Source organism: Cannabis sativa, chromosome 7, assembly GCF_029168945.1.
Source record: "Cannabis sativa cultivar Pink pepper isolate KNU-18-1 chromosome 7, ASM2916894v1, whole genome shotgun sequence".
NCBI lineage: Eukaryota > Viridiplantae > Streptophyta > Magnoliopsida > Rosales > Cannabaceae > Cannabis > Cannabis sativa.
In genome coordinates this window covers 58021842-58093930 of record NC_083607.1, presented here as the reverse complement: position 1 = coordinate 58093930, position 72089 = coordinate 58021842, and the positions used below count along the sequence as shown (strand labels likewise).

The 72089-nt window shown below is 35.2% G+C and overlaps 3 protein-coding genes and 1 pseudogene across 4 annotated transcripts; 2 read left to right on the top strand and 2 right to left on the bottom strand.

The window, feature by feature from the left end:
- Nucleotides 1–48094: 48094 nt before the first annotated feature.
- LOC115697882 (uncharacterized) lies at nucleotides 48095–51507 on the top strand. Of its 2 annotated transcripts, none has more exons than XM_030625049.2 (6): nucleotides 48095–48714; nucleotides 49561–50246; nucleotides 50408–50478; nucleotides 50598–50693; nucleotides 50787–50963; nucleotides 51064–51507. In XM_030625049.2, the coding sequence occupies exons 1-6, from the start codon at nucleotides 48233–48235 to the stop codon at nucleotides 51100–51102; spliced, it is 1551 nt and encodes a 516-aa protein (XP_030480909.2). In that variant the 5' UTR covers nucleotides 48095–48232; the 3' UTR covers nucleotides 51103–51507. The 2 variants fall into 2 exon arrangements, with proteins under 2 accessions (XP_030480909.2, XP_030480911.2); XM_030625051.2 differs by having other exon boundaries at nucleotides 48122–48714; nucleotides 49582–50246.
- A 209-nt stretch (nucleotides 51508–51716) lies between these two features.
- On the bottom strand, nucleotides 51717–53485 carry LOC115711004 (uncharacterized; annotated as a pseudogene).
- Nucleotides 53486–55959: 2474 nt separating this feature from the next.
- On the bottom strand, nucleotides 55960–62283 carry LOC115697919 (solanesyl diphosphate synthase 3, chloroplastic/mitochondrial). The gene is made up of 12 exons (XM_030625093.2): nucleotides 61979–62283; nucleotides 61799–61885; nucleotides 61637–61717; nucleotides 61433–61504; nucleotides 60875–61003; nucleotides 60244–60330; nucleotides 58902–58973; nucleotides 58704–58789; nucleotides 57726–57858; nucleotides 57126–57215; nucleotides 56651–56749; nucleotides 55960–56501 (listed from the first exon to the last, which is right to left on the bottom strand). The coding sequence occupies exons 1-12, from the start codon at nucleotides 62111–62113 to the stop codon at nucleotides 56322–56324; spliced, it is 1251 nt and encodes a 416-aa protein (XP_030480953.2). The 5' UTR covers nucleotides 62114–62283; the 3' UTR covers nucleotides 55960–56321.
- An 8425-nt stretch (nucleotides 62284–70708) lies between these two features.
- Nucleotides 70709–71329, top strand: LOC115696741 (uncharacterized). The gene is made up of 2 exons (XM_061119025.1): nucleotides 70709–70861; nucleotides 70998–71329. Exons 1-2 carry the CDS (start codon nucleotides 70845–70847, stop codon nucleotides 71308–71310), a joined length of 330 nt encoding a protein of 109 aa, XP_060975008.1. The 5' UTR covers nucleotides 70709–70844; the 3' UTR covers nucleotides 71311–71329.
- The last annotated feature ends 760 nt before the right edge of the window (nucleotides 71330–72089 follow it).

Here is a 72089-nt window from a genome sequence, read left to right as displayed (position 1 = left end):
ACACTATTATGTTAGTCTAATGGTGAAAATCCATTAGGGATTTATCTCATTAGAAAAACAAATCAAGTTAGACCAACGATGAAGATTCGAAATTAAACCACAATTTAATAACAGAAAATAACATGGTTCAATACAAATTCATACACAATTCAGAAATTATCAAGCACATAGCAAGTAGGAATGACAAGTGAAAATACTAAAACATACAATCCTAAATAATTTCCAAGGTTTTCAACAAACTGATATCAGTGTCCCGTTTAGGCGAGAGTCAAAGCTACCATTCATTGAATAGAGTTGTCAGCTCATCTAAAATGTCAAACATTCTAGCAACCTTTTATTCGATCAAGATGTGAATCCGCGTTGTCCCGTTTAGGCGAGAGTCAAGGCTATTCTATCTTATGAGCTTCCACCATTGTTTCATATTCTTGCAAGTCTTATATAGTCGCCACCATTAGGGTGATCATAAACTATATAAAAAACTTACAAGATTACTTATCTTTCGAGATTAAACGGTGCTAACTTGCTAATGAACGTTCCTCCATTAGGGAGGATTACTCACTAAAACAATAGCTATGTAAAACCAACAATGGAGATCGAATATCCTTATAACAAAAAGCTCATTATTTAATGAAGGGTTGTATTTTCTTCTAATATTTATTTTAATCCATTTATTTTAAATATATATTTATTTAATTAAAATTTCCAATTTAGAATGAAAAATTCCAAATATAAATTTTAATTTAATATTTATAAATTATACTTAGATAGATAAATAACGTGAATTATTTCCATCTTAGTATTAATTTCCATAAATATTTAGAAAATTATTCAATTTAAGTTGTTTCAAAATTAATTTACATTAATTTACAACTCAAATTTAATTTTCTATAAATATATATTGCATTTCGAAAATACTTTAAAATAAAATAAAATAAATCCTGGAAAATTACTCTAATTTTGTGTTGGCCCAAAATTAATAAAAATTAATTTTCAACAAAAAATATAATTTCCTTATTTAATTAAATATCTAAGAAAAATTTCAAATATTTAAGTATCATGATTAAAAAATCAACTTAAATATTAATTTTCTATTTAATTAAATACACTAGAAAAATACTTCAAGCAAAACAGATAATATCTATCTAGACTTTCATAGACTAATTAATCCAATTTCTAATTTTAGTTCATTTATTTTAATTAACCATCAAATGAAAAAGTCACTGATTTAAGTTGGTCCAAAATTAAATAAATAATTTTCAACTTTAATCTATTTTTCAAATAAAATTCGAAATTTCTACATTAAAGAAATGTAATTTCGAAATTTTGGGAAATGATTAATAAAATAAAATAAAATATATTCTGAAAATTATTCAAACTTAAGTTATTCTGAAATAAGATTGCAAACTTAAAATAATTTTCAACTTTAATTAAATAACATGAAAATAACAATATCAAAGTATCATGATGAAAATCAACTTAGATATTGAAATTTTCAATTTAATTAAATGTATTAAATTCAAGAAATAAATAATTAAGTAAAGAGGAAACTTAATTATTATTTCTAGTTTAATACTAGGAAAATATAATAAACTTAGATTGTACCAAAATTAATTATGAGATAATTAATTTCACAATCAATGACATTTTCCTATTTAATATTAGAAATAATAACTAGTACTAGAAATAACTATCTAGAATATATCATTGACTAAGTGTTTTTCTAAAATTAACTTTAAAATATTACAATGAAAAATAAATTTCATATATTTTAAAAGTTAATTATGTTGCTAATTCAATTTTAATTAGGTTAGACTAATATAATTAACCTAATACAATTATTTAAATAAGGCAAATGGGCCTTCACAATTGGGGTAGTTCATGTGAGGGGGAGCTGGGTCCAGTATGTCGTACCCACTTCTAAGGCCCCCAACTCTCACACAAGGCCCAAAAGAGAGGAATTTAACCTTTAAATAAACAATTGTTATTCATTGAATAAGCCCAAATCTAATTGGGCCTAAATAAATTTCCTTATGTCAAAATTTATTTTAGCAACCTAGTCCATTTACTTAGTAAAAACTTAAATGGGCTTCCTATATGCATCTAAGCCCAAAAGCAAACATATAGGCTCACACAGGTCAAATGATTCGGATGGACCCTATCATGTTACTAGGTTTACACAGATGAAAGAAGTACAAAATTTACCTGTTACAAATTATTTATAAGATCTATCGTCAATTGGACTATGATTAAAATCAGATCATTAGATCATGATCTGTCAACAAGTTAATCATAGCAATTTAGATCAGATAAATAATAGGTTTGTTAAAAAGTTTTGAATAAACAATATAAACAAACAAACATTGTCCATGTAACAGATGTGAATCAAGATATTAATATAATTAAATTATTATTCTTAAACTAACCAAATAAAGGAAACTAATTTTAAAATATCTAGGTTTATTTGAATCAAATTAAATTAAATATCTAATAAGATCAATGATTTAAAAGGAAAGAATCTCCAATATCACTTTCAGATCTTATAATTTAATAAAATAAACCAATTTTAAAATAGATTTGGTTAAATAATAATTACCATAATTATATGTCAAAATATCTCAAATTAAGCAATATTCAAATCTCTACAAAAATATCTATGTTATTTAAATATTTAAGATATGATTTATAAATTTCTAATAAGGAAAAAATGATATATATAGAAAAAATATCATTTTTATAATTATAATTTATAAATAATTAAATATTTAACAAAATAACAAATTTTTGAATTTGAAAACATTATGGTAAGTATATCTATAAAAATATCTATGTTAATTTCAAATTTATTAATTATTTAATTTACCATATAAGATAATTTTAATATAATATTTTAAATAAAAAGACAAAGTTATCTTTTAATTTAAAATATCTTAAATATCAAAATATCTAATCTTATAATTAAATAATAAATAAATATTAAAGAACTTAACAAATTTTTAAATCTGACCATAATAGGAAATATTTAAAAATTGGAAACAATCTAAAATAGAAATATTTAAAATTGGAAAAATTCCAAATTCAAAATATTTAAAATTGGAAACATTTCAATTTAGAAATATTTAAGAAAGGAAAAAATGAATTTTGGAAAACAATCCCATGAAAAAATTGGATTTTTGGGGAAAAACCCCAAAAATCGCAACTTTTGGGAAACTGCCCAGAATTGGGCGTGCAACAGGCTGCACGCAGCCTTCATGCGCGCGCGGATGGGGGGGAACTGCCGAGAGTTCTCGCCGCCTGCAGGGTGCCTGACCGAGAAACCTCGGTCAGCTGCAGGGTGATGGGCGCGCGCGTGCCTGGCTCGTCCGAGTGCCTGGTGCACTCAATGCACCCACTCGACAGCCATGGCATCCAAAATTCAAAAATTCATAACTTTCTCAATTTTTATCGGAATCGAGTTCCGTAAAAAAAAAATTGCTTAATTTTTCACAAGGAATCCAAATAAAATATTGTCAAAAATTGAAAAATATTTTTCATGGAAAACGAAACTGTACAACATCAACATTTATCAAACAACACATAAACCAACATGAAGCCATCCAAATCAACACAAAAACATGCATTCATCGTTTTAATTCATATTACATGAAAGTAAATCATTACCATGGCTCTGGTGCCAGTTGTTGGAAATTATTTTACTAGGATCTAGATTTACTAACAAGTATGTTGGATTAACAACCTAATATGAATTCTAAAACAATGAAAATAAACACATATAAAGTTAGAAAACCTTACAGTGGGTGCAGCGAAATAATATGACTCCTTCCGTTCAGATCTCTAGCCCTTGATTCCTTTCTGTAGCAGAGCATCACCAAGATCTGAACCTGGATCTTCTTTTCTCCTTCTTTGATGCAGAAATTCCATAGTCTTCCATACTATGATTGAGATACCACTTGATGTGTGTGGGCACTACTCATCTCACAAGGATTTCGAAATTTCTCTCTATTTTTCTCTCTAAATTTCGTGGCTTTTCATCCATACAAGAGAAGAGAGCAATGTTGCTTTATATAGGGAAAAGGGAGAGCACAACTTTCTAAATAAAACAGTTTCCTTAATTACTGTGTAATCAATTAACTGCCTTATTTAGTGTGATCCACCACTTTCCTATTATAGCTAGGCTTTGATCAGCAATTACATGACATTTAAAAAAATAAAATAATAATTGGGAAACACAAAGGGAGTGCTCGGCCATAGAGGGAATATGGGCCTCACTTGGATTTTGCAGTTTCCTCAATTTTATTTCAATTTCTCCAAAAATGCCACTTTTCCAATTCTAATCATTTAAATGCCAAAACTAATTATTTAATAACTAAAATAGATTATTAAATAATATTGTCATTTAAAATAATTATTAATTAGACATACAAAGTCTCTTAATTAATAATTAAACCTAGAAACCCTTTTCTTTACGATTTCATCCTTAAACTGTGAGAATTCATAAAGTAGACATAATCTAACTTTTAGAATTATAATTGATTAATTAAAATCAATTAACTGAGTCCTACAAGCAGTATGGCCTCAACTAGTATGGGGACCATGGGTCTATATAACCGAGCTTCCAATAAGTCGAACCGAATTTACCAAGTAAATTCCCTAACTTATCAATTCCTCATTGAATCCACACTTAGAACTTGGAATTGCACTCTCAGTCATATAGAAACGCTCTATATGTTCCACGATATAGACACGTCATTAGTTATCCATTGTTATAACCCTAATGTGATCAATGATCCTCTATATAGATGATTTACACTGTACAGGGATTAAATTACCGTAACACCCTACAATGTATTTTATCCTTAAAACACTTAACCCTGTATAAATGATATTTCACCTAAGTGAAATGAGATCTCCACCATTTATCTTCGTTTGGTTAAGCTCGAAGGAAATCATCCTTTACTTCTATTTGCCAAATAGAAGCTATAGATTCCATATTTATGTTAGCGCTCCCACTCAATTGCATTACCGTGTTCCCAAAATGTATGTATTGCCCAGACTAAAAATTAGGCTTAACTAACAAATCAAAGAACACGAATAATACTCTTGAAATTGAGCCTAACCATATCAGGATTTCGATCATGTGATCTAGGATCAACTTATGATATTGAATTGAATAGATGTTTACGGTAAGTTTCAAAATCTAATTCAAAGTTCAATATCGGTCCATTCCAATGCATACTCCATGCATCCGATACTGGTAAACTTTGCCAATGTCCTGGAAAGGACATAACACTTTTCTAAGGTGTAAGAATACCTATCGCTGATTATACCATGTCAGTCTAAATCCAGTGTTCTGACAAATCAGGGAATCTACTTTTGAACATATAATAAAGATTATATTCCACTGTGCTGACAACACTATAATCTTTAACCAACTCATATGTTCTGGACTTAAAAAGAATTCATACATTATATACACATATAATCATGAAATAAATCATGTGAACCATGCAACATAAAATGTTATTTCTGATCTTTATTAATAAGTAAATCTGATTATATGAAATGAGTTTTATTTAGGGCATAAAACCCAACAGGTAGTGGTTCGGCCATGGACCAAAAGAAGAGAACATCCACTGCATCCGGTGGCTCGGGGCAGAACAAGAGGTTCCGAGGGAACCAGAGTAGAGGTAGCTGTCAGGGTGGTGCAGAGACCTAGTTTTCTTATCCTGAGTGTCTCAGTTACAAAAGGCACCATCAGGGTGAGTGCAAAGGTCAGGGATGCTTTTAGTGTGGCATGCCCGGACACTACAAGAGGGATTGTCCCCAGCTCAGACCAGAGGCACCTAGGGCTCCGGCGAGACCCACTCCAGCTAGGGTGTTCGCCATCACGCAGGCTGATGCAGATGCCAGCCCCTCAGTTGTAACAGGTCAGCTTTCGGTTAATAACTCATATTACTCAGTGCTGTTTGATTCTGGGGCCACACATTCTTATGCGGCAGCCAGAATCTTTAGTAAATTAGATAGACCGTGTGATAGTTATGAATCAGGGTTTGGAACCCTATTACCTGGCGGAGAGTTAGTTATCTCCAAAAGGTGGATTAGGTCTCTGCCGATCAGAATAGATGGTAGAGAGTTAAGTGCTGACTTGATAGAGATGAGCCTAGTAGATTTCAATATTATTTTAGGAATGGATTTCCTATCTAAATACTCGGCTAGTACTGATTGCAAGAGGAAGATGGTGATCTTCCAACCGGAAAGTGAAGAACCATTTGTGTTCGTTGGTTCAGTTCGGGGATCGCGGATCCCGGTGATTTCGGCCATGTCAGCTAAGGAGTTACTACATGGCGGTTGTTTAGGGATTTTGGCCGTGGTGATGGACACCACTCGGCCAGATACCATTCGGCCAGAGGACATCAAGGTGGTTCGAGAATTTCTAGATATTTTTCCCGAAGAACTTCCAAGGTTACCACCTCAGCGGGAGATTGATTTCATTATAGATTTGGCACCAGGAGTGGAACCGGTTTCCAAAGCTCCGTATAGAATGGCTCCAGCTGAACTTAAGGAATTAAAGATTCAGCTTCAGGGGTTGCTTGACATCGGATTTATTCGGCCTAGTGTGTCAGCCTGGGGAGCCCCGGTTTTGTTCGTCAAGAAGAAAGATGGAACTATGAGGATGTGTATCGATTATCGAGAGTTAAACAAGCTAACAGTGAAGAATAAGTATCCACTACCTAGGCTAGATGATCTGTTCGATCAACTTCAAGGGAAGACGGTCTTTTCTAAGATTGATCTCCAATCAGGTTATCATCAGTTGAAAATCCGAGAGGAGGACATTCCGAAGACGGCTTTCCGTACTAGGTATGGACATTATGAATTCCTGGTTATGTCGTTTGGACTAACCAATGCTCCTCCAGCATTTATGGATTTGATGAATAGAGTATTCAAGGATTTCCTCGATATCTGTGTGATTGTGTTTATCGACGACATCCTTGTGTACTCTCAATCAGAGGAGGAGCATGAGTTACATCTTCAGATAGTTTTGCAACGGCTTCGGGAACACAAGCTTTATGCCAAATTCAAGAAATGTGAATTCTGGCTATCTCAGGTGTCCTTCTTAGGGCACATCGTTAGCAAAGATGGGATCAAGGTGGATCCCGGGAAGATAGAATCCGTCAGGGATTGGCCGAGACCGAAGACAGTGACAGAAATTAGAAGCTTCTTGGGTTTAGCCGGGTATTATCGTAGGTTTGTGGAAGGGTTTTCTAAGATCTCAACACCCTTAACCGAACTTACAAAGAAGAATCAGCGGTTTGTCTGGTCAGACAAGTGCGAAGCTAGTTTTCAGGAGCTGAAACAGAGATTGATTACCGCTCCACTGCTAGCTTTGCCTTCAGACAACAAGAAATTTGTAGTTTATTGCGATGCATCCAGACAGGGTCTGGGGTGTGTGCTGATGCAAGCCGATTAGGTTATCGCTTATGCCTCCCGTCAGTTAAAGAATTATGAACAGCGATACCCGACTCATGATCTAGAGTTGGCCGCAGTGGTTTTTGCTTTGAAGATCTGGCGGCATTACCTTTATGGAGAAAGGTGTGAAATCTATACCGACCATAAAAGTCTCAAGTATTTCTTTACTCAGAAAGATTTGAATATGAGACAGAGGCGTTGGTTGGAATTAGTGAAAGATTACGATTGTGAGATTCTCTATCACCCTGGGAAGGCCAATGTAGTGGTCGATGCCCTGAGCAGGAAGGGTCCCGGGCAGGTAGCTAGTATGATTCAGATCTCACCTCAGTTAGCAGAGGACATGGTTAGATCCAGCATTGAGTTTGTGGTAGGTCAGCTTCACAACTTGACGCTGCAATCTGATCTGTTGGAAAGAATTAAAGCCGCTCAGATGACTGATCCAGAGTTAGTGAAAATCAGAGATGAGGTTTTGGCTGGTCAAGCCAGGGATTTCTCAGTGTCAGACAACGGGATGCTTCTGTATAAAGCTGGGGTTTGTGTTCCGAGTAGTGTGGAACTCAGAAATGAGATCTTTGAGGAGGCTCATTCTACCCCTTATTCTCTACATCCCGGCACCACTAAGATGTACCAAGATCTTAAACCGTACTTCTGGTGGAGCGGTATGAAGAAGAATTTGGTAGAATTCGTATCGAGATGCCTCACTTGTCAGTAGATTAAGGTTGAACATCAGAGACCAGCAGGGTTGTTGCAGCCTTTAACCCTACCTGAATGGAAGTGGGAAGATATCGCGATGGATTTTGTGGTTGGGTTACCTAGAACCACGGGCTTATTTGATTCCATCTGGGTAGTGGTGGATCGATTCACGAAATCTGCTCATTTTCTGCCTGTTAGAACAACCTTTTCAGTGGATCAGTTGGCAGAATTGTATGTTAGAGAGATTGTAAGACTTCACGGGGTACCGAAGTCTATAGTTTCGGATAGAGATCCGAAGTTCACCTCCAAGTTTTGGCAGAGTTTGCAACGAGCAATGGGTACAAAACTAAAATTCAGTACAGCATTCCATCCTCAGACAGATGGTCAGTCCGAAAGGACAATTCAGATACTGGAGGACATGTTACGAGCCTGTGTTATGGATTTTGAAGGCTCTTGGAATAAATACCTACCGTTGGAATAAAGAGAAATTTTCAAAATTGGTGGCTGTAGTTGTTGCATGAGTTAGAGATTGTTTTCTGCAACTTTGTTATGCATGAATATGTAATTTTAATCAAGGTTTGATGCTTGTAGGTGAGCTTTAGCCAAGTTTGAGTTTGAAACTCAAAGCTTAGAGCTCACATGGTATTTTTAGTATCTGTGTGTTCTGGGCTGTTTTAGTGCTTTGAATTTGTTCTTTAGGGTATTTAGAACAAGTCTGGAAGTTTTGGTATGGTTTGGAATTGATTTGAGCTAAGTGTGAATTTTTTGAATGTTTCCTGCGAGGAACCAGAATTCCGGTTGTGCATCCGGAATTCCAGATGGGGTTCTGAAATTCCCAAAACCGGAATTCCGGTTGGGCAACCGGTCTGCCGGTTGGGTGATTTTCAGGAATCCTAGATTTTCTCATTTTTATGTTATTTGGGGTATCGCCATGCTTTTTATCGATAGGGAAACTTTTAGTTTCTAGTTTAAGTCCCCGGGAAGTGATTTAGCGTATCACTTATAGTGTTGTGATTGTTATGGTTTAGGAGCCTGTAAACCGTCGCGCAGTTCGTTCCAGTCAGGTTGACCGGTACACCTGAATTCGGAATCCAAGTAAGATTAGTATAACAATATGCATATATATATTACATGTTTAACGTGCATGTAGGAAGCCTGTTCGATTACATTAGATATGTATGTTGGCTTCGAACCATCCGACTGTGTCACATCGGTACAGGCTAGAGTATGACTAGCAGCTGGAGTATGACCAGTGTACCGAGTATAGGTTGACACTGTATCACATCGGTACAGGCTAGAGTAGGACTAGCAACTGGAGTATGACCAGTGTACCGAGTATAGGCTGATACTAGGGTTGGTGGTTCTGTACTATTTGACGTATCACATCGGCACATGCTAGAGTATGACTAGCAACTGGAGTATGACCAGTGTGCCGAGTATAGGCTGATACTGTAACACATCGGTACAGGCTAGAGTATGACTAGCAGCTGGAGTATGACCAGTGTACCGAGTATAGGCTGTTACTTGTCAATAGTACCATCTTATGAACGTTCAGGACTCAGTATCGTGTGGGACACGACAGTTAGGGTTATGGTCAGGGGTATGGGCGTCTGATCATAACTCGTGATTTATGTATGATATTTGATTATGCTTTTCTTACTGAGTCTGTCGACTCACAGTGCTATGTTTATGTGTAGGTAAGGGCAAGGCTAAGGCTGAAGGACCGTGAGAGCGAGCCGGTGAAGATTGTACATGTCGGGGCGGTTAGGCCTCGAGCGTACGATCCTCGGGACAGCAGTGCTATTTTGTAATTAGTCGCTAGGCGACAAGTATTTTGATTAGTCAGTAAACTTTTGTAAAGTGTTTTGTAATCGGGATCCCGAGTATTTTTGTATAAATATTTTATAAGTTAATTAAAAAGCAAAAATTTTAATTAATCACGATTTCCATAAACCTCGTTGATTAGCAACGAGCTGCACAGTATGTTTAAAAATCACGTAATACGCCGATGCTAGTTAGGGTGTTACAGTGACCAATCCAAACAATTATCACTTGAGAAAGTTCACTCCCAACATCTCTAGTGACCAAAGGTTTCATAAGAAGAAAGCCACCAATCCCAAGGGAAATGGACATGCTAGCTCTTCTTCAACTGGTCATAAGAATGAGTTTTTCAAAGGGAAGTGCAACTTTTGTCAATGCTTCGGGCATAAGAAAGCCGATTGCCGAAAGCTTAAAGCTCACTTAGAGAAGAAAGGTAATTGTCTTGTGATGGTTTGTTTGGAATCCAATATTATTGATATGCCCTCAAACACTTGGTGGTTAGATACTGGTGCTACAATTCATGTTACGAATTCTTTGCAGGCAGTGACAAGTCGAAGAAGGCCGAGTAGGTTGGAGGAGTATGTATACATGGGAGACGATACTAAAGTCAGAGTTGAATTTTTTGGGACTGTTAATCTCCAGCTGAATACTGGGCATTTTTTGGAGTTGCATGATGTTGCTTATTTACCCTCTATTAGGAGGAATTTGATATCTGAATCTATTTTGGATAGACTTGGTTATAGTCTTCATTTTGGAACTGGAAAACTGACTTTGTATTGTGACTCTATGTTGATTGGAAATGGAACTTTGTGTGGAAACTTATATAAGCTTGATTTACTTGATGTTGTTCCTGTTACTTCTCCCTCTTGTCCTTCTTCTTCTTCTTCTTCTCTTAATGCTTTTGTTGGTTCTAAACGTGCAAGATCAGATTTGAAATCTTCCATGCTTTGGCATAAACGTTTAGGCCATATTTCTAGAGATAGAATGGAGAGATTGGTGATAGATGGTGTGCTTCAGGATCTTGATTTTTCTGATTTTACTGCCTGTGTTGATTGTATAAAAGGAAAGTTGACTGCCAAGGTTAGAAAGAGTAAGTCAGACAGATGCGCAAATGTGTTAGAGCTTATTCATACTGATATTTGTGGGCCTTTTGTTCCACCTGCTATGGGTGGTTATAAATACTTTATCACCTTCATTGATGATTTTTCTCGATATGGCCATGTTGAGCTCATTTGTGAAAAATCTGAATCTTTAGATGCTTTCAAGATTTTCAAGACGAATGTTGAGCTTCAAAAGGGAAAGAAGATTAAAGCTGTCAATTCTAATAGAGGTGGAGAGTATTATGGGCGTTATGATGAAACTGGAAGGAACCCCGGGCCTTTTGCCAAATACTTGCAAGAATGTGGTATTGATGCAATATATACAATGCCAGGGACACCCCAACAATATGGAATTGCTGAAAGAAGGAATCGCACACTTCTTGACATGGTACGTTGTATGTTGATTCATTCTAGCTTGCCAAAATTTTTATGGGGTGAGGCATTAAGGACTGCTGCTTATATCTTAAATCAAGTGCCCAGGAAGTCTGTCCCAAAGACACCATATGAGTTGTGGTCAGGAAAGAAACCGAGTTTGCGTCATTTTCATGTTTGGGGATGTAAAGCTGAAGTAAGGCCCTATAACCCACAATCTAAGAAGCTTGATCCGAAGACTATTAGTGGCTATTTTGTAGGCTACACTATTGGTTCAAGGAGTTCTAGATTCTATTGTCCTTCTCACACCAATAGGGTGATAGAATCAGATAGAGCTGTCTATTTTGAGGATGAATTTAGTTCAAGTCAAGGTCAAGAGAAATTGTGTTCAGGGAAGAACGTATTTATATCCCTGTACCTGTTGCTTCCGCTTCCGCTCCTACTATTGATCCCGTTGAACAAATTCCAAAAGAAGCTCATGATGAACCTCAGAATCATATGCAAGATGAAAATCTTGATATTGAGGGTGGTGAAGTTGTGTTAATAAGATCAGAGAGAGCTCGCAAACCTGCTATTCATGATGACTACCTTGTCTATTTGCAAGAGCATGATTATGATGTGGGAGACGCTTATGAACCAGTTACTTACCAAGAAGCTATGAGGAGTCCTCAATCTAAGTTATGGTTGAATGCAATGACAGATGATTCAAGTTCCATGTCGCGAAAAAAAGTATGGAATTTAGTTGTTCTACCGAAAGGTTGCAGACCCATTGGGTGCAAATGGGTTTACAAGATCAAATATGATTCAAGTGGGCAACCAGTAAAGTATAAGGCTAGACTTGTTGCTAAAGGATATAGCTAGAGAGAAGGTATTTATTAAAAAGAAACATTCTCACCTGTCTCTACCAAAGACTCTTTGCGAATCATCATGGCTATGGTTGCTCATTTTGATTTGGAACTTGAACAAATGGATGTGAAAACTGCCTTTCTAAATGGGGATTTGTATGAAGATATCTACATGACTCAACCTGTTGGTTTTGAGGAGCCTGGCAAGGAGCATATGGTTTGCAAGCTCAATAAGTCTATTTATGGACTTAAACAAGCATCAAGACAGTGGTATCTCAAGTTTGATGCAGTTGTCACTGCAAATGGTTTCATGGAAAACAAAGTTGATCAATGTATATATAAGAAGGTCAGTGGGAGCAACTTCATCTTCCTGGTACTGTATGTTGATGATATTTTGCTTGCTTCTAATGATAAAATTCTGTTGTCTGAGACAAAGCAATTGTTATCTGATCATTTTGATATGAAAGACCTTGGTGAGGCTTCATATGTACTTGGGATACAGATCCTTCGGGATAGATCTAAAGGTATTCTTCGGTTGTCTCAAAGAACTTATATTGATCGAATTTTGAAAAGATTCAATATGCATACTTGTTCATCTAGAAAGGCACCAATAGTGAAAGGTGACAAATTCTCAAAGGGCCAATGTCCACAAAATGACAAAGAGAGAGATGAAATGAAAGTGGTTCCTTATGCGTCAGTTGTGGGTAGCCTGATGTACGCTCAAGTATGCACACGCCCTAATATTGCTTTTGTTGTTGGCGTGTTCCGTAGATACTTGAGTAATCCTGGACTTAGCCATTGGAAAGTGGCTAAGAAGGTCATGCAGTATCTTCAGGGTACCAAGGATCATATGTTGACTTATCGGCGAGCTGACACTCTTGATATAGTTGGGTTTAGTGACGCCGATTATGCAGGATGCGTGGATGATAAGAAATCCACATCAGGCTACATTTTCATGATAGCTGGAGGAGCTGTTTCGTGGAAAAGTGTCAAACAGACACTCACAGCATCCTCAACAATGGAGGCAGAGTATATGGCGTGTTATGAGGCTACTTGTCAGGCAATATGGCTGCGGAACTTCATTTCAACATTGGGTGTTATGGACTCTATCTCGAGGCCGCTGAAATTATATTGTGATAATTCCGCAGCAGTAGCTTTCTCTAGAAATGTTAGAAGTACTTCCCGTTCTAAACACATTGACATAAAGTACTATTTTGTTAAAGAGAAAGTTACAAAGTCTTTTATTTCCATTGAATACACGCCTAGCACTGGCATGTTAGCAGACCCACTAACGAAAGGCTTACCCATATGTGTATTTTTGGAGCATGTTGCTCGAATGGGATTGTTGGAAGCCTAGCTGTTGAGCTCAGTGGGAGTTTTTCTATTATGTATTGAACATGCTAGTATCTTGTATGGAATGCTCATGACTTGTATTTTGAACATGCATAATGATATTGTAGTCACTTCTAGTTATTGTTGTCATATGTATGCAAGCATGTGTTGTTTACTGAAGTGACAGGTACAAAAGGAGATGAATGCGCTTAGTCTCAATTTTGTTGTACCTCATGCATGTTTGGTTTGATTGTTAATGATTGTTATTGAATTAAATTGTCTTCAAGGTCAATTCATACATAGTATATGTATCCCATCGATATGATATTATGTACGCCTTAATAGGTTACCTTATGTGTGATAGACAATGTTATGGTGGTTGATTATATTGTCCAAGTGGGAGAATGTTAGAATTATTATTGTGGACTAATATAATCATGAGCTTAATACCATAAACACAATCATTAACTATGTGCCTAATATTTATTCACTACCATAATGGGATGGTTAATAATTAATAAATGTATTAGAGGCACATGAGAGCACCCTAAAACTATAATTGGCCCATTAAATTATAGTCTACTACTAATTATACTCATTAACCCAATAAGCCTAATAAAACCCCTTAGGATTAGGTGTTGGATATATATAAAGGGTTAATATGTGTTAGTATGATGATAAGAAAGTGTGTGTAGTGATAAGAAAAGGGCTTGCTTTCATAAGCTCCTCTTCTACTTTCTCTTCTACTTCCTCTTCTACTATCTTGGAGACACATTTACATTGAAGGTTTTGGTGTCATAGCTCAAATGGAAAATGCCAACATGGGAGGTATGTGTTTTCATAAGTTTATGATGCTCTAAATAAAGTATTGATTTTACATTTAATGATTATGAGCAATAATGTTTAATGTGTGTTTAGATAGTTCATAATCTATGTGATTGATTAACAGAAAATGCATGAAAAGATATATCTTTCTAAATAATATGGATGTGAATTATAGTATCCTTAATTAATTTCCATTCATTACAAGTTTCATCTATTTTAAATTCACCACCCTTCATATATCCTTTTTCCTATTCCTACCAAACATAGCCAAATATGTCCCTAAAAGAAAGGTATAAGTGACTAGAGAAAAAGCAGCTATATAGTAAATCTCACTATAAGTTTAACTTCTTTAATTTGTTGGTTTGTTCTTTCATATATAAATATAAATATATATAATGTCCTCAATTTGGTTGGTAGCTATATAAGAGTAGCCCCCTTATGGGATTGGAATGAGAGATTTTAGGCTTTTAGTGCTTTTATTGTGACTTGATTGATGCCCCCAAATTTCATTTGTATGCATGTTAAAGATTAATGTAGGATTCTTGACTAGAAATAAAGTTTTTTTGGCTCTTGGGATTTCGTTATAGAAATTATGAAGTTTTAGTTGTTATATTTTGTTTGGCTCTTATTAGAATAATTAATTAGTTGATCATTTACTTTATTTTATGTTGTTGGTTTAGCTTAGCAGTTTTCTTAAAACAAACTACCCCACGTTATTTAAAATAATAATAATAATATAATAATAATAATAAAAGAAAAGAAAAAAGATAGAAAGAATAAGAAAAATGTCACAACACATGACCTTTTCCAACCTCCTCTTACCTATTTAACAATTTGCTTTATGTTATATAAGAAATAAAAAGTAATGATTTACTCTAACTAAAACAAAGAAAATTATGTCCAATTCTTATCCTAAATTTGCTACTTTAGAACTAATCGCTTTAACTACCTCGATACCCAAATTATGTCCAATTCTTATCCTAAATTTGGGTCGCGTGTTTCTGATGACGAGAATGTTCGACTCAAAATATCATCATTTGTGAAAGGGTCAGGAGTCGAACATTCTCGTCATCAGAAACATGCGGCCCAACTACCTCGATACCCAAATGAATATGTTGCACTATACGTCTAGATGACTGGAAGATATTAGAAAAATAGCGCTCAATCTCAACAACATTGTTCGCTTCATCATCATTCAATTTCTGTCCATTCTCAGTCACAAGCTCAGTAATACTATTCTTTTTCTTCCTTACCGAAGCCTTATTATGGAAATATTTAGTGTTTCTATCCCCCACCATTAGCCATTCAGACCTTGACCTTTTGCCTCCAATAAAGCTCCTCATGATTCATAAGATCATCAAGTATCACCTCAAGTTTCTTAATTTCCTCCATTTTAACTGAAGGAGCCAGGGACATTAATAAGTTTGTCAATCTCTTTTAGGTATCTTGCACCTACTTTGGTAAAGAGCCAAACTTATTTTTACTCCATATCATTAACCGATTGGCACACCGGTCCAAAGTTGCAGCAAGAGTATGAGAATCGACATCAACAATATCAACATCTCGCCACACTTGAAGAACAATATCCTTGCACTCCTCACCCTTAAGTCAATGTGTTTCAAAATGAAATTTCTTAGGAAGGGATGCATGAGCTTGGCCAACAATATTCTCAAGACTGGCAAAATATCAAGACGTTACATAAGCCCTCCTGATCAAAACTCTTGCCAAGCCCAAAGCGAGGCAACGACGTCAGACGTCCTAACCAAGAGAAGATGAACAAAACTCACGAAAGAAACAGAATGACACTTTCTTGCAGTGCTAATAATAGGTTGTTATTAATATATGTCTTGTTACATTCTCTTGTACATAATTATGATATTTATTGTGATTATAAATAAATTTAATCTTAACAAATTATATTTCTTATGACTAAAAATTAAAACAATGGTATGTGTCCTAAGTTATGTATGATTGTAATATATAAACGCTTAAATAAAAAAAAGACATTATATATATTAACACTAATTATTTAATCTAATTTCCATCAATTAATATGTCCTAACAAAAAAGTAAAATGTATATATAGTAGTAGTAAATAATTTTTTGTTTAAAATTTGAAAAAAAAAAAACCTTTGAACCTTATTACCACCGTCGTTTTTTACAGCTATTTTGACAAAGGCACATTGACCGTCTATAGCCTTGGGCATGGCTCTTGTTTACCAAAATTTTTAGAAATTAAATGAATAATAAATTAAGCTAAGAAAAAATATTTAATAAATAATAAAGAAGAGGATTTATATGTGGTTGGGACGTTAATGAGCTTTAGTCTATGAGTCAATATTATTAAGCTCTTTGGCTATGGAGTATTTTACACATGAGTATTCTTGCCAAATTTCTACAGAGTGTCTAGCCAAAGTTTGTAACCCTTTTATTGCAAAATATTTTGTCTTGCCAAATCATTTTCAAAAAGAGTCGCTAAAGGGATTGTACATTTGCCTACCTTTTCAAGGTGGTTAGCGAACTAAGTTTGCAGTGTGAACTTGATAAATTCAACTAAAGTAGTTGTTGTTACTAGAATTTCACAACACCAAGAAGTGTAATTTAGTCGGTAAAAGATAGAATTATTTGAAAGATGATAAATGCGAGTAGTCAACCTAAACCGGCGAGTACTCAAATAGGAATGCGAGAACAGACAACAAAGCTGGAAAAAATACAGAAGACAATGAAATATAGTGGTTCAGTCAGATTTTGTTCTGCTTACTCCACTGTAGCAAGGGATTCGTAGGTGCATTTTCACGGTGGATCACCCCTTTATATACAAAGCAGGTGCCCAATCGGTTACATGAGGATCACATTTATTGTTAATCCATTATTTACACATTAAATTGTCATGATTATACTCAGACAACGTTAACATTAATAAGTATATGACAGTTACTGAACTCATCAACGTATGCGTCCTTCGCATCTGCGAGTTGACCGTTCGTGTTCCGTCTGTTGAGTTCGCAGGGTCGCACGTACGTTTGGAACGTCTGCGTCCTTAGGTGATCGCTCGTTACAGACGTCGCATGCTGAAGTTGGTAACATCTGGACATGCGAACTTACATTGGTCCGTTAGGGCTATTGGGTCATTGGGACCAAAACTGCATCACAGGGCATTGGCCTCTATACTTGCCGCGGAGGTATAGAGGGAGGCACTCGCACATGTTCTGACATATGCGAGTTAGGTCTACCCTGTATGATGAGGATTACGGTTATGCGGTGTGAATTAAGTCGCATCCGCGATACCTCGCTGGTTTTACCCTGGGCGAGGTTTAAACTTCGAGAAGCCTCTCCTGGACATTTCAGCCTTCACTGGAAGTCTGGATACACGTGTCCTTCAAAGAGGGGTCTGGTCTCGAGTTTCTAGGTGAGAGAAATCTCACTATAACACATGCCCCTAGTTTCGCGATGTGACTTGAGCGGTCACTGAGGGAAACTACTGCTCGAGAGACAGGTGAAAGGTTGTCACGAGGAGGTGACCTTTTGGTTGTCCCATCGAGGGCTTCGAAAAATGACGGCTGTAATGATTAATTTTCATTATCTCTAGGATGCCACGTCACGAGACTCTTCGGTTTTCGTGTAGGCGTGGCCATAGCTGGCCGTTAGATTGGGCGACCTTAGGCATTCTGGTTGCCACGTGTCACAATCCCAATAAATAAGGGATAGGGGTATTTAAACGCTTTGATACGAATCAAATATCCCATTTTTCCCTCCTTTCTCTTAACTTCTCCCCAGTATATACACCCCAGAAAAAAGAAATTCATTCCAATTTTTCTGTCATTTCCCACAGCATTTGCATTCTCAGAAGTGATCGAGAACAACCGCAGGAATCGAAACTAAAGGTTAGCTTCTAAATCCCTGCATTTTCGTTTTCTGTTTTTTGAAGAAAATGTGTTTCTGGTTTTGGGTGCTTATGGAAAACTCTTTTTAGGAGGGTATGCTAGTGGGTATTTATGTGTTTTGGTAAATGATACTGGGTAATACTCATAGTGTAGGGCCTGTAAATTGACATAATCGCAAAAAACTGATCACTACTGATTCACGTCTTCGAATGCTCGCGGATATTCGGATGAACAATTTGAATACTCGCGAGGGTTCGGTTGAACAACTTGAATAATCGCATGTTTCCAAACTTATTTCTGTTTAACTGTTGATTAGACCTTTTAGGATCTTTTCGTGTCGCGGGCTGAGTGGTAAGAGTATTAACTGTCTTTTCAAATGGTGGGTGTGTCACAGTATTCTAATGGCCATATACGCGATTATATGTCCCTTGAGATACTGTGATACGCCCAGCCATTCGTTGACGTGCGTTAATGCTCGAATGATCGTACTTTTTGGTTGGTAGGTTGTCTCGAAACGGTGGGTGTCTCCCAGTAACTTCAGGGTTATGCTCGAAAATGCATACTTCTTGAGTCACTGGGAAACGCCCAGCCGTTTCTGGAGGTAAATCCGCACAACCGAAGATGCGTGAACTACTCGCCCAAAGATAGTTACGTTTCTTCTCGCATATCGATAGAAGGGTCAGTTTTCGCACAGGGTCCGACTTTCTTGTTGAATGCGACTTTTATAGTTTACTGCGGGTGAGATCACTTATCTTTATCTTTTCACACATTCATCACGCTGAAAAGATCTTGTATCTTTCAGATGAGCGATCTATCGGACAGCCAGCAGCTCGGATCAGGAGGTCGCGCCTTTGACGGGGAATCGGACCAGGAGAGGGACAGTTTTCTCCCTACGGACATCTCCGAAATGGAGGCTGCGGAGATAGAGTTAGGTCCTATGTCTTCTGTGGAGATCGAGAAGATGGTACGGGAGCTTACTGAACCTGGGGCAATCGATATCCGAGATAGCGAATCCACAGTGTCAGCACGCGACTACCTCATCCATACGAGGCAGGCTCCTGACATCGAAGTCGAAGAGGTGGAGGAGGGATGGACTACTCCAGCCCGTGAGTCAGGTGGGGAAGAAGAGGAAGCGGAAGGGAGCGGGACGGACTCGGTTGACGACTCCCAACTGAACGAGCCTTTCTCATGCGAAGACCTAGTCTCGCGAGTCGTCAAATCTGACTTCACCACTTTCGTGAGGTTAAATCTGTTGCGGCTTGCGTTTCAAAGTCCCAAACCCTCCCAGAGAGCGCATCTTCCGTTCACCAACCCTGCGATCATCCCCACAGAGGACGTGGTCATCTCAATACCTATTCTTCGATGTGGTGTATCAGTCCCATTTCATCCTTTCGTCGCAGCCATTCTTAGACGCTATGACGTATCGCCTTTTCAGCTAACACCCAACAGTTATCGCACTGTTCTAGCCTTCTATGCGATGTACATGGAGTACGCCCATAGAGCTCCGTCAGTAGAGGAATTTAGTTATTTTTATGACATAAAGAGCGTGGGCCTTCATAACGGCTTCTTTTGCTTTAGTAAATGGGCGACTTCTGAAATCAACGGGGTTGAGGGGATGGTTTCGAACATGGGTGACTGGAAGTCAAAATGGTTTTACGTTTTTAAGGTTCCTGGGATCAGAACCGACTTTAATCGCAGACCCAGTATGTCGCATATTTGTTGACTTAGATAAAGTTTGCTACTCTGTTTTCCGAGATCTTTTGCTAACTCGTTCTTTTGTTGTCATCGCAGATAGACCAGCTCGACCAACGCTTAACGCTCATAAAAAGGGGGTAGCTGAAATTCTTGGGAGTCTTCCGGTACAAGATCGCGACTGGCGATTGCTGTGTACGACTGCCAAATTGCGAGAACACAAACTGATCCCCGAGAACGCGAGTCTTCAACGGGAGCCAGTATATAAAGAACCATCTGAGAGACAGCAGGAGCGGATAGATAAACGGCTTTCCAAGCAAACTCCTCGAGAAACTTCAGGTAACTCGTCCTTTCGCTATAACGTGATGAGTAGAGTCGCGATTTTTACTTATCTGTCTTTTATGCTTGTAGACATGACCTTCTTGAAGTCTGCCCCTGTCCTGAAGATCAAGCAAAAGGGTGGAACACCGGCATCTTCACCAGTCGTCGCCCAGAAGAGGAAGAGCGATGTGATGACTACGCTCACTGCGGATTCCTCCAAGAAGTTGGCCAAGACCACTCAGGACAAGGGGAAGAAGGTTGTCATTGATTCTCGGGTTCGCCCTCGCGACTTCCTGGCCATGCAGGAAAAATTACTGGCCGAGATTCCTTATGAGGAACTTGTTTCTCGATCTACTGAACTGGCCGCACAATCTGTGGCTTTGTTTATGAAAGCCGTGGCCACGCCTTCGAAGGAAACTGACTCGCTGAAGAGGCAGAACGCTCATTTTCAGGAAAACATAAAGAGGCTGAAGCAGGAGGTGGCCAAGATGGAGGAACTTCACAAGGAGCTCGAGGAGGTCAACAGGGCCAAAGAACAGTTGGAGCTCGAGCTCAAGAAGTCGCAGGACACGATCGCTGAGATGGCTCGCGACTTAGAGGCTGAGAGAGAGAGTGGGAAAAAACAGTATGATCAGGCTGTGTCTGATTACATTTATACTACTCTCTCCAAGGTCCCTGACTTCGACTTCTCGCTGCTTGGAGATGAAGCTGCTGAAATGGCTGAAGCCTTTCGCTCGATGTCTCCTACTCGAACTCAAGGCAACCTTCCAGATGAAATCGAGGGAGTGCAGGCTGAGGAGGTCGAGAATGAAGTTGTGAGCAAGATCGTGGATGAGGCTGCTCCTGATGAGACTACTCCCGCTGCTTGATTATTTTCTATCTTAGTTTCACTCTTTTTTTTTTTTTATATATGCGGTACACGGGTACTCGCACTTTTGTACTTAAAGAATTTTATCTTACTTTTTGGACAAATTTCTATCCTCGCGGGGATAGTATGCATTTTAATATTTACGCAGTACATGGGTACTTGCGATTTTATTTTCAACTTTGATCACAACTTGGTGTGACCGCGATTATATATATATATATGCGACTTTAATTACAAATTGGTGTAACAAAGTAGAAAAAACTTAACAGGCACTTTTATTCAAACAATCAGTAATACATGCGGGTATACATGCCCCTATACTTAGGAATTATGTTGAATAATAAATGTCTAAGTATAAGTACTCGAATCAAAGGACGCGAATATTACTGATAATAGAATTTCAAGCTCTCGCTATTCCATGCTCGTGGGATCGCGGTCCCATCGAGTGTTGCGAGTCGATAAGTGGCATCACCAATTTGATCTGCGATCATGTACGGTCCTTCCCAATTGTCTCCGAAGACTCCGTGGGATTGGACTTTGGTGTTTGGCATTACTTTTCTTAGGACCAGGTCCCCTACTCGCAGAGGTTTTATCTTAACTTTCGAGTTAAAGTACCTTGCAGTTCGTTGTTGATAAGCCGCGTTTTGTAGTTGCGCTTTATCACGCTTTTCTTCTAAAAAATCAAGGTAAAGTAACTGATTCTCGTTGTTCTGCGAGACGTCCAAAGCGCCTCTGCGCAAGGATCCAGCCCCAACCTCTACTGGCAACATGGCCTCGCACCCATAAGAAAGTGAGAAGGGTGTTTCGCCAGTTGTAGATCGAGGGGTTGTGTTGTAAGACCATAAGACTTGCGGTAATTCATCCGGCCATGCCCCTTTGCGATCTTCTAATTTTCCCTTTAGGGTGTGCTTAATTATTTTGTTGATCGCTTCGGGTCGTCCATTACTCTGCGGGTAAGCGACTGCGGAAAAGGCTTTTTTAATCCCCAAATCATCGCATAGCTGCCGCATTTCTTTGCAGTCGAACTGTTTTCCATTATCTGAAATGAGCGTGTGCGGGATGCCGAAACGGCAGATGATGGAAGTGTAGACGAACTCGCGCAATTTCACTGCGGTGATAGTCGCGAGTGCTTTTGCTTCAGCCCACTTTGTGAAATAGTCAACTGCGACTACAGCGTATTTGACTCCGCCTTTTCCTTTGGGTAACTCGCCAATTAAATCAATTCCCCATATTGCAAAGGGCCAGGGACTCGTGATAGAATGGAGGTTACTCGGAGGCTGGTGCGTGTAGGTGGCTATTCGCTGACATCTATCACACCTTTTTGCAAATGTGAGTGCATCTTGTCGCAATGTTGGCCAGTAATACCCTTGCCGCATGATCTTTAAGGCAAGGGAATTGCCTCCAGTATGATTGCCACAAATTCCCTCATGTACTTCTCGCAGTATATAACCGCAGTCTTCACCACTGATACACTTGAGAAGTGGTTGACTAAAACTTCTGCGATACAAGCTCTGGTCATATATCACATAGCGGGCTGCTCGTTGTCGCAATTTCCTTGCTTCTATTTTATCATTAGGTAAGACACCCTTGTCGAGGTATGCGATGATAGGACTCATCCAGGTAATCTCCTGAGCGTCATCGATCTCCATGACTGTTTCTCGATCTATGGTTGGATGCGACAATACGTCTACCGGAATTACGTCGAGTAACTCGGCTTCTCTGGTGGAGGCCAGTCGGGCCAGGGCGTCTGCATGGGCATTTTGAGTACGCGGTACTCGAGATATAACTACATGTTTGAATTTCTGCATGATTTCACGGACGATGGCTAAGTATTTAACCAATCTTCCGCCTCTCGCTAAGTATTCTCCACTTACTTGACATACCACGATTTGAGAGTCGCTAAATGCTTGTAGGTTTTCGACTTTCATCTCGAGGGCCAATTTCAGACCTGCGATTAAAGCTTCATGCTCGGCTTCATTGTTAGATGCAGAGAATTCGAAACGTAGAGCAGCGTGTACCTTGAAATTGTTGGGACTGATTAACAATATCCCACTACCAGAACCTTCATTATTTGATGCCCCATCGACATACAATGTCCATATGTCTTTGCCTGTCATGACGACGTCATTTCTACCGTCTACAACCGCTACCTCTGTTCTCGGTAGCTCAAGTATAAAATCCGCGAGGGCTTGCCCCTTGATCGCAGTTCTTGGTTTATACCTGATATCGAACTGACTCAATTCCACGGCCCACTTTAATATTCTCCCCGATGCCTCTGGCTTCGCTAAAACTTGCCTTAAGGGGAAGTTTGTCAGAACTTCAATGCTGTGAGCCTGGAAATAAGGTCGCAATTTTCTTGACGATATTATTAAGGCAAAGGCTAGTTTCTCCATCTGAGGGTAACGTGTCTCGGCGTCTAGTAATCGCTTACTGACGTAGTACACAGGGTGTTGATGTCCTTGGTCCTCGCGGACAAGTACCGAACTGACCGCATATTCGGAGACGGCTAAATAAATTGACAAGACCTCGCCGGGCAACGGTTTTGATAGAATTGGAGGTTGCCCCAGATGCGTCTTTAGCGCCTGAAAAGCCTGCTCGCACTTCTCATCCCATTGGAACCTCTTGTTACCCTTCAAGATCTGAAAAAACTCTTTACACTTGTCAGAGGATCTGGATATGAAGCGGTTTAGAGCCGCGACTTTGCCTGTGAGGCTCTGAACCTCCTTTGGCTTAGTCGGTGATGGCATTTCTACCAACGCTTTAATCTTCGCAGGATTGGCTTCTATTCCTCGTTGATTTACCATAAAACCGAGGAACTTTCCGGAACCCACTCCAAAGACGCATTTTAAAGGGTTTAGACGCATCTTATATCTTCGCAATATGCCGAACATGGCTTGTAGGTGCATGACATGATCCTTCGCATGTTGCGATTTTACGAGCATATCGTCAACATATACCTCCATTGTCTTTCCAATGAGGTCTGCGAACATCATATTTACTAGCCTTTGATAAGTCGCACCTGCGTTTATTAAACCAAAGGGCATTACCTTATAACAGTATAGTCCTCGATCAGTGATGAACGAGGTATGTTCCTGGTCTGGTTCGTACATCGGGATTTGATTATATCCCGAGTATGCATCCATGAAGCTTAAAAGTGCGTGGCCTGCAGTGGCATCGACAAGCTGGTCAATGCTAGGAAGGGGAAAGCTGTCTTTGGGACAGGCTTTGTTCAAATCTGTAAAGTCAACGCAGGTACGCCATGAGCCATTGGGCTTTGGCACAAGTACCGGATTGGCTAACCAGTCGGGGTAAAATGACTCCCGTATAAAGCCGCAGGCGAGGAGGCGGTCAACTTCTTCTTTCAGCGCTAGGTACCTCGCGGGGTCCATTTTGCGGCGCTTTTGTCGGACACCTCGCACTTCGGGGTCAATGTTCAAGCGATGACACATGACCTGTGGAGATATCCCGACCATATCTGAATGTTTCCAGGCAAAAAGATCAAGATTTTGTTTTAGAAAAGTCGTTAATTGTTCTCGCAATTGTTTATTTAATCTAGAACCAATTTTCAAAACCTTGTTATTGTCTATAGGATCTATAGGTACCTCGATTGTATCTTCCGCGGCTTGGGCTGCGGCCGTGTGATCAAGGATTCTCGGATCCAAGTCTGGCTTGTCTATATGCGGTACCTCTTCGATCCGAAGGACCTCCTGGCGAGGTGGTGGTGCGTCCAAAAGGTGGATAACGTTCACCGTCCTTTTTTCTGCGAGCTTTACAGCTGCGTTGTAACATTCTCGAGAGTCAGATTGGACTCCCCTCACTGATCCTACTCCAGAAGGAGTGGGGAACTTCATTGTTAGATGATAGATCGAAGTTACGATCTTCATCTCCTTTAGAATCGGCCGTCCAATCACGGCGTTGTATGCCGAATATTGATCAATTACTGCGAAGTCGGCCATCGACTTGGCAGTTATCGGCGATTCCCAAAGTGATTGGGAGTTTGATCATCCCTCTTATAGCTATGACATCTCCCGTGAAGCCATAGATGCTCGATGTCATGGGCCGCAAATCTTTTTCTTGTAGCCCCATTTGTTTGAAAGCTTGGAAGTTCAGTAAATTTACCGAGCTTCCATTGTCGACCAATATGCGATGGACGTTATCTCCACCTATATTGGCAATTATCACAAGTGCGTCAGAATGCGGGTGGTGGACCCATCTCGCATCGCTTTCCATGAAGACAATGTCCTCGCAGTCTCTCTTGAAGAGCTTCTCTGGCCGTTCCCCAAGATTGTTCACATTGGTAAGCGGCTTTTCCTTGGCTTCTCTAGCATACCGTTCTTGGGATTTGCGAGAGTCGCCCGCGATGTGTGGTCCTCCGATTATAGTCAAGATATTGCGAGGTGCTCTAGAGCCACTCGCATTCTGATTTTCTCCCTTGTCATCCGCTCGGTGATGACTTTCCTCGTTTCTTCTATACTTATCGAATTTTCCCCGTCTGATTAATTCTTCAATCTCGTCCTGCAAGACCCAACATTCAAGGGTAGTGTGACCGATATCCTTGTGGTACTTACAGAACTTCTTGGGGTCTCTTCGGTCGCGATTTCCCCTGATGGGGGGCGGCTTCTTGAAGACACCGTTCCTTTCCTCAACCGCATAGATGTGGTCTCGAGGGACGGCGAGTTCAGTATAGTTGACGAAGCGAGGTCCTCCTTTTCTTTTGGGCGAGGACTCCTTTTTAGGAGGCGACTTGGCCAACTTCGGGCTCCGCGGTTTGCGTGGACTGCGTCTTCTGGGGCTTCGGCCCCTGGAATTCTTTCCTCGTGGACTGCGGGATCGCGACCGCGGTATGGGTGATCGCCTCTTGTTCTTGCCCTTTTCCAACTCCGCCAGGGAGTTCTCGATTCTCTTATGAGGTTCGGCCATGGCGAAGAATTCTACCAAGGATTCTGGCCTTCGGGCCTGTAGCTCTTTCCAGAAGTCGGTTCTCGGCAGGACACCTGTTATTAACATGCAAACAAGCGAAGACTCGGGAGCCTTCTCAACTTTTGTTACCTCAGCGTTAAAACGCTTGAAATAATTCTGCAAAGACTCACCAGATTCTTGCTTGATGTTCGCCAGAGTCGTATAGGGTGGCCTATACGTCATCGTGGCCTGGAAGTGTGTGAGAAATAGATCGACGAAGTTCTCCCATGTCGATATCGATGCCTCTGGCAATTGGGTGAACCAATCATGGGCATTCTCTTCAAGCGTAGCCGCGAGAATGCGACATTTCGCGAGTTGCGGCACCTGGTCCACTTCCATTATGGTGTTAAATTTCTCTAGGTAGTCTAACGGGTTAGATGTACCTTTATACTTGAGGGATTCAGATAAACGGAATCCCTTTGGAAGTTGGGCCTGTCGCACTTCTGCGGTAAACGGCGAGGTGCCGTGCAGCTTGTATACGGGCTTACGCTGCTGTTCGAGCATTTTCAAAGCTTGCAGAAGCATACTTTGATCGATTCCTCGTGTCGCAGGAGGTGGAGTTGCTACAACAGTGGGGCTCGCAGCCACTGCGGCAAGGTTTGAAGGGATGTTAATCCCTGTGGTCGCGATCGGCGCGATAGGCGGGTTGGCAACTGCGTTGACACCCTGATCGCCCATATGGGGATCATGGAGTGTCTCCGTGTTGCGCGGGCCGCGAGAGCGCGCCCTAAAGACTGCATTGAGATGATCACGCAGATCACCTCGGTGTACACGGTAGCGTCCTCCCTGCTGTGTTTGCACAGAGCCAGACCTCGTATATCTGCTTGGAGTGCGGTTATGCGAGGATGAAGAGGCTGATTCTGCGTCGTTATCTCGAAGATGACGACTGCGAGGGTTGCGGCGCTCGGGATCCTCGTCGGTTCGCGTGCTTTGGTTAGGCAACCTCGCATATTGGTCTCTCGACGTCGGGTGATTCAAATCCAAGATTTCAGGATCAGTTCTTCGCTCCCTGCGTACACGGTTAGTTTGACGTCGAGAAACTGTTACCTGAGGGTTTTCATTATGAGCGGCAGGGACCCGAGGAGGGTGTCGAGCGCGACTCTGTCCGTCTACCTCGGCTTGTAGTGCTCGCAGCTGATCCTGGATTGCAGCGTATTGATCAGTCGTGAGCTGGACCATTCCTTCGGACACGACCGCCGGGGTGACAGGGGGAAAGTGCATGGTTGCCGGCGGTGTGGATGTGCCTCCAGCTTGAGGACCAGTTGTTTCTGGAAACAGGTTGAGTGGTCTGATGTTGCTCCTCCCTACCCCGCCGTTGATGACGTCTACAGGCGGCACTCCGGTTCCAGGCAATGGCACGTTCATCGTTCCAATGTTGATGGATTCATTGTTAGCTCTGTTAGCGTGATTTCCAGCCATGTTGAGTGATGTTCTTTGAGGTAAATAAAATCTTACAATCGTTTCCCACAGACGGCGCCAAATGTTGTTACTAGAATTTCACAACACCAAGAAGTGTAATTTAGTCGGTAAAAGATAGAATTATTTGAAAGATGATAAATGCGAGTAGTCAACCTAAACCGGCGAGTACTCAAATAGGAATGCGAGAACAGACAACAAAGCTGGAAAAAATACAGAAGACAATGAAATATAGTGGTTCAGTCAGATTTTGTTCTGCTTAGTCCACTGTAGCAAGGGATTCGTAGGTGCATTTTCACGGTGGATCACCCCTTTATATACAAAGCAGGTGCCCAATCGGTTACATGAGGATCACATTTATTGTTAATCCATTATTTACACATTAAATTGTCATGATTAAACTCAGACAACGTTAACATTAATAAGTATATGACAGTTACTGAACTCATCAACGTATGCGTCCTTCGCATCTGCGAGTTGACCGTTCGTGTTCCGTCTGTTGAGTTCGCAGGGTCGCACGTACGTTTGGAACGTCTGCGTCCTTAGGTGATCGCTCGTTACAGACGTCGCATGCTGAAGTTGGTAACATCTGGACATGCGAACTTACATTGGTCCGTTAGGGCTATTGGGTCATTGGGACCAAAACTGCATCACAGGGCATTGGCCTCTATACTTGCCGCGGAGGTATAGAGGGAGGCACTCGCACATGTTCTGACATATGCGAGTTAGGTCTACCCTGTATGATGAGGATTACGGTTATGCGGTGTGAATTAAGTCGCATCCGCGATACCTCGCTGGTTTTACCCTGGGCGAGGTTTAAACTTCGAGAAGCCTCTCCTGGACATTTCAGCCTTCACTGGAAGTCTGGATACACGTGTCCTTCAAAGAGGGGTCTGGTCTCGAGTTTCTAGGTGAGAGAAATCTCACTATAACAGTAGTTATTGAATATTTTCTAAATTCTTCTATCACACTGTTGAAGTTTTTGGCAACAATGTTAGTCATTATTGTTGTACCAATCGCTTGGACAATAAGGACGAGCCCACTTTTTAAATCCTATACTATCAACATATGCAACAATGGCAGGATCCATCTATCTAAGCTTCTCAAATTATCTATCACAATCAGTCTTCGACCACGAGTAAGCTACAAACTATATTTGCTTGTGATATCATCCGCCTTGAACTTGGCGTTCACGTCCATAAAAATATGGTGATAGCAAGCACAGTGGTATGTTTAGGGGAAAAAAAGTGCTACAACATAGTCAATACTTTGATGTCTATCTGAGACAATCACTAAATTTTCAACCACCTCAATTGCTTCATCAAGTATTGCAAGAAATATGTCCAAGAGTTGTTATTCTCACTGCCAACTATTCCAAAAACAATCATAAATAATTGTTTGTTTGCATCGTATGCTACAACAACTAATATTATGCCCCCATACTTTGTCTTCAAGAATGTGTCGTCAATACTATTATCACAGGACAACAGAAAGTAAATCCCCTCCTACATCCACTAAGTGAGACAAAACAGTTCTTGAACCGCTCCTCATCTACATGCAGGTCAGTAATGGTATCTGGATTCTTCTGTTGCAGCATGTACAAGTATACAGGTAGCTTCGTATAAGAAAATTCAGGTGTACCCCTAATATATGTAAGGGCCTTCTCCCGGCACCTCTACGCCTATACATAACCCATTTAGATCCCATAGTCGCCAAGCATATACCTCATTATGTCTTTAACTTTGTACTTAGTTTCATTGGGTGTACTTTTCTTTAATAAGGTGGCTAACTACCCACGGTGCTGTTTGGCGGTGGTCAGAATATTTAGCATCCAGTTACATGTGTGTTTGTTGTGAAATACGGTAACCTTAAAGTTGTTAGAACACATCTTCTTCTTCCCTCTTAATCTCCATTTGCAATTTGAATCCTTGCATGTAATGTACAACACATCGGTCCCAAACTTCTTCACCATCCGCTAAAAATTATTATTAAGTGAAACCTACCCACTACTTGTATTAATTCTTTGTTTCCACACAAATTACCAAGTTATATCTCCAATGATTCCTTACTTTGTGTTGACTTCGCTTTTAGCCAACGACAATGAGTCTTTTTGATAAGCGATAAACGATATGTCGTAATGAAAATATAATAAAGCAATAATAAGACACAAGAATTTTATAGAGGTTCAGCCCCAAGCAGTTCGGTAATAGCCTAATCCTCGTTATTTGTATTGACTTAAGAACAAGGAAAAATATTCCTTTTCTTATAGCTCTTACAACAGTATCTCTGAATATATAATTCTTAGACAATAATATAGTCTTAGCTTAGCTGCGTATCGACTTTCAATCTCTCGGCCCCTTGCCCAGTGAACATTCCTCACTATTTATAGGACTGAGAAACTTAAGAAGGAAGAATTTCCTCTCTCGTTACAATGCGCATAAACAGAAAGATCGTGTGATCAATGCTGAATGCAAGGATCGTTGGATTGAGGCTGAGTACACTGATAGTGGGATCGTGTGTATGCCATATCCACGTAAGTTGATCCCTGAGTTATAGGGATTGAGCTGATGACTCATGATGCGAAAGCTAAAGCTAAATTCGCTAAGTATTGAGTGCTCTGCACGGATCGCTGAATACCTTATTCTGGATGTGCCAGCGAGGCATCCTGCTCGGTCTATCTTCCCGAGCAGATGCTCCAAGTGGACTCCACGTGTCACCATTCTCGTGATGCCACGTCAGAGCGCAAAATTTGGGATAACACTTTGTAACGAAGTAGTCAGCACATGATTTTCCAATGTATTTTCCTTTGTTCACATAGGAGTTTTGAACTTGGTACAAACTTCAAATGAAGAGAATGTAGAGAACGGTGCATAATGGGGATCATGTTCTTCTAATCTACCTTGTCAACAACTACTAGTTCTAAGTGTAGCGCGATATTCATTACGGGGTCTTCGTTGTTGCTATGCACCATAGTTTCTTGGTTCACAATCCAACCTCAAGAAAGGTACCTCAATAACTTCATTGACTACCAAGTCATCTTTGTCGTCCATATTCAAACTATAATAGGATCATTGTTGTAGTAGGGAGCATTGAACTCCTTAAACTGACCAAATCCTGGCAGTTCTTAGTGTTGATCTATATTCGTAGGAGCCTCCATATTCACACTAACCACAACATTTCTTTTAGGGACAAAAGATCCAACCACGCTCCGAGGGGGAGGATTAAGGAGAGTAGACTCCAAATTTCCAACTCTTTTTACCTTGGTCAAAACTAATGACATAAATTCTGTATTTAACATTGTTGCCCTCATCTCTAAGAACACTCTTAGTTGACGTTCTTTTTTCATAACCTCTTAGTTGACATTATTTCTTAATAACCTCTGCGTTTGATATTGTTGCCCTCATCTCGCGCATTTTTTGTAAGGTTGTGTTAATTTCAACCATCAACGTCAAACTACCTTCACTTTTATAAACCCAATTAAAACTCTTATCACATCAAACACCATCATACAATACAACTAAAAACACAACCTATCCTGCAATTTCTTAAAAAAAATAGTTAGGAAATATCGAACAAAAATATTAAAAACACTTAAAATAGGCAAAATTATACATTTCATCACAAAATAAATAGACAAACTATCAGAAAATCATCGTGACGGATAGAGAACAAACATTTATCAGGTGGCAATCAAGAAACTATTGAGAAACATGTTAAATAAATTAACAATTAACCCAAGATTTATTTGTATATAACATAGAACACAATAGTAGTATATGATAATTGAGTATGTGTACCTGATTGATCCATAGCAATTATCTCTGATTGATCCACAGCAGTTACTCCAATTTGATAGTGCAATACTATCAACTAAGTCTTCCTCCCTAGATCTCTAAATCAGAAGCAGTTTATTTTCTCTGATTATCAAAAGGTATACAATTGTGATGAGACAATATGTATTTATAGAGTTAGGGAGGGGACTTAGCTACAAAACCCTAGTTGGGCTGGGCCTGCTCATCAAAGGCTTCAGTCAACTAGAAAAGCCCACACTTCTGCTTCACCTAGACTTTACTCACAGATGCTAAGCCCATTAACAATTGATCACCAACAACATGGGCTAGTACAGCAAAGAACTATCCAATCAACCCAAGTTTTAATAAAACTAATAAAATTTAATGTAAGCCCAAATAAAAGTCTAACATTCTCCCACTTGGGCTACATTGATTTTAATACATATATAATATATATCAAAATAATTTTATTTGAAAACGACTCATGGGTTGAACAACAAGAAAACATTTGTGGCCACTTTAAAAACTGATAGTTCTCTGATAGCATCTCAACATACCGGTCCAATTTAACCTTTGATAATGAACTATGACAGTCATATTGTTTTTAGCTCAACAAAAGACATTCATAATCACAAATACCAAAGTATTAAATCGACATGGTCAATAAGTCTAGTAGTGTGGTAAGAAATTATGTTCAACATGTGATCAATTTAAAATAACATAATATCCTTATCAGTCCTCAATTTCACTGATACCGTGATGCTTAATAAATAAGCCAGTGAAATTAAACATACACCACTTAAAATAAGTAAGTGTCACTAAACTTGCTTAAAGAATTAAGCCAACAACATATCATTGTCAATAAGCAAATAAATTTAAAAGACAATGATCACAACAATATGAACCACATGCTTTCAATTCAATCATTCTCGAGAATATAACAAAACATAATTGAAAACATATCCATTCAATAATAAAAAATATTGAAACATAAAATGTAGTTCATAACTTTATTCAGAAAATTATAAATAATAATTTCTAAAAACAAACAGAAAACAAAACTCCCACTAACCCAAAAGATCAAAAGATTCTAAAATGCCCATATTAACAACATGTTTATTAAACAGCACGGCACTTAACCCTTTGGTTAGAGGATCAGCTAACATCGACTCGGTCTTGCAATTTTCAATGACAATGTCTCCTTTCTTGACCAAGTCTCGACGATGAGATACTTTATTTCCATATGTTTAGAAGCACTACTAATCTTGTTATTCTTTGAAAAGAAAACAGCAGCATCATTATCACAATAGATTAGCATAGGTGTGGAAATAGAATCAACCACTCGTATCTCCGAAATAAAATTCTTCAGCCACAAAGCTTGCAAAGATGCCCCATAACATGCAACAAACTCAGCATACATAGTAGATGACGTGATCAAAGTACGTTTGACACTCTTCCAAGAAATAGCGACACTCGCCAAGGTGAAAATATAGCCAGAAGTTGACTTTAAATCATCTACACAACCACCAAAATCTGAATCTGAATAACCAACAACTCGAAGATTGTCAACATGCTTATACACAAGCATAAAACTCTTCGTTCTTTGCAAATATCTCAAAACTTTCTTGGCTGCAACCCAATGATCAAGGCCAGGATCAGATAAATATCTCCCAAGAACATTGACTACGAAAGCTATGTCAGGTCGAGTGCAAACCTGAGCATACATCAAACTCCCTACTACACTTGCATAAGGGATGTTCTTCATTGCTCCTCTTTCCAAGTCGTTCTTAGGACATTGCTGCTTAGTGAACTTGTCCCCTTTCAGAATAGGAACGAGTAACCGGCTTTACACAAATCCATGTTGAACCTTTTGAGCACACGATTAATGTAAGCTTCTTGAGATAAGCCAAGAACTTTTCGATTCCTGTCACGATGGATCTCAATCCCCAAAACATAGGATGCCTCTCCAAGATCTTTCATATTAAAATTGGAAGACAGAAAATTTTTGGTCTCATTTAGTAGTGACAAATCACTGGCAAGTAAAATGTCATCTACGTAAAGAACAAGAAAAATATAACGACTCCCACTGATCTTCATATAAATACACTGATCAAACTTGTTCTCTACGAAACCAAACGATGTCACAACCTTGTCAAACTTCAAGTACCACTGGCGAGATGCCTGTTTGAGACCATAAATGGATCGTTTCAACTTGCAAACCAAGTGTTCTTTTCCATTCTCCTTGTAGCCTTCAGGTTGAGACATATAGACTTCCTCATTCAATTCTCCATTCAGAAAAGCAGTTTTAACATCCATTTGATGCAACTCTAAATCAAAATGCGCAACTAAGGCCATAATAATTCTGAATGAATCTTTAGTGGAAACAGGTGAGAAAGTTTCAGTGTAATCAATACCTTCTCTTTGAGTAAAGCCTTTAGCCACCAAACGTGCTTTAAACCTTTCAATCATCCCTTTTTATCCCTTTTAGCCTTTAAAATCCACTTACAACCTATTGGTTTAAAACCATCGAGGTAATAAAACTAGCTCCCATACACCATTTTTCTTCATGGAGTCGATCTCATCATCCGTAGCGCTAACCATTTTGAAGATTGTGGACTATTAAGTGCTTCACTAAAAGTGACGGGATCCACAAAATGATCAATATCATATTCTCCTTCTCCAAGATAAACAAAATTATCATGACACTTTGTTGACTTCTTTTGTCTACGAGATCTTCTTAGAGGAGGTACTTCGGAATAACTTCTCTTTGTTGATCATTGTTTTGAATAACATCTTCCACAACAGGAATTTCTTCAATAACAGGATTCTCATTAACAATAGGAGCTTCATCATTAATAGGCCCTTCATCAATAATAGGACCTTCATCATCTTCGATATCGGGAGCAATATATTCATCAACAATGGGAGCATTACCAACTGGAGTAGGATGGAGACTACTATTATCATCTCTTGAAAATGACATAGGAATACAAATTCCTTTAGAGGACTCCCCATTTCAAGAGATGTTGAAGGAATTTTTTCAGCAACATCAAATTCCGAAATTTAGCGATCGAGATTCAACAATTCGCGTACCACGAGTGGGACAAGAAAAGCGATAGCCTTTTGAGCGCATTGGATAACCAATGAAATAACAGCGATTTGTTCTCGGATCTAACTTTTTCAAATTAGGATCATAAATCTTTACTTCGTTTGGACAACCCCATACTCGAAGATGGTTTAGACTAGGCTTCCGCCCGGTCCACAACTCAAAAGGGGTCTTGGGAGCACGATTTGCGGGAACACGATTTAAAATATAAGTTGCGGTCATAAGTGCTTCACCCCATAAAAACTACGGAAGATTTGTTCTACTCATCATACTTCTAACCATATCCATGAGAGTGCGATTTCTCCTTTCGGCAACGCCATTTTGCTCGTGTGAACCGGGCATAGTGTATTGAGCAACTATACCATTTTCTTGTAAGTACTGCAAAAAGCCCCATGTGTTGTCCGGATTCGTATAACGACCATAATATTCTCCTCCACGATCAGAATGAACAACTTTGATGACTCTTCCTAATTGTTTCTCAACCTCATTTCGAAAAATTTTGAGTTTATCAAGGGCGTCAGATTTTTCTTTAATTAAATAGGTGAATCCATAACGAGAAAAATCATCAATAAAAGTGATAAAATACTTATTTACTGCACAACGTGGTGGAATAAGGACCACCGATGTCCGTGTGGATAATTTCCAATAAAGATTGATTGCGGTTTGCGGTCTTCTTTCTTGTTTTAGTCGATTTTCCACGAGTACAATCAACACAAGTATCCCAATCGAAGCATCAAGAGGAGGAAGTATTTCGCATTTAATTAAACGATCAACCCTTTCTCCGGAAATATGACCCAATCTTTTGTGCCATAACAATAAGGATGTTTCCTTAATATGAGGTATTTTACCAACAGTATTCACAACATTAAAGGAGGAATCTAAAGGAGCCAATGACAACTTGTAAAGACAATCAGAATAAAAGCAATTTCCAATAATTCGAGAGTCGAAGCATAATGTCAACATTATCATTTGCAAAATGTAAAGAATATCCTTGTTTAACCAAAAGCGGAAGCGAAACTAAATTCCTTTTAAAAGTAGGAACATAAAAAGTATTGTTCGTAATAATCTTATCACGAGACTGTAATTCAAGAATAAATGTTCCAACATAGATAACGTCAACTCCAACATCATTGCCCACTTTAAGCTTGGACTCCCTCTCACTTGGCTTCCCGAGATTCTTTAGCCCCCGTAAGGAAGCGAAACATGAACGGTAGCACCACCGTCTAACCACCAAGAATCAATAGGAACATCAACTAGATTAGATTCAAAACAAACACATGCCAATGGATTACACGATTGTGCTTGCTTCTTTTCTAACCAAGTCTTAAATTTGTGATACCGTTCTCCGATGCCCCAATTTTTCACAAAAGTAACACTTCACATTAGAGTATTTGGACTTTCCATTGTTATTCTTCTCGTTTATTTTTATGCTCCTTACCATTACCATTACGTTTTGTAGCACCATCATTTTTATTCTTGAATTTTCCTTTTCCTTTGTTGGGCTTGAGGTGAGAAACATAGTTAGCAGATTCATTCTTCTCCCTTTTAAGCTTGCTTTCTTCAGCTACACACTGAGAAATTAGGTCGCTGATAGTCCATGTTTGATTGTAAGTGTTGTAGGCTGTCTTGATTAGGCTGAAAGAGGCAGGAAGAGCATGAAGAGCTCGATGAATAATGAAAGAGTCAGGAAGAGGAATATTATGATCTTTTAACTTGGACTGAACATTCACCAATTTCAGAATAAAATCTCGCACTCCTTTTAATTCATCATACTTAATGGTTGTCATTTCATCCATAAGATGTCCAGCTTCAGCGTTTTCACCAGTGTCGTATAATTTTTCTACATCATTGAAAAACTCTTTGGCATTTGTAGTGTCTGGCAAACCACTCAATAGATGTTCAGGAATGGATCTTTTCATAGTAAGAAGACTAAGTCGACTTGACTTTTCCCATTGTGCATGATGAGTTCTCTCGGCGGTATCTTGGAGTCTGTAAGATCAGCAGGTTTTTCTTCTCGTAGGCACAAGTCCAAATCCATTATGCCTAAAGTAAATTCCACATCTCGTTTCCATGTCTTGTAGTTGGAAGCATTCAAAATATGGATGGAAGCATTATTGTTGTTCACAGAAAAGGAGACTGAAAAATTCAAAAATTAAAACTTGAATAAGCAATATGAGCAATGTATTAGAAAATATTGTAGAATCAACTAGTCATTATAAACTCCCCTTTGGGGTGAGAATATAACACACACATGATCTACCTTCATGAAGTTAACAACAAAGAAAAAAATACATATCATTTAAGAATTTTATTACCTTTGGGCAAATAAATTTCTTAAAAAATATGTATTAATTCAAGCAAAAAAATAATAATAAATTTATATATTTAAATTATTACCTTTGGGCAAATAATTAAAATATATATATTTAATATTAACTCACTTCATGGAATGTGAACTAATATATGTAAATACTACCTTTGGGCAAGTAATTACACATATAGTCAACCAAAAATATAATATTTTCTTCAACATGTGAAATTTGGTGATAAAACAATCATTGAAAATTAATAATTTTCAACCAAATTTCCAAAAGAGATATATAATTGCTTTTATTATATTGATAAGCAAAAAATAAAGTGTCCACCATAACACATTATTTTTGTATCAAATAATCAAGTTTTATAACTTTAGAACAACAAATAATTAAAAGATGTGAAATAAAAAATATTGGTGGAGATTACATAGTCAAAATAAATTAAACAAGAGAGTGACTATGTCATATGGGACGAGAAGAAACCCAAAACATTTTCTATGATTGACAAATTTCGAAAAATTATCAAAAATTATTTTTAATAATTTTTTAACTGCATAATTATCATTAAAATAATAATTATTATTAAACGGAGTCAAAAAATTAATTAAAAATCATAGAAAAATCAGAAATTGAATTTTAAGCACGCTGGAAAAAAGAACGTCGAAAACCGATGCCCCACGTGGCCGCACGCGCCCCCACGCGCCACCTGCGCGAGTGGGCTTCGCGGCCTGCTGCTTCTTCTTCTTTCTGGGCGGGTTTCAGTCGGGTCACGCGACCCGTTTTCCTCCAGTCGGGTCTGGTCGTGTTTTCCGGCCAAAAACTCGACGAAAACACCGGAATTTGGATGGGTTTTGCTCGGGATTGAATTTCTAATTGATCTATGCTACTAATTTCGGTTATTAAAGTCTAAAAAACAATAGATCTAAAGAAAATCAATCCAAAAAATAAAGAGCATAAAAAAAAAAAAAAAATTGATATGGAATATCAATCTTAATTACAATACAAAATTAATCATTTAAGAACATTCATAAACAATTAATAATGAGATATCTATAATCAATTTTAGATTAAAAACCATAAAATCAAAATACACAATTATAATTTCACATTATAATCATATAAACCCTAAAACTTTAAAATTAAAATTCTCTTAATATAGACTATGAATTCAAACATATAATATATCAATTGAAAGAGAATTTAACGATCAATAAAAACCCTAAAGTTTTAAGATTTATAAACAAAAAATTACATATAAAATAATAACGAAATTAATATGAAATTATGGATAATTAATATATACAAATTAATTATACTAATTATAGGTTCTAAATCATATACAATAGGCAATCTGATACCACATGTTAAATAAATTAACAATTAACCCAAGATTTATTTGTATATAACATAGAACACAATAGTAGTATATGATAATTGAGTATGTGTACCTGATTGATCCATAGCAATTATCTCTGATTGATCCACAGCAGTTACTCCAATTTGATAGTGCAATACTATCAACTAAGTCTTCCTCCCTAGATCTCTAAATCAGAAGCAGTTTATTTTCTCTGATTATCAAAAGGTATACAATTGTGATGAGACAATATGTATTTATAGAGTTAGGGAGGGGACTTAGCTACAAAACCCTAGTTGGGCTGGGCCTGCTCATCAAAGGCTTCAGTCAACTAGAAAAGCCCACACTTCTGCTTCACCTAGACTTTACTCACAGATGCTAAGCCCATTAACAATTGATCACCAACAACATGGGCTAGTACAGCAAAGAACTATCCAATCAACCCAAGTTTTAATAAAACCAATAAAATTTAATGTAAGCCCAAATAAAAGTCTAACAAAACAATCATGATGGAAAGATAACAACACTTTTCGAGAAAAATCGTGAAAGTATCGAAAAAGATATCAACATCCCATCGAGAACTTAATGAAAATTTAGACAAGTAAAAATCAGACAGCCATAAAAATAATTGAGAAACTATCTCAAAACAATCGAAAAGTGTCATCACTAACCTTGGTACGCTAATCATCAAAAACAGTTGATATAATATCAAAACCCTATCGAATTTTCCTAAAAAACTTAGCTTTCACTGGAAAACCATATCTCGTCATTTCAAGCAAAAAATAGCAAAATATCACCAATATAAATAACAACCACTCAGATTTAATGGAAATGAATTACATACTCTTCTAAATGTTTGAAAAATACTTATCCATTATTGAAGAGAATGTGCGTGTTTGGGTTTCCACAGTAGATTAGTAGCGAGCTAGATGAGCAGTGAACTTTTTACGGTGAATGTGCGTGATTCGTGGCCCTAGTGGTCTCTTCGCCGATGTCGTCCATTGTGCTTGTGGAGAGAGAGAGAGAGAGAGAGAGAGAGAGAGAGAGAGAGAGAGAGAGAGAGAGAGAGAGAGAGAGAGAGAGAGAGAGAGAGAGAGAGAGAGAGAGTTTTTTTTTTTTATCATTCTTGTTATATGAGGGTGGTATAATAGGGAAAAGAGGTAAAAATAGGTATATGTGGTATAAATTAATTTGGGGTTTCAAATTTAATAATGGGTAAATTTTTAAGCATAGTCAAATTTAAAGAACCATAATAATAATTAGTACATTTAAAAAAATACTAGATAATAATACATGAAAAGAAGTAATTAAAATGAAGAGAATAGTACATGGAAAAGTGAAGCATAGAGGTACAATATTTTTTCTCTTCAATTAAATCATATCCCCATATCTCACCATTAGTTTTTTTATTCTTTATTTATTATTATTATTTCAAAACATTATATGTTTGCAAGTAATATATTAAACCATATAATATAATGCAAAGTGTCACCATAAACCCAGACAACATATCTTTGATGTTGAGCAAAGTAATCACCATCCTCAATACTCTTTATATTATTTATTTTTTCTTTTTGTTACTCATTTATTTATTTTCTTATAATAAAAACACTACTTTGAGTGGCAATATTGATTTAATATATAGTAAAATAATTTTATTTAAAACTAATTTTTCTTTTCTACTATACTTTCTGCTACTTTTTCTTTATTAAAAAAAAAGGTCATATCCAATGACTTTGTGAAAAATGTGAAGAGCTTTATATTCAACAGTTTCAAAACAAAAGTGCATAATTTAAAGGAGTTGTCGAATTTGCACATGCTTTTATTATCATTTTTCATTACAAAAATTTCTTTTTCCAGATTCACCGGAGCTACATATAATATTTTTAATGTATGTATGTGGATTTTTAATCCTAATTATTATTGACCACAATACTAAACACCATTAAATAAAATTTTCAAGATTGCATAAAAATTGGCAAAGAAACTTTTTTCTTTTCTTTTGTTTTTCTTAAAAAAAAAAAACAAATAAACCTACTTCATTAAATAGAATCAGCTATCAAATTGTTGAGTGTGCAATAGGAAAAATCATAGGTATATAAAGATGGACACTATTTCTATTGGTATGAGGCTTTTGTTTTAGGTCTTTTAGAAAAGTACCCAAGAACAAAATCGTGAAGGCTTATGCCCAAAGCGAACAATATCATACCAGGAGTGGAGATATAGATGGTGTACGACGATCCTTGATTACAAACCTTGCTCTAATACCAGTTTGTTGTACGAAAAGAAAACAATCAATGAATTACGATTCAGTATACCGGACCAACAAACACGCAACACAATCAAGAAACAATAAATCAAGAGATCTCTGAATTCAAGTAATGAGTTAAGCTCTGAATTCAAGTAATGAGTTAAGCCATGTGCAATGCTCTACACCTCGGTCAGAACAACAACAGTCATATCTTTATTGATATAGGTGTTTACAAGCAGGGGTGGACCCACATTGTAGCGAGAGATTAGGGCAGTCGCCTCCCCTGAAGAAAAAAATCAGGAAAAAAATGTATATGTATTTTAGTTAGTTACAACGTATATTTGTATTAAAAGATGATATTTATATACACAATGGTAATGGTTAAGGTAGATTACTAATATGTTAGAGTGTAAATGTTCAAATCTCACTAACTACACTTTATTTTTCTTTTTAAATTTATTTTTGCCGTCCCTGCTTTTACCAAAAAAAAAAAAAATTATGCCCCCCCTCACTTCGAATTCTAGGTCTACCACTGTTTACAAGGTTACAAGAATCTTCACAAACTTCTTAGAGATTACGAGAAGAAGTTTCTCTCTCTAGTTTAAACTCTCTATCTCAACCTTACACTATCACGATTTTCACTCAAGCAATAATGGTCTGATTCACACAGATTACAAGTATTGATAGTTATTTATAGATTTACATTGTTCACTAAATTAGCTCTGAAAATATCGTCGCTCATTTACACAGCCTTAAATGATCTAACTCATTTCTAACAATAATAATCCTTGTCAGCTTTGATAACGCGCTTTCAATATAAACAATCTAAAAGATTTAATATGGACTAACTATTCGAATACATTACATACAAGCGCTCTTTCCCGAATGAACAAATTAAGACTGACAGTAGCTATTCAGAAGTGCATCTCAGGACTAATAACAAAGTTATCTAGAGGGACAGTACATACGCGGTACAAGCTTATCAGGAAACACCCTCCGATTTTTTCAAAGTCATTCGCACAAGACTTTTCAAATTCTAACCAAGCTTCCCATATTTACTCTCCAAATTCACAACTTCTCTTCCGGATGTTAAAATTTGTAACCATAATCAACACAAATGTTAAATGGTCTAATGTTGTGGTTAAAATTAAGTGTCACAGATTTATGTAATAACTTAGCTAAAATTGGTGTTGGGTGGTTATTGGTGATGACTTATCTTCTTTTGTCTCTTGCTTGCTATTCGGCTTGGTTATCAAATGGTGGAGTTAGAATATGATTGTCTTATTGTTATTAATGCTCTTATTAATAATGAGATTGGTTAATTTTACTTAGGTTATATTATTAGGGATATCTTCACTTATTGTAATAATTTAAATGATATTTATTTTTAATATTGTCCTAGGATTGCTAACAGTATTGCATACTCTTTAGCAAAGTTAACTCTCACTTTGACTGATCATTATATTCGGTGGTTTGGTCACCCTGATTATATCACTGCTATTTTGCAAGCAGGCTCTTATGATTAATGATATTATTTGCCACTCTTTCTTTTTTTAAGATTTTTTCCACTTAATTTATTCTTAAAGTTTTAGTGAGACCATTTTTCTCAAAAAAATAAAATCTAAAAAAAAAGGTTTTTTTCATAAATGTACAACAAAAACAAAATAATTACAAAAAATGTGCAAAAAAAAATTATTTTAAAAATTTATACATTTTGAAAACTTATTACATGAAACCATACATTTTTAATATGTTTATTAAACTTCAAAATAAACAATTTCGTAAAATTAATTAAACAGATTTATAAAAATAAACAAGTTAAATATTTTTTTTATTAAAAGATAAATGTTTATTATCTATTTTAGTATGAATTATTATAATTTAATAAGATTTTTTTTAATAAAATACAATATCAAAATTATAAACATTAATGTATATAAATATAAATTAATACTTAAAATTACTAAAAATAAACATGACACGTAGAGTGATATAATAAACATATGTGAATATTATTATTTTGTTTATTAAAGTAGTATGTTTAATAAATAGAAAACAAACTAACCATATATATACAAAGTATTTTATATTAGTAGTATGTTTATTATAATTGTAAACATAAAAATAGACATAGTCAATTTATACTATACTAAAATAAGTATATTTTCTTTCTATTGTTTCTATATATTGATTATTTTCTAATGAGTTAGTGAACGAGTTTTCTATTGAAGTATAATTCTTACATCAAAAAATAAATAAACAAACATAACTTTATAAATTCTAAAAATTATTTAATTAAAAAAAATAAACACGACACAATTAATAAACAAAGAAAAAGATAAAAATAAACAATTTTTTTTATATATATATTATTTATTTTCTAAAAAATTACTAAAATAATAAACATAACACACGTAGAGTGATATAATAAACTTATGTGGATATTATTATTTTGTTTATTAAATTAGTATGTTTAATTAATAGAAAATAAAATAAACACATATATAAAATATTTTATATTATTAGTATATTTATTATAATTGTAAACATAAAAATAAACATAGCCAATAAACACATATATAAAATATTTTATATTATTAGTATTTATTATAATTGTAAACATAAAAATAAACATAACCAATATTACCATATATATACTAATCAATAATTATTACCATATATATATTATAAAAAAAATTGAAAAAAAGTTTTTAATTATATATAAAAGTGTATGAGAAAATAATAATAAGTTTTTTTGCACATATTTTGTAATTAATTAAAATAATGTATATAAAATTGTAAAATGCCCTTAAAAAAATAACCTGTAAATGTAAACCAGCAGGGACAGTTCCCCTACTTAAAAATTCATTCTATTTACTATATTTTTTCAATCATATTCCATTTTGCGTTCTTAAAGTTTGTACAACTTTTTTTCTCCTTGCTTAAATAACAAACATAAAACAAAAATGATAAATGCTTGATGAAAAAAGTAAAGTAAAAATTATCGAACGTAAAAATAAAAAACAAAAATAATTACAATAAAATTTAAGAAAGTTTTATTTCTAAGACACCTAATTTTAATAATTTTATTTAGATAAAATATATATTTGTAATTTTTTAATTTTTTTTTCCTTTTCACATCCTTAAAAACACTACTATAAAAACGATATAATTCGCGACGGTCTTAAAAATGATTTTTTTCAAGGACCGTCGCTAAAAAAATTAAACCACAATTTAAAATTATCGAAAAAAATGAGTATTCCCGACGGTTTGGAACCATAGCAACAAAAATAGGCGACAATTAATTTGGTTAAAAAAGAAAAAAAAAATAAAAATACCCCTCTATACCCGACAGTTTAAAACATATTAAATACAAATAAATTATATTTTAAATATTATGATAAAAAATTAAGGTTTTTTTCAATTTTAACAAAAAAAGATAACAATATTACAAAAATACTTCCAACTCGCCAAATAAACAAATATACAGCCCAAATAAAAAAATTATACAAATACCTCTTACACACAGGTACCATGCCTCCTGGGCAACCTTCGGAAAACCACGGAGCAACTCAACGCAACTGAAACAAAAATCCAACCAGAAAGATGAAAACCATCATTAATTCTGGCGACTTCACCTAAGAAGACGACCAAAATAAATCAAAATAGAGGTTGTTTCAAATTCATGAAAAAAAAAGTGCAGAAAAACTACTACGAAACTAAAATTCAACCAGAAATCCAGTTTAATTTGTATAAAACTAATGTCCTGACTTCAATTTTTTGATCCATGATATGCAGATCTCAAAAAGTTAAACTGGAGTTCCCAAACATTCCAACTCAAGTATAATTCAAAAAACATTACATCAATACTATAGTAAAATGTTTATCATGCGTGTATTTATGTTATTTTCCAAATTTTTAATGGTAAATTTGTTCATATTAAATCACGATGAGACACGTAGATAGAGTTACGTACGTGAAAATACTGTTCTGATTTTTAATGTTTCATAACAGTTGCATTACAGCTGCATAAACATTTTACTTACAGTTATTTCTCCACATATTACTATAAAGGTACAAGTAATTATCGATCAGTGACAAAAAAATACTGACAAATAGTTTCTTACATATACACATTCACATTTTTACATTTTTTAGTTGTAATTAAGTTGCACATTAGTTGGCTCGTAACAGATATAATTGTTGCATTACAGTTTCAACAGACCCATGATCCATGCTTCGTGGGATTGAAACCTTCGTCTAATTCAACCTTCGGTCAACCACTTAACAACCTTCGTCTGATGCAACCTTCAGTCAACCACCCAACAACATTCGTCTGATGCAACCTTTAGACAACCACCCAACAACCTTCGTCTGATTATGTAAGAGGTATTTTAGCAATTTTTTTTTGAATGAAGGTATTTTAGCAATTAAAAATACATAAAAGGTATAAATATTGTCCACACCTTATAAAGGTATTTTTGTAAATAAAGTGTCAATTCGTATTTTTCTTGTAATAATTCCAAAAAATTATTTAAAAATAAAATTATATATAATTTAAAAAGAAAATTTGAAAAACTATTAAGATTGAATTTTTAAAATTATTTAATTTTTTATAATATTGAGATGTACTTATAATTTAAGTATATAAGTTTCTAATTATAGTTTATTTTAATTAAAAAAAAAAAAGCATATGAGATCCTTAAATAAAAGAAATATTCATCCATATGTGCATGCATGAATGTATGGGAATTCTAATCGAGAGTGCCCCCACTTGAAACGTTTCACATGCAAAAATGCTACATTATTGTGTTTTCTCATTTATAAATTATTGGATAGTGAGATTAATTAGAGTAATCATCCTAATTAATCTTTTACTTACTTTAACTACATCCATCAAATACCACTAATTGCTAAGCTATCTAGTTATACTTTCTTCAAATATACAAATTAATACCATTGGTAATTTTCTTTTTCTAAGTTACTCTTTCTTCTTGAATATCTTGATAATTTCTCATGAATGGGTAGTATTAGAAATATTTAAATTTTGTTAAATTTTTTTTTTATCTAATTAGAAAAATATTTTATTTTTACATGGATTCAATTTGTTCTATCGGCTAAGAAAATTTAAAAAAAAAAAAAAATTCAACAAAAAAATGATATAGAAAAGTTGAGTGACTTAAAAATTTTGTATATAAATATATTTTTGATATACAGTAGAACCTCTATTTAAGAATACTCTATTCAAGAATAACCTCTAATTTGTTATAAAAAAATAAAGTCCCAATTTGGGCCAGTTATAAATAAGAATAACCTCTATATTGTAATTAGTTATACATTTTTTAAGTCCCGTATTAATAAAATATACCTCTATATAAGAATAATTACATCTTAAAAAAATATATACATATATTTTATAAATTTATTTATGTAGAATTAATAATTTTATTTCAAATTATAGTATATGTATAAATATTATATGTACTCGAAAATAATTCTAATATAATATAGTATTAAGAATTGTTTACTGATAATTTTGTTACATTGATATTTTTTGATATTTTGATTTTTTTTTCAAGTGTAACTCTATTTAGTTATAACCTCTCAATTAGAATATTATTTTCTTTGTCCCAAGTATATTCTTGGATAGAGGTTCTACTGTAGTATAAAAAAGATATATTTTTATATGTTTTAAGTAAGCAGTTAAATTGAATATAGAAATTCAAATTTATCTTTTATTATTCGTTATTGGATTAAAATTTAATAATTTCATATTTTTAAAATTAATATTTATACTTAAATTTATTTAATAATGATATTACCTATTGAGAAGTATTTCTTATATACATAAATATATATAATTATAAATTAGTAAGTTTTTTAAAAAAATAATTTACATTGTTAAAAATAAAGTAAATATCTGATTTATGAATTTATTTTTAATATTTATATTATACAAAATATTTGAACCTGATTTTGATACAACAAATTATTTAAAAGAATTTAAAATTAAAAGAATGTCAAGTAAATTTTTTTAAACTGATAGAATGTCAACTATAAACATAATATACACAAGATGATATAACAAAATTAAATTATAACTATTCAGTTATCAAAATTTAAGTATAAGTAAACCCATACTTCTCTTTTTAGGGAGAATACTTGAGAAATGGCATGGACTTAATCATTTGAAATTATTTATAAAGAAAAGATTAATTCACGGTGTAAATAATTAAGTTTATTAACTTTTAGTTAGAGATAAATACTTAAGTTTCTTTTTTAACGGTTTAATACTTAATTTATATTTTTAGAACTTCTGTTGATATTTATCGTTAAATGTCAAATCAATATCTACATATTTTCTTATTAATATATTTAAATGAATTTTTAAATAAAAAATAAAAAATTTAATATTCTGGATCAATTAGGGAGTGCCATATAGTCATTGATTTGACAATTAACGGTCATATACGTATAGAAATTCTAAAAATATAATTTAAATATTATTATCTTATCAAAAATTAAACTTAAATATTAATCTATAATCAAGACTTAAACTTAATTATTAAGTCTTAAATTATTCTAAACAAAATTACATAATAAATATGCATATTAATTATTACATTCTTTTCCTTGGATGTATTAATTATAATAATAATAAAATATATAGATATACACATATTAAGTTCAAAACTTTTGTATAGTTCTTTTTTAATTATTGATTTACAGATAATAAGGAGCATCATTAGGAACATAACAAAGGCATGCACCAGAAAGCAAGCAAGAAAGAAAAATGATATCATACACTAACAAATATTATATAAATATATAAATATATATATATATATATATATGGTACTACTACAATATAATGGTGGTGGTAGGGTATATAATAGGAGAAGAAGAGCACAAACAAACACCACTTGCATAATAGTAACCAAAAACATCTTTCCAGGTAACCAAACCAACCTTATATTTATATATATTCTCATCATTTCATTCCTCCCTATAAACATTCCTTTACCCCCTAAATTTATTTCAATCAATTATTTTACTTTTTCATTTTCATTATTCTATTTATACATAAATAAAATAAAGAATAATTTAGATGTTACCTTTTAAATTTTGATATTTATCAAATTATATTTCTTTTGAATTTTTCATATCATTAAAAATTCTTCTTGAACTATTGTGATTATTAGATTTAAAAACTGTTGTTAATATAACAATTGTCGATATACTAAATCATGCCCCCGAACAGTGACGAACCCACTTATATTAATGTGGGCGAGTATAATTTTTACTAACAAAAATATTACTTTTTAAAAAAATAAATGTAGATTTTTTAATTTAATTATCATAGACTAAAATAGTAAAAAAAAAATCATAATATAAGTATGATATTTTTTATTATAAATAATTTTCCACAAAGTAAAAATTTTGAGTCTTATCATGTACTTAAATTTTAATATTTACAAAATTATATCACCTAAACTTTAATACCTACTTAATTGTGTCCTGAATTTTTATCTACTTTAAATTTAATAAAATTAAACAAAAATAATTTGATACATATAAAATGTACAAAAATCTAAATTAGTTTAAAATAAATAAATAATTCAAATAATTCATTCAAGAAAGTTCCTTTTCTTTTTGAGTAAAAAAAAACACTATAAAATAAGAATCATGCTCTATTTATTTCTTCTTCTTTCTCATTAAAACTTCTTCTCTTTCTTCTTCTTCACTACTCTTCTCACTCACTCATATTCATATATATATATATATATACAAACATATATATATATATACATACATACATATATATGGACGAATCTTGGCGAATGCCGATGTCGGAGAGCCACCACTCGCGGCGGCGATCCACAGAGCAAGCTGCAGTGTTCGCCGATTCCACCGATACTCTCGATCCCGAGGACTTCTCCGACGTATTTGGAGGTCCGCCTCGAAGTGTTTACTGGAGGAAAGTTTCAGCTGATTTCGCTGGTGCCACTTCGAATTCATTTTACGATGAGATTTTCAGGCCGCAGGAGAGTTTTAACTCCGGTAGACGGGGATTTCCGGCGTTCAGGATTCCCGGTGGAAACGATCTTGGATTCTACGGCGATGTTTTTGGATCTGATCGTCGTGATGACGGCGGTGGAGAACGTATGTCGAGGGAAAGGTCGAGGCCGAATTCGAAGGCGAAATCGAAATCGAAGTCGGCTTCTTCTTCTGTGCTTAGCTCGGAGGAAATGAGTCCGGTGGTCGGAGAACACGTGGCGTTGTCGGATTTCGCTTCCAAGCTCAGGTACTGTACAGTATAGATAGTGACAGTGAAGATGAATCAAAATTGGTTTGATTTTACATTTATACCCTTATCATGGTTGCAAACTGGCAGGGGTAGAATAGTAATTTTGAAAATAGAAGCATGCCTTGCCTGCAATGATGAATATTTAGTAGAGAAAAATTGGGAAGATGAATTTTGTCTTCAACTTTTTTTAAGGAATTTTACTGTTTTTTTTAGGAAGGAATATTACTGTTGTTGATTGTGAAGAGTTTATTTTTTTCTTGATATTATTACTGTTTATGATTGTGAAGAGTTGAAGAGCCATATTTAACCTTTTGAGAAAGCTAATTCACTGTTCGTTTGTCTTATACACATATCTAATATATTATATAAATTAAGTTATATTTGTGGAAATTTTCTAGCATATCATGATGTTATGTGTTTTGTACTTAAGTCTAGTAAATTGAAATCATGAACCATGTTTGGTGGAAATAATATTATATATAAATATTGAGTGAAATGGACAAGGAGGAATAATATCTAACTATAATTAATTTAATTAAAAATTAAGGCCACTGTTATTTTAACCAAATTTAAGAATAATAATGGGTAATATTAAAAGTGTATATATTTCAATTAACATAAATTATGTAAGGTTGAAAATGACAATTAGGGGACAACCCATGTTGTTTATGTCACAATTCTTATAATTAAATGAAATAGCTTTGTCTTATTATTATTATTATTGAAGCCACTATAGTGAGGATATGAAAAAAAAAATCTAAAATTTTGTTTAGTATTTTTCCAATTATGTGTCTTGCATATATATTCAATTATTTAGACTAAATATTATATATATTTACACAGGCCAATCAATGTTCCATGCAGAAGAAGCTCAACCACATTAATGCAAGCAGAGGAAAGTTTATTGAAGAAACAGTTAGGAAGAATCAACAGTAATATTATTCCAAGTTTCTTCTATGGCGCCAGCCGTAGTCCTAATGATAATAATTCCTTTGTTGAACAAGCCCAATTCATGGAGACTGATATTGACCAAAACACCGTCCACAATTGGAGTAGTACTACTTTAGTAAATAATAATAATAAGTCATCTTCTTCTCAATATTTTGGGTTCTCCAGAAGGGTCTCTTCCCCTGAAACTGTTAGTGTCAAGATCTCTCTAGACGATTTTGACGAACAGCTCAACTCTCCAGCCTCTTCTGCAGTCTCTTCTTTATGTCATGATGGTAGTACGATCAATCAAACTAAATCAGAAACACATGGGACTATTGATCAAGTTGATCAAGATGAATTAAGAGATGAAGATCATGAGGATGAGTATGAGTATGATGATGATGATGAAGTTAATAGTTCTTATGTGATTGAAATTGGTTCAGATTATAGAGAAAGGACATCATCTGAAAATGCTGTTGCTATTGATGATGCCATTGCTTGGGCTAAAGAGAGGTTACAAACATATACTAATAGTGAAAAAGAACTCAACACAAGTCTCAAGGAAGAGGATAAAGAGTCTGCCAAATTGGTTGAAGAAGGTGATCCTCTCACTCTACATGAAAATTCTCCCTTAAACCATAACTTGCTGGTGTTGATATGTTATAGAGCAGCTTATAGAGATGAGATTACTACATTACTTTTGGGCCGAATTTCATTAATCAAGTTAACACTTATTAATTTATGTTTTGACTTAATGCAGCAATGCCTAATACAAGGACATTTCCCCAAGAACTAATGGATAACAAACATGGAATAGTTCAATCTTCAGAGGTATATAGATTATTGCTATAAAGAAATTTTGATTAAAAAAAAAAAAAAAAAACCTTTTTGCTTTATGTATTTATAGAAAAATTGACCCTTTTGTTTTTGCTACTTTTCCATTAAATCAGTCACAGATGGAAATGAGATTACAAGATGAGAATATAAGGTTATGGTCATCTGGAAAAGAAAAAGACATTCGTTTGCTTCTTTCAACACTGCATTATGTAAGTTCATATTTTTTTCTTTTTCCATTCTTTTCTTTTCTTTACAAATCATAATAATAATAAATTGTGTCTTTTGTACCTTAACTGAAACAGATATTATGGGCCAACAGTGGGTGGTCAGCAATTTCATTGACAAACCTAATAGAAAGCTCACAAGTTAAAAAAGCATATCAGAAAGCAAGGCTGTGTCTTCATCCAGACAAACTACAGCAAAGAGGAGTAACACTTCCTCAAAAATATGTTGCTGACAAAGCCTTTTCCATCCTCCAAGTAAGTCCTTAATTTTCTTTTTTAATAATAATAATTAGTATTAGATTTTAGATAATTATAAAATTAATCTGAACATTTTGATGGTATGTGATTATTGTAGGATGCATGGGCCTCATTCATCTCCCAAGATGCAATTTAGTGGCTAATTATTAATTCTATTTGTCATTTGAAGCTAAATTTTGACTTAAATGCTATTGTGGTCATGAACTCAACTGTGAAATTTACAAGAGGAGGTAACAAGTTTGGATGTGTTTTTTTTAAAAAGAAAAAAATGATGGGGAGTGATTATCATCTATTGAGAAAACATCTATAAATATAAATATATATATATATATATTATTTGTATACAAGACTTGGTCTGTAACTATGCTGTAAAATTGTACTACTACTACTACTGCCACCACCCCTAGATGTTTTTTTTTCTTATTATTTGTTTTAAATTTATGTACATATTTTGAGTCACCACAATAAGATGGTACGATGTTTTTGTTGTTTGATTAGTCTGGAGACTCTTGAAAATAGAAAAATACACACAATTTTGCCACTTGATTCTTGTTCAAGCACTTTTGGTAAAGTCATTTTTACAATCATTGTTGCTTTATGAAATCCTATTTTAGTGTTTAGAGCATTTCCAAAGAGACACTAAATTTGGTATTACACTATCACCAAATTTGGTGTCAAAAATTATTTCTACTCCAACCACAACACCAAAAATTACACTAAAAAAAATATTCCTTATTATTATATTAATTTTTTAATAAATTAAAAAAATAATATCATATTAATTAACAAAAATTACCACAATTGTTATATTTAATTAATAATTTAAATAAACTTACTAATGTGATTAAAGACAATAATACTGTAAAATCGGCAAAATTCGATAAATTAAAATATCATATTGCAATAACATAAATATTACATTACTAGAGAACAAATATTACATTCATGACAAAAAAATTACATTAAATTAAATTAAATTAAACTTGAAACACACACTTAAAATTAATTAAATTATATTAATTTTGTGAGTTACCATATTCGTCCCACAAGTGTTCGATTAATGCATTTCGAAGCTCAATATGAGCATCTTTATCTTTAATTTTTCTATGTCTGGCAAGAAATTCTTGAAACCGAGCATTATCATCTTCTACCATCTCAACTTCTGGACTTGGCACTTCGACACGCTCTTCAATTGGTGCATTTAGATCACGTTCATCTTCTATTATCATATTATGCATAATAATACATGAAGTCATTATATCATGTAAAACCGTTTTATTCCAAAGACGTGTCGGTCCAGCAATAATTGCAATACTCCAAATGCACGTTCAACATCTTTTCTACATGTTTCTTGTTTCATTGCAAATAGTTTCTTTTTTGGACCACGTGGATCATGGATAGTTTGAACAAGAGTGGACCATTTTGGATATATACCATCGGCTAAATAATAACCCATATTGTACTCTTTTCCTTTAATAACATAATTAGCGGGTGGAGCAATACCTTCAGCCAGATTAACAAAAAGATGGGATGCCTCTAACACATTAATGTCATTATTAGATCCTGGTAAGCCAAAATATGCATGCCATATCCAGAGATCATAGTCAGCTACTGCTTCAAGAATAATAGTCGGGGACCCACTACGACCGGCATATTGTCCTCCCCAAGCAGTTGGACAATTTTTCCATTTCCAATGCATACAATCCAAACTTCCCAACATTCCTTGAAAATCTCGACGTTCACCAATGTGGAGTAGTCTTGCAACATCATGAGCGTTGGGTGATCGGAGATAGTGGGCTCTAAACACCTCAACAACAGCACGACAAAATCGCTTCAAGCTTTCTAAAGTTGTAGATTCTCCTATTTTGATGTATTCATCGGTAGCATTTGCCGGCATACCATACGCTAGCATACGAAATACAGCTGTAACTTTTTGCAAGCCTGATAATCCGAGTTTTCCCATTCTATCCCTTCGCTGGAGAAAGTAATTGTCATGTCTTTGTATAGCATCCAAAATACGAAGGAATAAAGGACGACCCATTCGAAATCTTCGGCGAAACATCAAATCGGTAAATCGAGGATTCTCTGCAAAATAGTCGTTGAAAAGATTACGATTAGCATTTTCCCGGTCACGGTTAATAACTATATGACCAGGAATCGAGCCTCGACGTGAGCATTGATTTTTTTGGTGTTGAGCGATACAAAAATTATTGTTAGCAGTGATTTGACCTACCACTTGCATTTCTATATCATCATAATATTCATCATCTGAAGAAGACGATGATGATAAATAAGATGAACTACCAGGATAAGAATTCATATTTTTTTCAAAGTTAAATTGTATATATTTTTGGTGTGCCTCATATCATGTATCATATCCATATTTTATAGTGTAAACATTCTTATCTTCTGATTCCAAAATTAAAAGATAAGAAATCTAGTGATTTAATCTTGGCCGCTGAAATTATTTGACCACGATCTCAACCGTTGCACTGTGTTGTCACATCACATCCTTATCTTCTGATTCCAAAATTAAAAGACAAGAAAGCTCACAGTTTAATCTTGGCCGTTGAAATTATTTCACCACGATCTCAACCGTTGTAGTGTGTTGTCACATCACATCCTTATCTTCTGATTTCAAAATTAAAAGATAAGAAATCTAGTGATTTAATCTTGGCCGCTGAAATTATTTGACCACGATCTCAACCGTTGCACTGTGTTGTCACATCACATCCTTATCTTCTGATTCCAAAATTAAAAGACAAAAAATCTCACAGTTTAATCTTGGCCGCTGAAATTATTTGACCACGATCTCAACCGTTGCACTATGTTGTCACATCACATCCTTATCTTCTGATTCCAAAATTAAAAGACAAAAAATCTCACAGTTTAATCTTGGCCGCTGAAATTATTTGACCACGATCTCAACCGTTGCACTGTGTTGTCACATCACATCCTTATCTTCTGATTCCAAAATTAAAAGACAAAAAATCTCACAGTTTAATCTTGGCCGCTGAAATTATTTGACCACGATCTCAACCGTTGCACTGTGTTGTCACATCACATCCTTATCTTCTGATTCCAAAATTAAAAGACAAAAAATCTCATAGTTTAATCTTGGCCGCTGAAATTATTTCACCACGATCTCAACCGTTGCAGTGTGTTGTCACATCACATCCTTATCTTCTGATTCTAAAATTAAAAGACAAGAAATCTCACAGTTTAATCTTGGCCGCTGAAATTATTTCACCACGATCTCAACCGTTGCAGTGTGTTGTCACATCACATCCTTATCTTCTGATTACAAAATTAAAAGACAAGAAATCTCACAGTTTAATCTTGGCCGCTGATATCATTTCACCACGATCTCAACCGTTGCAATGTATTTTCCTTTCCTATATAATCTCACACTTCTCATTCAATTTGATCACATCTCTTCAACATATTTCCTAAATAGCTATATATGTCGTGCACTGTAGAGAAACTATCAATTTGTTACAACCGTTGCTGCCTCCTTGGATCAATCCTCAACACTATAGTATCAATTTGCCGCCTCCTTGGAGTTGGCCTAAGAAGCCAACTCATGGCTTGGGCACTATTTGGTTATTTCATGAGTAAGTCAGAGATATATATGTGTTGAGTACTTTCACAATTGTTGGTCCAAGCACAGGTGTGTGAGGTGAAAATAATGAAATTTAATTGAGCATCATTGCACCGAATGACTTTTTTCCTTCTAATTTTGAATAATAAGATTGTCAATATTAGTTAGTAGCATGACCTCATCGTGATATTAAATAACAATAATAATGCCTCATAACACTATTCATTGAAAAATCACTTTATTCAAGTGACATTCCAAGACTTTACATGCAAACAAATGTGAAAACGAAATTCTATTATATGCCTGAAAATATTAAGAGGCCATTTGAAAAGCCGGTAAGAAATTGAATTTAAATGTAATTAAAGGTAATTGCAGTATTTGATATAGGGATGTAAACGGGTTGGGGTAGGTGCGGGGATTGCTCCCCGACCCCATACTCGTCTTTTAAATTCACCCCATACTCGCCCCAATACCCGTTTAAACTAAAGCATACTCGCCCCAATACCCGTTTAAATTAAAGCGGGAGCAGGGCAGGAATTACCCGACAGGGGAAGGATTCCCATCGGGTACCCATTACATATATATTTTTGAAAAAAAAATGATGTTTCAAAGAGAATTAAAAAAAATAATCATAAAAACTTAGTAAAACAACAAACTTAAGTGGAATATTGTGTACAGTAAAAAAATAGTATAATCAATAAAAAGCCTAAAGTATGAAGTTATTTTAATTGTAGTAGTTATGATTTTAAAACTTAAATATATATATATCATATCGGGACGGGTATCTATTCCCTGCCCCCGTCCCGTTTTCGACTCGGGTATGAATCTTTAAATCCATACCCGCCCCCGCCCCCGCCCCCGCCCCCGAAAGTCAACCCTCGTACCCGCCCCATTAGGGACGGGTACCCGCGGGTATAATTGCCATCCTTAATTTAATATGTTTATCTGATCATATAATTACATTGTAACAATGTAATTTGGAGGTAATTGAAAGGTTTTAATTATACTCTTGAATTCTTATGGCCCCCATAAAAATTGAGTGTAATTGCTAAAAATTTTCAATTTTAAATATTAACTACTAAAAAAATTATTTTTCTGAATAATTACTAACTAATTTGTCAAATAAAATATAAGAATTCATATGTAATTACTAATATATATTCATATATTTTAAAAGAGTAATTACTAGCCTAATCTGCATAATTACTGCTCTAATAATTACACGACTATATTATCAAGGGAAGAAAAAACACATGCAGCTTGTCCAAAAATGTGACTTTGTAACCGTTTGTTTTGGTACCAATAAAATATTATGTTGTCGGTGGTTGAAAAATATAATGAAAATAGAAGATGGGTACTTGTCCAAAAGACTCATTTTTGTAACAAAACAACTTTGAACAGAGCTCTACTAATATGGCCATTCCACTAAACAAAAAAATATTGTAGTGTCAACAACATTTTATTGCCATTATACATCAACATGCAAGTCATTCAAAGATTAAGAGTGACTATGCATAGTTCTTTCGAATCATATGAAAGCTTGAACGAATCTTCTCCCTACTCTGCAGTTCTTATAATGTACATAATAAGCGCGAGAAAAGAAAACTATGAAAACCGAAAAAAAAAATAAAAAATATAAAGTTTTAACGAAAATGGAAGAGGGTAATTGTCCCTCTCCCTAACTGGTACCGACGACAAGAAAAAATGAAACGAATTCATAATATATAAGTATGTTCCTATTGTGTGTGAGCCTGTCACTTTGTTCTTGTAACGACTCTTTGGGTGAGATCTACTAGTGCTCGTCTCGATCTTTTTACATCTTCATCATCGCTCTCTGGAAGTGACTCGATTGCCTCAGCAGCGAGGTTTGCATGCTTTATTGCAAGTTCCCTCGCCTTTTGTATCCCGCGACTCTTTCCAAGGTAGTCGAGTGCCTGTGTTTTTTGAATTTTACGTGCATCATTACTCGGTTATGCTAAGAACACAATTTACACTATGATCCCGTTCATAGGGGTATGTCACATTATAACATGAACAAGCATCACAAATTATGCATACAACACTCGGGTTTTAAAGTACTTACAATGTCAACATTTTTGGGGTTTTCAAATCCCTGCTCAACCACGGCGCGCAACTGAGGAAACTCTTCCATGGCGTACAATAATGGAGCTGTAACAATACCCTGCAAAATTTTAATAGAATTATGCAAAGACATGGGGGACAGGCAATAAACATAAAGCCATTGCTATTTGCATTATATTCTCCAAGTTTTTCTTAAGCAAGATTAGCATGAGGCCTTAAAGAAAAAATCATGTTTTGTAGAGCAAGATTTCGGATGAGAGTTCTAATTGTCAAAGCAATATTTTCTTCAACAGAATTAATAATTACTTCTCTTATGATCTGCATGGGAACTGTTCGATTTAGAATTTCGCAATGGAGTGAAATTGTTCGAATGTGAAAACTAACAGATTATGTATGACCAGCCTTTTTTTTCTTTTGAAGCTCAAACTCTAATAATGTCATCAAACAAAGATAAACCACTTTAAAAGATTTCTTACATGACGGATATCAGATAGCGAGCCCTTTCCGAGGGAAGCTGACGTGCCGGTGAAATCAAGAATATCATCTATCAATTGATAAGCCAAACCCTGTAACAAAAAATATACAGATTTACATCAGCTAAGATTAAAAATAATATTTGTGCATAATGCTAAAAAAATAAGTGGTATCGAAAATTTAATTGATAAAAGAATATTTGAAGTAGATTGGCAACTAATAATGATATCGATGAGACAAGTTTACAAGAAATTTGAGTTATTGATACTGATCATCCATCATATGATCGAACGATGAGAAGAAGCGTTTTCTTTCGCCATAGCTTAAGATTACCATAATGATTTACTTTGTCAAATTTTAAGTCAACCGATCACTGAAGCAGAGTAGAAAGAATATTTGGGTTGAGTTACTGGAAAATAAATTCCGAAGCTGTTTTCTTATCACTAATTTCTCGGTAGATATTTAAAGGACATGAACAATGAACTTGTTAAGTACCCCCAATGATAGGCCAGCCACCCATCAGCAAAGACAATGTGCAATGAAACAAATATAACGAAGCATGTTTCGTGTTAGAACGAAAAGAATTCCAAGGGTTCACTTACCAAATTTTTGCCGTACTCAAATGCTAGCATTGCAACTTCTGTAGTTTGTCCAGCAATGACTGCAACCGACTTGCAACTGTTCGAAATTAACGATGCAGTTTTGTAATATGTCTTTTGCATATAATATTCCATACTGCAAGAGGAATAAAAAATCAGCTTAAGAATGAAATTAAATACATGTAAAATAAAACGAAATAAAGAAAAGAAAATTGATTCTGATTGTTTTTTCTAAATCATTTTCAATATATTTAATGGTTTTTCAGATTTCCTATTGCAATCAGCCCCAATTATTATAATTTAAAAATACATATCGTTTCGTAAACTGGGCACCCCACCTAACCCTACAATATTTGGGGACCGAGAAATTACAACACTTGCTATGTAGGCACGGGACTTGAATCTCATACCTTGAGGGAACAAACCATATGACTAACCGGTAACCACCCCTCTAGATTTTCCTATTCTTATTCTTCAGTCAAAAGACTTGAAAAGAATCGAAACATCAGTTTTCCTCGCTAAGAATCTCCTCATTCTCTCTCTCTCGCTCTCTCTAATCCTATCAAAATTCCTCTACTTTCTCTCTTTGTTTCTTTTGTTCAACATCACTGCACTGGCATTGACTTGATTTAATCTGAATAATGCAGCGATTCTCACCCGGGAGCGAGCTATTTATCCAAAATGGCTAAAAGTACTGAACATAACGTACCCTTCAAAGCCAGATTACGTTATCAATTTTCTTGAGCAGCTTTTGGCACAAGCACTTTATTCCACTTTTGTTTCAGTAGTATTACGTTTCCAACTAATGTCGAGCATTTTCTTAATTCTATTCTTAGAGCATATTGCTCGATAAATCTTGGTAAGTAAGAGAAGGAGAAGAACAAATAGATTCTATGAGTTTGAATAAAAAAATTCTAGGTTCTAGCATATGGAACAGAGAGAATGAAATACTAAATTAACGAAAGCACTGAAACTTAGTACCTACAACGTTGTTCAGATGTACATGTCATTTGCATGGTTTCACCTGTCACGAGCTGTTCTAGAACCGTGGCTAGTAGCGTAACTACCTACAGATTAAAGACAAAGATCGCATGATTATTGTCTAAATAATCATGATTTAAAAAAGATGTATGCACTTCTGTATCACTGTTCAATATCACTTGCAGAAGGTAGACATACCTCGGTATTCTTTAAAGCTGCGAGGGCAACACAAGCTCGAGAAAGCAGAAAATCTCCTGCTAATACCGATACCTGTAATGTAAAAGGACAAGAAGGAGAAGCTAAAAAATTAAGCTACAGCCCAGAGCACATGTATACACATTCGTCTCCTATATATTTAAACTCTAACCAACCTACATAATGTGAAATTGATAGACCCCCAACTCGGTACGCATATGCTAATAGGAAGAATTAGGAGGGGAAGGGAATATGTATATAAGATTTTACTGGGGAATTTTAAAAAATACTCTTTTTTTTATGTTTTATTTACAATTTTACAAATTAAAGTTTTTAATTACGAGATATACTCTTGTAAAGTTTTAAAAATATAAAAATACACTTGGCTCAGCAAAATGTTAAGAAACAACTAATACAACAAGAAATTAACCTTACGACAACTATAAATCAACTATAAAACAGCCAGAAACAATCTCATGATATTGACAACTATAAATAAACTATAAAACAACTAAAAAAAAGTTTATTGTTTTTACTGAAGAGGTATTTTGTAAATAAAAAAGTTTAAAGAGTAAAAATGAAAATTTTTCTGTGTTGACGTGTTTTTGTAATTTTTTTCAAATTTTTGGTCTATTATGTAATTCTTTCGATTTTATTTATTGTATCAATGCGTTTGTTTGGGAAGTTTCTCTTTTGATATTTGTTTTGTATGGAGAGTTTAGGAATTGAATAGTCTGAGAGTGTAGGGTTAGGGTATGCTTATTCTAATCTGTATCGAACCTTAACTCTTGAAGAGAAACTGGGACTCTCGAGCTTCCTGTGATATAACTAAACTCGCTCTCTATTTTCTCAGCTTGTCTTTGCTTACCTTACGGTATAATAAAAACTGACAACAATCATATCAGCTACAGAATGACACTCAATCTAAGATTTTCTATCCTCACCTGAATTTTGGGCCTCACTAACAGAGAAGGCTTGACCAGCCTAGCCTCTTGTCTCAGGATGGACGTAGAAACAAAAAACCGATAAAAAATCAAGCATGGCTGATATATTAAGGTAGTTAATCTTAAATTTAATTACATACAACTTAGCTAGCATCTACAAGCTGAAAAGGTCAAGAGAATACAAAAGATTCTTTCAATGCAAGAACAAAAATTAAAAGATCAAATTGTCAATATATTCACTCCTAAGCTGTCAATCTTAAAATAAAAGACTCCACATCAGCAAATTCGATAAAAAATAGTTTCTCTTTTCTAATCTAGAAGTGGGCATCTTATGGAAAATATTACAAGATAAAACAAAAAGAAAGGCAACTCAATGAATGAAATAATAATGACAGATATACCTTGTTTCCCATAATGCAATTCAACGAACCAACACCGCGTCTAGTTTCTGCATCATCTAAGACATCATCATGTAGTAGGCTTGCCACCTAAGACAACAGTCATATTAATATAAATAGATTAGGATCAAGCTTTCGACTAAGAAATTGGAAAATCAACGAGATGAACACTTCTGCCTTCAAAAATAACCAAACCAATGTAATGGGAAACTCATGGTTACTCATGGTTCACAAAGTATCACAAGAAAAGCTTTCCGAAATATATCATTTGATCGCAAAAGCTAGGGTTAAGTATGTTACCCGAATGCTACGAACAGGAATATATCCTCATTTTTCAACTACACATTATTGTCTTTTTATATGTATTAGTCAAAAGTGGAAATATATGAAGGTTACATTATCGCAAGAATTGATAAACATTGGACAGCATTTTTTGAACCATTTGGTTGTTAAAGCCCTTCTTAAGCCACAGAACAATAATGTTCAAATAAAGGGCAGTCGAATTCATCGAACAATCATGTTTAACATGCCCAAGCATCATCTGATGAACATTTGTAATTCTTGGACTTTTCAAATAACAAATTTTTCATTTAACATATTCAAAAGAAATTTACAAAATACTTTAGGGGCTCACATGGATCATCTCTGTTATTTCTGCAACAGATTGCTGCCTTGTACGTAACTCGGGTGTTAAAGTATCTGCTAACGCTTTAGCAGGCTCGGGAACCTTAACATTTAATGCTGTTGCCATTAACAATAATACCTGCATTCAAGAAAAGAAAATAAGAGAGAAGAATGAACTAGTAATTGTAATTTAACCGAAACATATAAAAAGATAAGTCACACTCATGGTGAATCACACATCACTGACTCTATAACAGGATGTAAAGTCAATATCACAAAGAAAATGGATCAGTAAACAAACCTAAATTCATAAAGTTTCAAATTACTGTTAAAGCATTATGTAATTCCTAAAATAGTTATACATATAAGTAATACATACTTTACTTTTTTTAGAAAAGTAACAAATGATTACCAACAGTAATAAGAAATTCACTGTAGAAGAACAAAGTGAATGAACAATTTGAAAGTGAAGAGTTTGATTTGATTGAACCCAAATAAAACTAAGAACAAATTTAACATTTTTTTATGAAACTATAAGATTCTCAAATGGGATGTATATTCTGTTTACCGTTGGACGAAATCTCTTCCCCTCCACACCCATTTTAAAGAAGTACTCAGCAGCAGAAGCAAGCTTGGGCACCTGAATTAAACAAAATGAGAGAAACCCTTTATATAAATCTGATCAAAATGTAGGAAAAATCAAAACTTGATCCTAATGATATGAACAAAACACCAAACTATTATTCCTTCCAAGTTCAAATCAAACATATACCTCAGCAACTACCATATCCCTTAACCTATTAGCAACAAGTGAGAGTTCATCCGCAACAAGAGAAAAAGGGTCTAATTCTTCCTGAAAAAGAAAAATCAAATGCTCAACATTTGAAAATGGAGTAACTCAAATCAAAAATGAAAGCAAACCCAATACTCTTACCTCAACTAAGGAGCTACTCTGGTGATGAATTTGGTATCTAGAGCCAGCAAAACCCCAGAAACGACTTTCTTCGAAACCGCCAAAAATCTAACAAACAAAACGAAAGCCATCAAAACAAAAACCTTGATTAAACCCCATATGATTGAAACAACGAATCTATTCATTAGCAGTAATAATAACCTTGTGGGTTGAATCTCTAGAACAATGAGTAGTGGTCTGTGACTGTGAGTACCCGGGTCGGTGAGAGACGAACCAACGGGAAAACCCATTGAAGGTGGCGGTCGGAATCCGACGAAATCCCCTTGAGAATAGCATGATTTGATTTGGGAATGGAGAAAGATCAGATTTTGAAACGGTCAAATGAAGAAGAAGAAGAAAGGTAACGTAGCCGACTTTGGTCAGAACTGTAAATAATGTGAAATAGTGTCTATATCTAATGACGACGCCGAAGCTCCGCCATGAATGAATGAATGACACTATTACATTATTTTCTTTTATTTTATTTTATTTTTTCCATTATTCATTATATTTCTTTTTTAAGTAAAAAAATAAAATTGTATAAATTTTAGCTTGGTTCTATAATAATTCTTTTTCAAAAACAAAAAAAAAAGTTCTACAATAAATCGAAAAGAGAAATGTTAATGAGCACTTTAATTCAAAAAAATGTTAAGCACTAAAAAAAAAAAAAAGTTCTACAATAATTCAAAAACAAAAAAATGTTAAGCACTATCAAAAGTGATACAAGTGTTGGTTTTTTTTTTTTTTTGAGAATAAGGATTTCATTAAGCAACACTACCGATTACAAAGAAATGGCAAGTCACGCTCAATTGCGTGACGAGCACAAGGGGGAGAAACACCGATCCACGTAGCACTAATTTTGTTCGTCAAAGCATAATTGGCTAATACATGAGCTACCACATTAGCTTCCCGAAATACAAATCGCAAACCACTAACAGAATGATGTTGAAGCAACCTTTGAATCTCCATAATAAGACCCTCCTCCTCTCGACAACCCATATCCTCACCATGAAGAAGACGGACCGCCTGCATACAGTCCGTTTGAACCTAAAACATTGGCAGCCGACGTTGTATACCCGCCCGCAAACCCTCCCGAATCGCCAAAAGTTCAGCCACCAACGGGGACCGTGCAAACCGCACAGCAGTGGCGGAAGCAAACCTGACCATTCCCACAGTATCTCGCACCACCACACCCGAAGACGCCCCTTCATTTTGTAAAGAAAACCCAGCATCTACATTCACCACAAAGGACCCAACACCAGGCGACTCCCATTGTTGCTGCTGCCGAGGCCCCCCACCAGTATTCCTTCCATTAACTTGCTGAAAATCTTTAATATACTTCCCACACCACTCCACAATATCTCCCGCCTTAGGAGGATAACCCCCATGAACATATTTATTCCTAACCGACCACAAGTGCCAGGAAACAACAAGGAGAAACTCAAAAGTGGAAGGAGAACAAACCTTATGAAGCTGTTGGAAAACTAACAACACATCACTTGATTTGAGCTTAACCACATGGTCCCACAAACCACATTTCTTCCACACCTCCTTACTCCAAGAACAATCCCACAACACATGAGCCCCATCCTCGAGCCACCCCTCCTTACACCGAGGACACGTAGGCACCACCTGAATGCCTCGTTTTGAAGATTGTTATAATTTTATTGTCTTAAATTTTTAGAGCAATTTTATTTCATGTGGCTTGCAATTAAAATTCTACAGTTCATGGTTTGACAAAATATGCCCTTCGATTAGACGATGAGTTATCTTAGTCCGAGAAAGTACCGTCACCAATTATGAATTGTTGTATCGTTAATTATATGTGATTTTAATCACTGCATCAAAAAAAAAAAAAGTGACACTTGATGTAATTTAAAATCGAATCTTAAATATTTTGATTATATAATAATATAGGAAATGCTAACTACTTGCAAGGCGCCACATTAGTATGGTATAAGACACCTAATAATATTGTTAAAAACTTATTATGATACACTGTCACTATTTAGTTGTTTGGTCATTTAAAATAGTTTTTTAGTCTAATTTTTTCATAATTATGTAGGTTGTAATTATTTAGAAACGCATATTAATTTTTCAAAGCAATTGTAAATTTACCTGATCTTTTATCAAATGACTCAAAATAATCCCTAATTTTAAATGATTACTAAAAAGAGGACAAAGACAATCAGTCGTAATCAATTTCTATTAGTGAACCTACTCTACCATGTTGTGCAGAAACAAGTATTTTCTCACATTTATTGATCTTTTTTCTCGATATGGATACATGAAAAACCACTTTACCTGCACAATTTTGCCCCGCACAAAAGTTAACAGATTGCGTCGTTCAAACTTTATCGATGCTTTTTCTCGCCAACAAAGACTACCGCCAATCTTTAATTAGTAAAACCACTTTTCAGCCCAACTCATACATCATTGGCAAAATTGGTTTTTCTAGCAAAGGTATCGGTGAAAACTATATTTTACAAACTCTTTATCGGCCTAACTAAACACCCGTAAAGAATTCCCACCAAAATCTTTTTCCTATGTAAATTTTCGAGAGTCCCACATCAATAAATTAATTATGCTTGAGAACTTAATACATATATAAGAAATATGGTAATTAATTTTGAGATCAAACTCATACATTCTACATATACCTACCCTATTCCTAAAAAAGACATAGTTGATAATTGTTTTATCATATATAACTATGTGATTACATTTACCTCTATATAAGAAATTGAAAATAAATATATTAGGCCACTTAAATAAAGATGATTGTGTAATTAAATTTTATTTTAAAAAATAGTGTGTTCACATCTACTACTTTAAGATGAAAGCCTTCTATTCTGTTAAGCCATAGAGTAGTCTTGCATTATTATTAAAAGAGTATTAAATCTTTACCACAAATCCTCAAGTTAGCTCTTCAATGCCTCAAAATCCGTGATGTCTTTTAGTCCAAATACTATTCTAGCCCTCTAAGACTTTTTCCATAAAAGACTAAACATGCCTCCTAATGAATATCATGAGCGTTACTTGAGATTGCCATTGTTTTAATGGACGAAACAAAATGAAATTATTTAGCAATATCAAAGAGAAGATTTAGAAATTGATACACTCTTGGTATGATAAATTGTTCTCCATTAGCGGTCGGGAGTACTTTACTCAAAGTAGTTGTCTAATCGATTAAAGTACTACTCAAAGTAGTTCTCCAATCAATTCTTACATATGTCATGCCATATTTTTAGCTATCGAAAGAAATTTGTACTCAATTAAAATCAACGATGGCAAACTTTTGATGGGGCTCTAACAAAGATAGCTCAAAAATACATTGGAAGAATCAGAACTACATGTGCAAAACTAAATTGTCTGGAGGAATAGGATTCAGATCATTTTTTTATTACAATCAGTCTCTCTTAGTAAAATAAGCTTGGTGTCTTCACGAAATGCTAATTTCGCTACTTAGCCGACTATACTTTTAGAATCAGCTCTTTTAGAAGCTTCTCTTAGGCATCAGCCTTCAATGACATGGAGAGGTATAATCTGGGAAAAAGAGTTATTAATCAAAGGTTTACGATGGAAAATCAGTAGTGGTAACCAAGTGTTGTGCCTTTCGGACCCATAGATTCCAAGTTATTCTTGTTTCCAACCTATTTCTTTCATTGGCTCCTCAAATGCTACTGTCTTCTCATACATAATGAACTAGAGGGAATGGGATGTTCCCTTTAGTGTTGAAACATTTTTCAACCTTGGATGTTGACCATATTATCTTTCTTCCTTTTAAGTTTCTTTGGACAACAAGATTGCCTAATTTAGTACTTTAATGACAACGGAGTATGTATTGTTAAATCTGGTTATCACTTTGAATCTTTGGACGTTATTGACCATTCTTCCACCTCAAGAACTAATAAAATTTGGTGAAAACTTTTTGGTCTCTAAAATTGCCTCTCCAACTTAAAATTGTTGCTTGGAAAGTCATCCATGATGCTAAAAAGTTAGTCCAGCAAAAAGTTATTACTTCAGCCACTTACTGTAATGCCCTAAATAATTAGGCACGCTGCCCAAGTTATTTAGGAAATCCTAATCCCCTAAACGGGATTACTAATTAAAAGGGCGCAGAATTTAAACTTTTGTCATAACCGGAATGAAAATAAAACTTGCAATAATTTAAACTTTACAGCAGTTAGGATCCCAAAAGTATTTACAAACTTTATTACAAGTCTCTTTCTGTTAGCCGACCTAAGCGGTAAAATAGAGTTTTAAAAATACATCACTGGTAGACCCTTAACCCGCTTGGTCTGATGTGGCTCGGACATGTACATTTTTCGCCCAGCTCCTGAACTCATGACTGATCAGCTAATGCCTTACCCTTTCATGCACTGTAGAGCACCCATGAGCCAAGCCCAGCAAGACAGTATAAATCATAACAATAATAATATGTTTATCATGTTATTTAAACAGCAATGTCATTCATATATGTCTGTGTGTCACAGACCTGCATGTTACACTCACATGCCTATTTATGTCTACGTGGCGTAGACCTATGTGTTGCGCTCACACATCTATTTATATCTACGTGGCGTAGACCTACATGTTGCTCTCACACGTCTGAATACAATAAGGCCTTAGAATGGTTTATCTCGGTTATGGTTACCGAGTCCAACCTGATTATGCCTTAAGCGCATAATCCTTGAATCTCATTACATTTAACATGGCATGGCATTTACACACATATATCACTAGGGTAATAACCCTAGGCTATTAGACCGTTTTTATTAGGGTAATAACCCTAATCCCGGTTACTAAACAATCATACATACCATTTTCAATATAAGCGCCACAGCGCATACTCTACATGCTAACTACTGTCTTACCTGTTGTCCCGCAATGTCAGAGATTTCGAATCCCCGGGTGCTCCTGACCAGGTGTCGGTAATCCTAGTCACACAATCTGGGATTTCAACTCATAAAATGTAATCATGGCATTTAAAATTTAGATAATCATATAGAGCTCAGAACGAGCTTTCCAACAATATAAAGAACTCCCAAATCGGAGTTCGGAATCAAAAGATATGAATTTTCAAAGTTCCAACTCAAAACTGCCCAAAAACACAAGGGCGGGCCGCGACATGCCTAAGCCATGCCGCAGCACCTGGGGCCAACTCCCAGGTTCCCACAACAGGGGCGGGCCGTGGCATACCCAGAGCATGTCGCGGTATCTGGGTTCCAAACCCAGAAAAACCAGCAGCAAACACGAAAATTCAGCAACCAAACCCAATCTTTTCATCCCAATTCACAAGCAAACACTCAAAACATGTTCACAACTTATCAAGCTCAAAGATAGGGTATAAAAATACATACAACATGCATTAAAACTCACACTTAACCCAGAAATTTCAGATTGCAAAATATATTAAAATCATGCTTAAACTCACAAACTTCAAGCTCAAACTTGAGCTTAATCCAACTTACCCAAATACTTTCCAGCAACAATAATCCACAAACAATTGAATTAAGGTAAGAAAGAAACCCTAAAATTCCATCTATAGCTCAATCAAACACCACAACAATGATTCAAGCATAAACATACTCAACTTCAACCAAATTAACTCCAACTCTTTTATACATGCATAAACAAGGTTATTTCACTTAATTCATGCTTTTCCACAATATTTCAGCAAAGAATCAAAAGTTATCAACTATAAAAACTACCTCAATTCATTGCACAATCGAGCCTCAAGCTTCCAACACACTTTCTTTACACTCAAACTTCAATCCAAGCTTCAAATCAAGCAATTTTCACCATTCAAAGGATTGAAACAAAGAGAGAGTTTGAGAGAGAGAGAGGGGGTCGAGTGAGAGGGAGAAAAGCACCAGAATTTTCTTTCATTTACTCTCAAAATTCCACTTTGTCAAACATAGTAAATAAAGGTCAAATGACCATTTTGCCCCTAGGGCCAATTAACATGCATAAACACTTTCAAGGGCATAATTGTCATTTCATACACATTTAATTCCAAATAAATTTCAGATTATCAAATATCAAATTAAATGCCAACATTTAATCCCAAATTGCATTTCGGGCCCGAACCCCGTTCGGCCCGAAATATCCGGTTGTGACTATACCGCGCCAACCTGTCAGAACACACCTGAAAAGACAACACAGACATACTATATAATAATATAGTTCTATTAAGCACGTAATTAAATTAATTTCATCATTTTACCCTTCTCGGGTCATAATTACTAAAAATGCCCCTGACTCACCAACGGAGTCTTACCATGTTATAAATCATAATAATTCACATATACTGAACTATATAATAATATAATTCCTTAATTATTCATAATTATCTAATTAGGGTTTTGCTAATCCACTTCTTACTTCTAGGGTATTACACTTACTCTTTGTGTTCTCAAGTGTGGAAATCTATTGGGCATGTCTTGTTTGGTTGTAAATACGCTAGATAAGTTTGGCGATATTCAGGTTATCATTTTAACTTCACAAGGCAAGCTCAATGGCTCAAGGGGATTTTTTAGTCCATTTATCATCTATCTTTTCTCAAACTGAGTTGAAAACTATCATTTGCATCATGTAAACAATATGGACAGAACAAAAAAGGGGTGGTTCACGGTGGTCGTGTCAAGCCTACATTGGCCCTTTCCAACTATGCTGCAACTTTTCTGTTGCAATTTAATGCAACCCGAACACCATGACCCCATTATGCTGGTCCCAATGCCTACACCAGCCCCAACAGAACCATGGAAACCGCAGCTGATGGGGAAGGCCTCAAATTGAATGTTGATGTAGCTGTCAAGCTTGATACTCGTCGAACTGGTATTGGAGCTATTATCCGACGAAGTCCTTGCTACACTTTCAAAGCCACTACCAGGATGCTTCAAATCTCATGAAATGTAGGCTATGTCTCTATTTCATATTTACTTTGGGCTTCTCAAATACAGCTACCTATCTCGGAGGTAGAAACAGATGCTCTTCGAGTTGCCACAGTTGTGAATGACCCAAAATTTGCTCAATCTGCTGGAAGTTATTTTATCAGGGTCTAGATTTACTAATAAATATGCTTGATTATAAATCTATAATCTAACATCCTAAATATGAATTCCCTAAAACAATAAAATAAACACATAAAAGTTGTAGAAAACTGTACATTGATGGCAGCGGAATAATATGACTCCTTCCATTCAGATCTCTAACCCTTGATCCTTTCTATCGTAGAGTATGATCAAGATCTGAACCTGAATTCTCCTTCAATTGACAGTTACACAATCTTCCTCACTATGTTGATTATTGCTGTAACATGTGTGGGCATATTCTCAAACCAAGGACCACGAAATTTAGTGAAAAAATACTAAGAAATTCAAAATTAATGATAGAAAATAATAGGTTTTCTTTTGATTCAGTTTGCCAAACAAAAGAGAGTCTTCAGTCATCATCTGAATCAAAACCCTTAATGTTCTATTTTAAGGGATTCATTAGGTTTAGGATTAGAGCTAAATGGGTTGATTTAAAAGATCCAATGGCTTAAAATAAACCACTCATGGTCAAACCCCTATAAGGTCCACGAGTTAGATTTTTGTCATTATTTTACTTCATTAATGAAGCAAACTTCTTTCTTCAATAATACCATTTTTTTTTTTGCTCTAGTTATTTAAATATTAATTCTATCTATTTAATAATTATAATTAATTATTAAATAAAATTACTATTTAAATATATTTATTAATTAGATTTTCCAAGGTCTCTTAATTAATAAATAAATCTTAAATTCTCTTTTCTTCTCAGTTGTGCCCTTCATTGGTAAAATTCACAAATAAGACATAGACTTTATTTAAAATTCTAAAAATAAATTAATTGATTGAGACTATAAAATAATATTATTTCAGTAAGTGCAGGGGCCTATGTAACCAAGTTCCCAATAAATAGTCCTGACTCCTCTATAGATTCAAAATTGTACTCCTAATTATATAGACCACTCTATTCACTAAAAATAGATACGCTATAAATTATACATGATTTCAATCCAAATAATTAAAGATTTTCTATAAATGATTTACATCGAGTAGAAATAAATTTATCGTTCTACTCTTCAATGTATTTTATAAATGATATTTCAGTAAACTAATATAATTACTGAAATAAGAGTTCTTCCATTTATTTTTATTAACTTAAACTCTGAGGAAATTATCATTTCATATAAAATAAAACAACATTTAAATTTTATTTTTACTTACTTTTATTAGTTTTTCATAAATTTTGTTACACTTGATTAAAGAAATTCCTAAAAAAATCCTAACTCAAGTATTGTTTAGTTTTTATGTATTTTATTAGATAAAATGATAATTTTCTATTACTAATTAGATTAGAAAAAAAAAATATGTGAGAACGGATCGGATAGTCACCCTAATAATACCTATAGTTTACTTATATATGCTTTCATTTCTATTAAATATCTTTTCAAATTTTACATTAAAAAATATTAATGATAAAAAAAAATCTCTAATCCATCCAGATTTGTTTTTTTAGAGTAAAAACTTGGCCTCTTACATATGTTTTATGGTTCTACTTTATTTTTAATTGAATTGAGAAATTAAAATAAAAAAGTAGTTAAACATTTAACTAGATATATATAAATTAAAAATAAGAATTAATAAAACAAATATACATAATTATAGAAAACCATAGAAAATCCGTCTTCATCGCTTAACTTATTTCTTCGTAAATCCCTCCTTTGAAACTGTCCAATAAGTTCCAATACCACAAAACAAAACAAAAAAAAATTCACAAAAAAAAAAAGCCTTCATCATCATCAAAATCACCTTCACCTTCACCATCACCATCTTCTTCTTTCTTCTCTTCTTCTTCACAATAATAATATTAAATAAATAATGGATCAGCATAGGAAAGGAGATGCCAGAGTGTACATCATCATAAGTCTCTTCTTCTTGTTCATAATCTCCGGCGGCATCTTCCTCAGTCTCTACATGGTCCTTCCCACAACTCCGTCATGGTATCCCATCCTAGGTTTGATTCTAGTCTCCATTCCTTGGGCTTTTTGGTTCTTCACATTCATCTATAGATGTTTTAGATTTGCTATCATCAATAACAATATTAACCAACAACAACAACAAATACCGCCTCTTTCTGTTAATGTCAACAGTCGTCGCTCCTCCAGGGGTGGAGGAAGCACACGTGAACCCACGACTGCAGCCACCACAACTGCCAATACCTCGGCCTCTGACTCTGGAAATTTGGAGTCTCATAATGGCGGTTGTGGTGGCGGTGGTAATAATGATCATAGGAGGGTGCAGTTTGGACCAGTTGTGGTTTTCGGAGGTGATGATGGTAAGAGTAGTGGTGATCAAATAGTGGAAAATGAATGTTGTAATAATAATAATAATAATAATAATAATGATGATGAAAGGAATAATAATGAAGAAATTGAAATGCCTTTGAGATTATCGGTTTCATAGGTGTGAATATTTTTCTTTTTTTTTTTCTTTTTTTTTTTTTTTGTATGTGATAAACCCAATTAAATATATGCATGGACAATGGAAATCAGAGGTACGTACGTAGGCATTAAAAGTTTGCATGCATGTATGCATGCATGGGGTATATATAATCTATATATATATTAGGGTTAATTTTATTTGCTTTGGTTTATGATGCAAAGCAATTAGCACCATTACTAGAAGAGAAAGAGGAGTATAGAAAAGATAATAAAATCTTCTACAATGATATAGATGATTGTAAGTTTTATCATCGATAAGTGTAGCAATATATATATGTATATATATCCATGGTAGTGTGAGAGATTCTTCAATTTTGTATACTTGGAAGAATTGGTGATCTAGATCTATGAGTTTTTCTATAGGTAATTCTATGTAGAAATTTATATATATACAAATATTTATATATGTAGGAAAGAGATATATGAGAATTTATATGCGTATACACTACAAGAAATGTTACTTTTGCCAGCACAAAAATGTGTTGGCAAAAGTTGGTATTGCGCTGGTAAAATAGAATTTACTTGTGATGTGTTGGCAAAAGGAGGTTGGCAAATCAATGAAAAGCGCTGGCAAATATAATTTTTTTCCCAGTGCATAAATGCGCTGGTAAAAGTTAGATCTTAGCCACTGCAAATGTACGCTGGTAAAACTTTGACTACTTTGCCAACGCAGTTTGCGAAATGCGTTGGGAAAAGTTACTTTTACCAATGCAGTAGCGAATTGTGCTGGTAAAAGTGACA

What these genes read in the sequence shown, in the direction of transcription:
- LOC115697882 (XM_030625049.2), top strand. Translation starts at nt 48,233, where the DNA reads ATGGACGAATCTTGGCGAATGCCGATGTCGGAGAGCCACCACTCGCGG. An exon ending in GATTTCGCTTCCAAGCTCAG is followed by an intron (nt 48,715 to 49,560) that starts GTACTGTACAGT and finishes ATATTTACACAG; the next exon opens with GCCAATCAATGTTCCATGCA. An exon ending in TGCCAAATTGGTTGAAGAAG is followed by an intron (nt 50,247 to 50,407) that starts GTGATCCTCTCA and finishes GACTTAATGCAG; the next exon opens with CAATGCCTAATACAAGGACA.
- LOC115697919 (XM_030625093.2), bottom strand. Translation starts at nt 62,113, where the DNA reads ATGCTATTCTCAAGGGGATTTCGTCGGATTCCGACCGCCACCTTCAAT. An exon ending in CTAGAGATTCAACCCACAAG is followed by an intron (nt 61,886 to 61,978) that starts GTTATTATTACT and finishes TTTGTTTGTTAG; the next exon opens with ATTTTTGGCGGTTTCGAAGA. An exon ending in ACCCCAAAAATGTTGACATT is followed by an intron (nt 56,502 to 56,650) that starts GTAAGTACTTTA and finishes CAAAAAACACAG; the next exon opens with GCACTCGACTACCTTGGAAA.